We start from the raw sequence: 72,089 nt of genomic DNA on the forward strand, positions 1-72,089 counted from the left end.
CAGTCTCCTTTAGTCATATGTTGCCATGCACTTATTCTCAGCCTGTCTGATATTCTTTGAATCTAACTGGAGTCTTTCTTGATGTTTTATATATTGCTACATATGTAGATTTATATCTTCTTTTCTAGATGTCTAGCTTTTCTTGATTCTTGTTTTCTTTTGAGCCAATCATATTTTATTTATATAATTTTTAGTTGTGCTATTTATTCAAAACTTCTTATCTTTTCAAGTGTTGCCCCTGAAGCTCATCGTCATAAAGTGGCTTTATCTTACTACTTTTTCACTACCCAGATGCTGTGGGCTCTTTTGAGACTTCAAACAAAATCATTCGCCTACATGCCTAGGCTTCTGCTGACTTACATCTTAACTTCAGTAGGGACAAAGTAACAGTGTGCCTCTTTTACAGAATTTGTTGCATCCACACAGTGGTGTGTGCTCCCTTCCCCCTTTTCTTTTTGTGTATCTTGGTCTTTGTCTTCCTCTCTTTCCTGGCCTTATTCCTTCTCTGACTGCCATTAAATTCACTGTTCATTCTCCAAGTGCTACTTTATCATGAGGTTGGCACTCTTGGGAAGACCAGTAAAGGTAGACCAGAACAATAATACTTTAAAAGCGCAGATTTAAAAAGAAACCAATTATAAGGAAACAAGACAAACAACTTTAAAATGTAATTTATTGTAAGTGTGTGGTTTTCTTGAAACCTCCTAATGACAGTATTGTGGAAATGTTTGATTCACTATGGTTTACAGCTCCTGCTGGTTCTAGCTAGGGATTAACAACAACAACAACAAAAAGGTGGCTCTCCAAGTTTTTTCCAAAAGTTTAGATTCTCTAAGTGCTCAGATGGACTTTAAGACTGCCAGTTGACTTGTTTTTAATTTGAAGATTTCATACATTAGTACAAATACATTTGCATTATTTTCAACCTCTTCCTCATCCAGTTCTTGACTTCATGCTTCATGACCACTTCTTCCACACATATATAATTTATCCTCCTGAGTTCAGTTCATGACCTGTTATTTGCATTCATTTGGGGTTTATCACTGAAGAAAAAGAAGAACAAATAAGCCCAAATCCAGTAGATAGGATTAATGAAATAATAGATACAAAACAATATGAAGAATCAATGAATCTAGATCTGCTTTTTAAAACAATAACAACAACAGAAGGATTTACAGACCCTTAATTGGATTAACCAAAAGAGGAGACCCAAATGCATAAAATTAGATATGAATAGGGAAGCATAACAAGACATACTAAGAAATTCAGAAAAAAAAATCATAAGGAATCCTTTAAAACTATACTCAATTAAATTTAAAAAATCTAAAAGAAATAAACATTTCTAGACACATCCAAATCACCACAATTAAACCAAGAAGAGATCAATGACTTTAAGACTCATAACAAATACAAAAAAATCTCCTGACTAAAAAAAGCCCAGGTCCAGATGAATTCACAGCTAAATTCTATAAGACATTTAGAGAACCACAACCAATACTTCTCAAAATATCACCCCAAATTAGAACCATAAGGAACACCAAAACACACACTGAAAAGAAGCCAGCACATTCAACAAATGATGCTGAGAAAACTGGATGTCCATATGTAAAAAAAAGGAATTAGACCCCTATTTATCACCATGCAGAAAAGTCAGCTCTAAATGGATTAAAGGCCTCTGTGTGAAACATAAACTATGAAACTACTAAAAGAAAAGATAGAGAGTACCCTACAAAATATGGGGACAGGAAAGGTCTTTCTGAATAGAATTCCATTTGTGCAGGAATCAGTCCCCAAAACTGACTCATCCCCAGCCCTCAGATCTGCTCTTAGACATTCAGAGGCCCTCAAGTGACAACAAAACCCATGGTTTTCCATGGGAAATGGAATCAGTAGGAATATTTGAACAATGTTATGGGATTCTTCCTAATTGGTACTGTGATAGAAGTAACTGCAAGGTTACTCTCTGATCTGATGTGTTCTTGTCTCCATAAGTTGAGTTAGAAATATAGTAAGTAGACTATGAGCAGGTTGAAGTTCTGATTTGTTTTATTTTTTTCTTTTTCTTTTTTTTTTTTTTTTGGTTTTTTCGAGACAGGGTTTCTCTGCGTAGCTTTGCGCCTTTCCTGGAGCTCACTTGGTAGCCCAGGCTGGCCTCGAACTCACAGCGATCCGCCTGGCTCTGCCTCCCGAGTGCTGGGATTAAAGGCGTGCGCCACCACCGCCCGGCTTATTTTTTTCTTATAGAAACATTTAATTCAGAGACTATGGTTGGAAAAGAAGGGCTTTCACAGAACACCAGATACAGTCAGGGAAATCGTGGTTCTTTTGCTATGATTACTTAATCAGGGGCCACACATCTGTCCCATTTACTTCTTATTTACTCAGCGATGTGTTGAACTTCCACCATGTTCCAGGCACTATACCCCTCAAGCTCTTGCTCCTGAAGAAACATATTTTCAGCTCTCCAAGATCTTCAAACCCATGAGCTAGAGCAGTGGCCTCTGACATCTGTGCTTCAGGCATCCAGCTCTTCCACCAGCTCATGCCCCACTAGTACTCATCTGCCCAAAACCAACAGGCAACAATGCTGTGTTGTCCAATATTTCCAACATATTCAGTGATACAAAGATATGGAACTAAAATATGAACAATCATTAAGAGAAGAAATAGAGATCATAGAAAGCAAAGGTAGTGAAGAAAATAGTAACAGTGAAATATAATCATGGCATTAAATAAGCCAAGAAATATAGGAAAGAAAACCAAATTTGGGAAAATAGAAAATATATACTAACATTGCTGATTTAAGTACAGCTTGTCAGTTATTTTATTAAAATAGAATTGATACAAACAATGAAAAACAGTCATTGAGGATGGGAAAAAGCACAGCCAGCAGGTGTATACTATTTACAAAAAGCACACAGGCCTCAAGGCCAAGGTTGAAATGGAGGCTAGCAAGGTTGGAGTTTTAAGATGTACCTGAGAGAATCCTTATCTATCTGTCAGAATTAGGCAAAGTAAGCTTTCAAAGGAGAAGGCATCAAAGGGCTGCTTCATTAACAACAGCAGTGCTTTATCACAAATGTAGTTTGTGATATCAACACCTCATAATAACATTCAAAAACTTAGCTACATATCCTAAAAAAATTGTGTGCTAAAAAGAAAAACGTAATTTCAATATAAAAATTCTAATATCTTCTTAATATATTATCACTTGAAAATAAAGGAGATCACAGGCTTGAATCATGTCTTAAAATCAACCTGTCTACTACACTGTACCCACAAACTGGAGTGGTATTTTTATTCATTTGCACATTGAACATTTAAATACATACAGTACACTATGTAAGAAAGGCCAAAAATATCTTTCAAATGACTGTAATATGAGTTTGTTCTATGACTACAAAGGAACTAAGATCAAAATAAAATTTCAAATGTTAACTATTAAACTTCATGTATTTAGATATTAAAGATCAATTTCTAAATAACCCATGGACAATTGGACAATTACATCACAAATTAGTAGATGATTTGAACTCAATATGAACATCATAGCCTTCATATCAAAATTTACCAGTTATCATTAAGTCATGCCTTGAAGAAAATTTACAGTCTTCAAGTCCTAATTACAAAAAGAAAAGGCTAAAAAATTCATGAAGCAAACATCTGTCTCTGGCAGTTAGGAAAGGAAGAATAAATTAAGCCAATAACTAGATGAAAGGATGGAACAAAGAAGAGAACATAAATTAGTTAAATAGCAAATCAAACGTAGTAAGTGGATCAAAGGGAAAGCATACACCCTGTGGAGCATGCATAGCACATGTGAGAAAGGCAGAGGGCTCTCTCCCCCTTCCAGAAGTGGCAGACGTTAAACTAGAGGAAGGTGGTTAGTCACTAGGCATGTTCCTTGAGACTGAATCCCTCATAATCTCTTCTGGAGATTTTGCAAGTTACTTGTTATTTTCATCTATTTTTGAAATTTCATTTGTGTATGTATGTATGTATGTATGTATTATGTATGTGTGTGTATGTATGTATACACACACACAAGTGTTTATGTAGATATGTATATATGTGTGTGTGCATGCAGGTACAAGTGCATGTATGTGTAGAGGCCAGGTATCTTTCCCAATCATTCTCCACCTAATTTTTTTGAGAAAATAACCTGGGGACCCATGAGTTCCTATAGCCTGGCTACCCTGGGAGCACCAGGGATCCACCAGTCTCTGACGTGTGACTTGGATTTTTATGTGAGTGGTGGGATCTTCATCTTTCACAGCAGAAATTTACTAACTGGGTCATCTCTCTAGCCCCACAAACTACCTTTTAAGGAAAGTAAGACCCCTATTATCTGTGCTCTGAGTCTTGGTTAAAAGTGAAATGCATCTTTATTTTATTTTTTGTTCCTCTGGGCTTGAACTCATGACAAGTCTCCTGCTTCAGACTTCCATGCTGAGATTACTGGTGTGTATCACTACTTCTAGCAAAGTTTATCTGATTTTTAATGGTTATCTTTAGAACCATCTCCTGAGGCTGCTGTATCAGAGACAGAAATATGTTTTCTCACAATTCTGGGAAGCTGGAATCAGGACTGGATATCTACAAAGCACTCCCTCTGAAGTTGGATACATACACTGAGCTCCTGGACACTCCTACTATCTCAGGTGCCTTCTGGGATTCTGGGTACATTGTTCCACATTCCACTTTCATGGTTACATGATAGTCTTAGCTTAGTTATCACAGGGCTGTCTTTACATAAGGACACTAGGATGACCTCATCTTAATGAATTGTTCTTATATGTGATCTAGACAACACTCCTTGATTTTAGGGCTTATCAACAAGAATAATAATGCCTCCTCTGTGGGCTCATATATTAGAATACTCAATAATCAGGGAATGGCACTGTTTGAGAAGGATTAGGAGATACGGTCTTGTTGAAGACTGAGTGTGGGCCTGGAGGTTTCAAAAACTCTCACCTAGTTCTCTGTCTCTGTCTGTCTGTCTCTGTCTCTGTCTCTATCTCTGTCTCTCTCCGTTTCTCTCTTCCTCCACCCTCCTCTCTCTCTCTCTCTCTCTCTCTCTCTCTCTCTCTCTCTCTCTCTCTCTCTCTCTCTCTCTCTCTCACACACACACACACACACACACACACACACACACACACACTATGGATTAGGATGTAACACTCAGCTACTGCTCCAGCACCATAAGGACTCCATGTTCTTGTCATGATGATCATGGACTAAGCTTCTGAAACTGTAAACAACTCCCCAATTAGATGCTTTCTTTTATAAGAGTTGCCTTGGTCGTGGTGTCTCTTCACAGCAATAGAACAGTGGCTAACACAGGTTCTAGTCAAAATTAGGTATTGCTTAGTAGTTTCATTGTAAGCATGATTTTCTTTTGTCAGAAAAGGAAGGAGATGGTCTCTGGCAGTCTGAGATGGAAAAGTGGGCACTAGAACTTACTGGACCTGGGAACAGCTTTATCGATTAGAACAACAATAGCTTCAATTTTCCAAATCACTGGGATGGATTTTCCATTTCAGTGGTTACAATTTTCCAAATGGCTGAATTTACTCAAAACTGACAATTTTAAGGCCTCTTGATAACTGCTGATTCCTAGTTTGAAAATGTATTTTATTTTGAAAGTATTATTAAGTGATGATTTAGTTTCTTTTATTTAATCAACTGATAGAGTTCAAATCCTGTGTTCATCTAACTATCATTTCAAAGATTGGCATTCAGATGAAACAGGCTTCTGTTGTCTTTGCTTGCAGGGGTGGAATCAATGCTCTTTCCACGACCTAGAACTAATTCAGTGTGTGTGTGTGTGTGTGTGTGTGTGTGTGTGTGTGTGTGTGTGTGTGTGTAAAAGTTAAAGATCAACACTGAGTATCTTCTTTATCTTACCCTTTGAGATAGGATCTCTCATTGAACCTAGAGATCACTGACATTGCAGTCCAACAGCAAGGGAGGTCAAGAAAGGAGCTCAAGTCAAGAATCTAGAGTCAGGGACTGAAGCAGAGACCATGAAGGAATCCTTCTAGCTGGCTTGCTCCCATGACTTGCTCAGCTTGCTTTCTTATACAATCCAGGGCCACCTGCTCAGGAATGGTATGGTACACAGTGGGCTGAACCCTCCAACATTAGTCACTAATCAAGAAAATGTCCTCACAGACATGCTCATAGGTCAGTATGATACAGGCAATATCTCAACTGAAGTTGCCACTTCCCAGGTGACCCTGTTTCATGTCCTGCTGACAAACACTAACCCATAACAGTCTTAAGAACATAAACACAGGATGAGAGGTTGAGGGTTCCTTATCTGCTACTATTATCATCCATTTCCATTTAAAAGTCCTTCAGAAACCATCAGTCTTTCTTTTTCTACAGGCTTCCTGGAAACCAGTAGCTTGACCTATATTGGGAATATGGCCACCATGGAAGTGGCAATTGAGAGGACTAATCTCTTACCCTAGGTAGTGGAATGTGACCTTCACATAGTCTTATAAATCAAGTTTCTCTGTCCCACCCCATTCCCACAGCTGCTTCCAAATAATCACTCAGAGGCTTATATTGATTATAAATGCTTTGCCAATGGCTCAGGCTTATTACTAACTAGCTCTTATATTTAAATTAACTCATTTCTATTAATCTATGCATAACTCATCCTATTAATCTATGCATCACCATGTGGCCATGGCTTACCAGTCCTTTTGCATCTTGCTCCTTGGGTGGCTCTGGCTTGCATCTGCCTGACTCTGCCGTCTTCATCCCAGTTATTAGCTTGATTTTTCCACCTAACCTTATCTTGCCTGTCTTTTGGTCAAAACAGCTTTATTATCAACCAGTGAGAGCAACACACATTCACAGCATACACAAGGACCATCTCATGGTGTAATTTTGCATCCAAGATCGGAAGGACCAAGGTGTTGGACACACTACCAACAGCATCCCACAGTCCTTTTCTTCCAGGTCCCCTGGGTCTGTGCAGAGAACGGTTTTTGATCAGTGTGTTCACAGTTTACTGAGAACTGAGTCACAGTTCTTGTTTGTGCTGCGAATGTTCCTTATGTGCTGATTTCTTCTGTCTATTAAGCCTTCAACCCTTGCATACATCTTCATAGTTACATTAACTAGCATAGTATGGGCACATGAAAAAAATCCCCAGTATTTGTTAAATATGAACAGATAGACTTTCTTTCTCTCCCATATTTTGCTAAGACGGTTTCTTAAATACTATTAAATTAAAGAAAACAAACGTATTCAAATGTTTAGAAAAATCCAGAACTTAAATGATGTATTATTTTGTCACATATTTTTGAAGTGTCTTTGGTGTCTGGGAACTGTGAGACCAGATTCAAAGTTTTTTATGGGGTGATTTGATCATACCTGGCAGGGGTGAGACCTTCACCAGAGGGAGGAGCAGTACACTAGAGTGTGGAGGACCTGGGCCCTGTAGACCTTGCCTGGATTACCCTCCCAAGGATTTGAACACTCATATTTTTTCCAGAAAAATAGCCTGGAAAAGAAGCTGGGCTTTCATGTCCTTTGTAAGAAAGACAGGCCAAGACTGCTTGATACACTGCCCATCTTCTCATTGGGACAAAATCTGCAGTGGAAGATATATTCACTTCAACTCTCCTCACAAGTTGCTAGTGTCACTAAGGGTTCTGTACATCTTCACCACAAGGTGATTTTTCTACCTGTTCCATTTCAGCATTCATGGAATATGCTGGCTAAATTTTACCTGATCATACTGCTTTGGGCTGGAGTAGTTCTCCAGTATGTGAAACTCAGAGCCCAGCTTGCAGGGGCTTTGGGGAAGGGATCAGGTTAAATGAGGTCATGAGTCTGAAGACCTGATGATGATGCCCTGAGGAGAGAAGACCAGATAACCCATTCTCTCCACCATACAAGGACAGAACAGAGAGGCAGCTACCTACAGACCAAGAAGAGAGACCACTACCAGATTTTACCATCACACACCTTGTCTCAGGCTTCTAGATTGCAGACCTGGAAAAGGATAAACTTTACTGTTAAGCTGCCAGTCTGTGGTAATTTGATCTGAAACACAGCCTGGATCACTGATACAGCTACTTATCTTTGGGTAACACTTTAATTTGTTATACATACTATTGCAGGAGTATAATTGAATTCTTTATATCGCATTTGTCTTTATGTAAATATTGCTATTATTGATATAATAAATATATTCTCTATTTTCCCCTTTAGGAACCCAAGATATTTGAAGAAAAAATTGGAAATACAGATTTTTAAAAATCTATAGAAGGGCTAGGGAGATACTTCAGTTGCATGATGACCTGAATTTGATCCCCAGAACCACATAAAAATTCTGAGTATGATGGTGTGTACTTATAATCGGAATCCTAAGGAGGATCCCTTGGGAATTGCTGGACAACCAGTCTGGTCTAATTAATGAGATCTAGGCCAGCAAGAAGCACTATCTCAAAAGAGATGGAAAGTATTTTTGAGGATATCTCCAAATGCACATAAACATATGCATACTTGCACACACATGTTCACCTGCACACACAAACATAAGCATATATGTGTATAAACACTTGCATAGAAACTATAGAAAGGTTCCACAAGGTTTCATTGCATAGGTAACCTATTTGTGTTAAAAGTGCTCTCTTACTTTCTTCTTGTGTGTGAGTATGTTACCGGCATAGGCATAACACATATGTAACAGGAGTGGCAGAATACATTGTAATTGACTCTGCTATGTTTTCTCAGTATCAATACATTAAACATGTATCCATATAATTGTATGTTACATCACTTTAATTACTTTATAATGCTCTCTTTTGGGGTGTGGCATGAGATATTTAACTCTCTTTCTATCATTGGTACCGTAGTTGTCATCAACTTGGCTTAGCCTTTAGCTGCTAAGATATCTGGTCAAATGTTATCCCAGATGCATTAGTTACTTCTCTATTTCTATGATCAAACACCATGGCCAGGGCTACTTATATAAGACAGAGTTTCCTTGGGCTTATGGTTCAAGAGGGATAAGAGTACACCATGACAGGGAATTGTGGTGGCAGGTGGCAGGCAGTAGGCATGGTGGCATGAAAGCTGAAGGCTCCTATCTCAAACTGCAAGCAGAAACAGAGAAATCACATTGGGAATGATAAGAGTCTTCAAGCTCTCAAAGCCCATGCACTGCGAAATACTTCTCAAAAAGGCCATATTTCCTAAGCCTTCCAAATAGTGGCTCCTGCTATGGGATGATCTTTCTGTATGCTGTAAATGTGTGTTGCTCTCATTGGTTGATAATAAAGTTGTTTTGGCCAATAGCCAGGTAGGATAAGGTTAGGCAGAAAAAAATCAAGCTGAGGACTGGGATGAAGAGGCTTGGTGGAGTCAAGAAGGACTGGTGGAGTCAAGCAGACACAAGCAAACCACCCAAGAAGCAAGATGCTAAAGGAGCAGTAAGCCACAGGACATGTGGTAATGCATAGACTAATAGACATGGATTAATTTAAATGTAAGAGTTAGTTAGTAATAAGCCTGAGCCATCGGCCAAACATTTATAATTAATATAAGCTTCCAAGTGATTATTTGGAAGTGGCTGTGGGACTGGATGAGACAGAGAAAAGCCTCCATTTACAGCTCCAACTGGGGACCAAGTATTCAAATGCCTGAGACTATGGTATGTGTGTGTGGTGGGGGGATGCCATTCAAACCACCATACCAGGGGTTCTGGGAGGCTGGCTATGAGTGACATCAACCCTGGAATCTGTCACCCCACTATTATCCCCCCTAATGCTGATGACCTTATCCATTGGGTTCAAGGCCTTTACAGAAAGAAAAAACTGGCCCTTCCTACACAGGAGGGCATTCTGTTGCCTCAGACAAGCTGTAGCATCTACCTCCCAGGCTTTGGGCTAGCTTATCCCAAAAGTCTTGTGACTTGTCAAGTTGTCTTAGTGATACGAGCCAATATTTTAGAGTAAGTTTCCACAAATAGACACACACACATAATATTTATGTAATTCTCTCTCCAGTTACATATTTACAATACTTATATAAAATTTCTTTCTAAATATATAGACAGATACTAATCTCTTTCTATATAGATAGGTACAGATAGACATTCAATTCATCACCTCATTATTTCTGTTTATCTGTGATCTTTGACTAAAATATTAAAACATTTCCAGTCATTTTGAAATTTAAAAGGCACTGCAGAGAGAATCTCTCTTGCCTTGGGTGGGATTCCTAGCAGTGAGATTGATGGTTCATGCTGAGTATGTTTGGAGGTTGGAGACAGAAGGCCATACTCTGAGTAGAGATGACATCTACTTCTCCTCCAGCCCCTCTAGATCTCTGCTCCTCATGTTGCCGCTGGGTCTCTGGAGTGTTCTTACTATCTCAAACATGTAGAGAAACACTGAGTTTTATTTTCACTTTTTATTTGTCAGCCTTAAGTTGAGATGGAGATTGCTCTCATTTATTAATTGGTCATTGTTTCTATCTATGTTGGGTCATATCCTGTGCACAGCATTCATTTCCTGTGGGCATACTACTCATATGAGTCTTAGTTCAAGTATCTCAGTGGGAATGTTTTGCCACAATCCCAGTGTAGGTCACAAAAGCTCCCAGTGGAATCCCTCTTAGCATACTCTATCCATTTTTGTTCTGCCCTCTTTCAAATGGAACTTCTCTGATCTCTCCTTACCTCTTTGTGTCTATTTTAATAATTATTTATAAATATTAATCTCTATATTATGAAACCTGAAAGAAGAACCTTTTATTTTTCTTATCCATCACGCTAAATAAAGTGATCTGCATGGTAAGGGCTCAGACACACTTGTTGCAGGAATAAACAAAACCTGCTCTAAAACGCAAGAAGGAGACGTGTAGAACTAAAGATAAATAAGAAAGATACTTACTTTTGAAGAGATATCTATAGAGATAGGACTACTTTAAAATGGAGTTGTTATTTCACTTTGAATAAATTTATCCTTGACAGAATAACATCTTATTTGTTACCACATTTTAAATAACGTGTGAGCCAAAAATACAGCTCCCAGGAGGTTTGTCTGAAAAATATCAAAGGCAGACACAGGGTATGTTTCAATGTCTTTTCTGGTGTGACTTCTATACTGCTGGTGACAGCTAAAGCAGAGAAGTTTTGGTTCTATGGAAATATTTTGTGTAGCTAGAGTTTTCCTGCCTTGCCCACAGTCAGGATAAATCTTTGTCACCCGCCAGTCCCACAGCCGCTCAGACCCAACCAAGTAAACACACAGACTTATATTCCTTACAAACTGTATGGCAGTGGCAGGCTTCTCACTAACTGTTCTTATAGCTTAAATTAATCCATTTCCATAAATCTATACCTTGCCATGTGGCTCGTGGCTTACCGGCATCTTCACATTCTGCTTGTCCTGGCGGGGGCTGGCAGTGTCTCTTTCTGCCTTCCTGTTCTTTCTTTTCTCCTCTCTGTTAGTCCCGCCTATACTTCCTGCCTGGCCACTGGCCAATCAGTGTTTTATTTATTGACCAATCAGGGCAACACATTTGCCATACAGAACATCCCACAGCAATTTTGTTTATATTTGTTTCTTGCTATGTTTTCCTCCCATAGAACTCAGTGATGACGCATGAACATCTGCTGGCCAGCTGTGCAGGCTCTGTGCCTCTGTTTCCCCATTAGTGCCACCTCAGTTGTGACTTTCCTACTCTGAGATTGCCAACTGTCATATGGCCAGACAAATTGTCAGAATAACTAGTCTGGTATCCAGAATCATGGGAAATTCAGCAGAGTACCCAGTGTCAGTATCTTGGCTTACTTCAAGAGAAATTTATGAAAATTATTTTTTTCCATGAGACTCCACAGGCTCTGTAGCAAGATTCCCTAGGCACCAAGTCTCAGAGAAGACTTAATTAGTAAATTAATTTCTCTCTGTTTCTTATTTGTCTTCTTTTTTTTTTTTTTTTTTTTTTTTTTTTTTGGTTTTTCGAGACAGGGTTTCTCTGCGTAGCTTTGCGCCTTTCCTGGAGCTCACTTGGTAGCCCAGGCTGGCCTCGAACTCACAGAGATCCGCCTAGCTCTGCCTCCCGAGTGCTGGGATTAAAGGCGTGTGCCACCACCGCCCGGCTCTTATTTGTCTTCTTATTTTACTTTCCTTGAATCACCTCTAATTCTGATTTTGAGTATTTCTACCCTAGTCCAGCCTTTCTCAAAACAAAACAAAACAAAACAAAACAAAACAAAACAAAAACAAAAAAAAAACCCCTACTGTCCTTTGCTTTGTTTATGCCATTGATAAGTACATTTGAGTTTTGTTGCAAAAATAAAAGCCATGTAATAGTTACATGTTAATAAATCTTTAGTTATTGGAAACTGGAGCAAAGAAGAAGAAACTTTTTTTTTTTCAGGAAGGAGGCAAATGCTCTGCTACTGAGCTTTGGCCCTGAGCCTGAGAATATACGTCTTAATTAGCAAGGCCCCATGATGGGGTGCAAGTAGCAGATCATAAGTGAACTAAAATTCCAGGAGATGCCAATGTCTAAGATAAAGAGATATACCAAGTGATAAACGGCAGCACTGAGACTGAGCAGTCTCAGCTTGTCCCTGATTCCAGACTCTGTGGAAGCAGTACCGCAAACAGACTCAGGAGGAGCTTGCATTGGTCTCAATTGGACATCCCTTTGCTCTGCTGAGAAAGTATATAAAATCCCTCAGATCATTGTTTACAGTAGTAACTTAAGTAAGACACTTTACCCTTTGAAATGACCTAGAGAACATTAGCAAATATATTTCTAAGCAAAAGGCTCTTTTTAAAATTAGTTTAAAATTTAGAACTTAAAAAAAAAGGAAATAAATGCCTGAGTGTTTCAAGCAAAATCTGCATGGTTGATACAAAAACCACTGTCTGTTAGTTTTTAATATTTTCCAAACTTTCTAATAACTATGAATCCAGCATAGTCTGAGTAAGCCATTTTTATGCAACTGAGTGACTGTATCAAAGTCAATCACTGTGTTGTACAACGTGGTCAGAGAAGATTCCTTATAGAACAGGGAGGAAACTTCCTTCCTAGTTTGAGTTCTCTTCCACATATTTTGCACAGTGCCTAGCAGGTATAGCATCTAGATGTCCAGCTTTTAGTAGGTCCCTTTACCTACTGCTAAGAGGGAGTCCACTGGGAGCTTTTGCAACCTGCACTGTGACCCTGCCCTCTTCTCCCACATTCCAAATTCTTAAGCCCTCCTGGTGATATTACTTTGCATTTGAGCAGAGCTTGTACTTTTTAAATTTGAAGTTTTACTTCATTCACTCTTCATAATTCTTCCAAGTGGATGGCAGAACCATCTCATTTGCAGAGATGACAAAGCTAAGCGTTAGAGATCCCATGCAACTTGGTTCCAATAGCTTACCTCCTAATGCTTGGTCCTGGATATTAATATATGACAGCCATATGTCTAATCAATACTACCTCCATATCTTACCTGAGATGACAGATTATATCTGCTCTCTAGGGTTTTTCATTTCTGGGGATGATGTCCATCTTGAAGAAAGTAGACTTCACAATTCACATGCAAAGCATCAGATTCCACATCTTTAGTTTTCTATCCTTAGTCAAGATTTCTCACCAGTTGGACTCACTGAGCATCAGCTCCTATAGTTCTTAACATAGACTCAAATTAAAATATGCACCACAGTTCAGAGTTGAGTGGGTGGACGAGATGCCCATTGTTTCTGCATGGCATTAACGAGAACCAAGAAATCTTGAAAGAGGGTATTCAGGCAGATATGAGCTGTTGACCAGTTTAGATATCACTGTGAGCTCTGCAGCATTGCCCATGGAGTTCCTAGAAGAGTGATATGCAAGTTTGTTATCATGCAATGAAGCAGTATTTCAGCAGAGACTGTTGGAGCCCTGTCCTCAGAGCATGGTGGTCTTTTTGCTGAGTAAAATAAACAGAAAGTGAACAGTGGTGAAAAAATCACCACTTAACTATAGCTGGAATTGGTTGCATGGCCTCAGGCCATCCACACTTGGAAAATGTGACAGAGCTCATGGTTCAGGGTCTCAGTTGACCTGGTTCTCACTTTCCACTGATGGTCTGTAAGCCCAAATGACTATGAGCTACTTGAACTTCAAATTTTACTAACTCTCTGCTGTCTTCAAATAAAGGGATGAAATATAAAACAAATTCTTCTCCTTTTGTAAAGTTAAGCTCCTTAAATACTAAGTTCCCAAATCTTCTAACCTCTACTGTCTCCTCCTGGTGGGCCCACAGGCAGGACAGAGGACTATGTATTCAGGGCAAACTTTGCTTTCTTACAGGATTCCCACCATACCTAGAGGCTCCTATAAAGGCTTTTTGCAAAGAGAAGGACAGATGAACCATGTTCCACCTTGCTTTGTTGTCCTCACAGTGAAGGTTCTCATGGGGATTTGGGGGTCTCTGTGAATACACTTCTGTAATGTCCACTCTTACCAGACTGAGGTGAAAGGAGACATTGAGACATCACAATTGCAATATGATATGGTCAACAACTATGCCTTGGTGTTGGAGAAGCAGGAAGGTGTAGAGCTGCAGAATGGGTGTCTTCACCAGCTCAGGGGTACAAGACCTACTGAGAGACTCCCATGTAGAGTTCCTAAGGCCCTGCTAACATGCAACTTTTCGTGCTACAGTTTATGGTTTCTTGGTACTCATGAGCATCACCAAGGTGGAGAGAAGCACAGTTTAACTAAGGACTTTAAACTTTAATTTGTGCTCTTCTGTGCAGAGGCCAACAAGTCAGCCCAATAACGCTAGCTTTTGTGTCATCTGAACAGAAACATATGCAGGAAAGATCCCAGGATCCCTGGAAACAGAATCTATGATTCATACATGAAGGTCTGCGGGTGTTTCCAGGACCTATCTGTGCAAAGATTAGGATGGGAGAGGACATGGCAGCATTCGTTTTCAGCCCACAGGCCAGGCAAAGAACTACCCAACTGCCCTGCAGCTCTTCATTCAAGTGCCAGCTCCTTGCTTGAGGGCCTCCATTTCAACCGAGACAACATTGTTTTCATCAATCATCTGCACAAAACATTGATAAATCAGGTGGATGGAGAAAAGAGAAAAATATCAGATTTGGCCCTCCTAATAGGCAGCTAGTCTTTCTCAGGAGCTCAGAGTTCCTTCTGCTCCAATTTAAACTCATAAGTGAGATGTCAACTACAGTGCCAGGCTTCCAGTGAAGTTAGGAAAGACATACAGAGAGAATAGATTTTCTTGATGTCAAAGTCAGAAGCATCAAATACCTTGCCTTCTACAACTTTGCAAGCTGGCTTTGGTACATAAGGGGGAACCGGTATTCACCTCCCCTCTGATATCCCACCTTAGATCCATTCAGCTGGGAGGCAGCTCCTGTCTAGCTGGTCTGAATGCTGCCTGTACTTCCTGTTGATAGGAGGCGGGTTGATGTACACTTTTTTTTTTTTTTAGCAAGAAACACCCCAGAAACTCATGTAATGTATAATTTCCTGAGGTACAATCTCTTGCTAGTGTCCCAAGAAGCTACTGTAACCAGTTTGCACTCTGGTGTGGATTATAGCTCTCACTCATTTTCTGGTTGCATTTGGGCTTGCCAAGCCTGGTGGAACTTGAACTACATCACATGGTGGAAATATTCCTCCATGGCCATTGGTTGTAGCAGCAACACTTGCCTCTCATGGGCAGAACTTGATTCAGGGTTTAGGTCTGTCTTATCCTGCCAGTGCTAGAGCTTTGCGCTATTTTCTCTGTTCATGTAACTTGTTCCATTTTCTTTCTTGTGATATTCATGCCCAGCAATCTGTTTCTTAATGGATTCCAGAGATCTGCTTTCTAATGAAGTCCAGAAATTTGTTTCCTAGTGAATTCGTGTGAATCTTCTCTAACATAGTTGGATTTAGACTTAAGAATGTATTAGGGTCACCTGAAATCTTCTTTTGCTCAGGTCTCTTGTCTTACCTACCATGCTCTTATTTGGGAGGTATGGAAGGTTCAAAATCAGTTGATCAGAGAAGTTGAATTCTGTAACATCTGTTCTGTATGCCCAAGAGTGAAAGGATATCTGTGGGCATCCTCCATGAGTTCCAGGGGATCCATCCACAGCTCAGCAAGGTTTCTCCTGGGCTTCTCCATACACCACTGATGAACCTTATCCCCAAATAGTTCTTACCTCGGAACTCCTTTCCAGATGTTCATAATACATACTCTTACAAAATCTGACTTTTATGCAATTTCAATCCTTCTTGCTTTTGTTGGTCTGTAAGTAAATATTAGTGAAATCAGCTGTTAATTTAGCCACAAATCTTTTATAGAGTGACAGTCTATCTAGTTCAGGTAGATAGTACAAAATTAATCTCTATATTGAACAGAGCAGAAGCAGAATACTCTAAACATGTGTCAGAGGCTCTCAGAGTCAATGGTAAAGAAGTTACCTGCCTTCTGTCATTCCTCCCACATCCAATCTCTCTTGTCTATCTGTAGGACTACTTCTTGTCAGGCTGACTGGAAGCTTGCTCTGCTTTCAGGCTCTTATAGACTGGCCATCTCTAGGATGATGCATCTATCTTTAGCTGACCTTGGTTTTTGATGTTGGCATATGCTGAGTGTCTCTGGCAAGTTCTTTGCCTGCTGTGCTGCTGAGAAGACCAGACAGAGCAGGTACAGGAAGGCAGAGGTAATGTCTCCAGAGCAGTGGTGGGGAGACTTCGTATCACTGATCATTCATGGTTCTTCGTGAAGCCTGAGAAATAAGACCAGGGAGCCCTGACTGTGTTAGTGCTGTGATGAGCCCCACCAGGGCAGAGACACTTCTGATCCCAATGTTCATCAAGAGTTCTTCTGATCCCAATGTTCTGCTGTCTTCTGAGAGACTTAACACATTGTCATAGGCAGCTAACCCCAGAGGACATAATCATAGCATATTTCCAGTGGCCTTAGAGCCAAAGGCACAACCTGACAAAATTACCCGAGTCACACCTTACCCTGAGAAGATGGTCTCCTCTCATAAGCTGGCTATGTGTTAGCCTGTGTGTTTGCATATGTGTACAGATGTACATGCAGGATGAATGTTTATGTAAAACCTAAAGGTTCAGTGAACTTTTGGGAATTTTGGAGAGATAGCTTAACTCAGTGGACTAGAAGACAATGTCAACATGTTTAATACAAACATATGCCAATTAGATAACTCCATAAGCCAAAAAGTGTGATTCAAACACTAGAATGATAAATAATTCTACTTGTTGGTATCAGAGCTACCATAAAACAGCTCTATGGCAATGTTTCGAAGAGCAGAGATAAAGGATAAATAGAATTGTGATTGTTTCCTTCTAAAAAGCAGCATTGTTGGACTTCTTGGATAGGCATTAGCAACAGGAGCAGAAGAGGATTTTCAGACTGAAAGAGATGTCAGCATGGTTTGGCAGTGCCAAATCAACACCACTGGACTGATTACCTAAATGCTTACCCACCCATCCCACCAAAGCCTTTTCTGTGTCTCCCGGGTCCCTCAGTGGGAACTTTCTTATATTCAACAAGTCTATTCTGACCACTATTTCTGTGCTCACCTATGATGAGCTTTTTGCTTGTTGTCTTTCAGATACTAAATAAAGGTGTCACTGTATTTTCAGCAAGACCATTGCAGAAGCCAAAAACAAACAGCCTTGAAACTCTCTTTGAAATTCCAGAAGGTATCTTAGTTCAGTTACACCCTTAGGTACCTTGTCAAAACACATAAATTGACCAAATTGCTTCATCATGAGCTCAAGTGGAAAAAGTTCAGGTTTTGACAGTTGAGAGATACATTAAAAAATTAACCAATTCTTATAGTTCTTCGACATATAACACCTGGAAATGACAACTCTGTGATAAGTAAAATAGGAAGAGGACACAACACAAGTAAGCAGAGACTCTACCCCAGAGTGATGTGTGTCAGGCACTGACCTACTGTGTCCCATGCTAAACTGTCTCCAGCAACACTGCAATGCCTCACAGAAGGGCAGGATTAAGGTCATTGATGGTTCTGGAATATGATAGGAAAAGATTGGCTGCCAGCCAAGTATGAGAACTGGGACTTCCAACTGGGGAAATGTGTTCAAGGTGAGCAAAGACATACTACTGATAGATGTTGAGGCAATGACCCTTCCACACACAGATGGATTCTATTCTCAGAATTCATGCCGTTTCAAAAGAAGAAGCTGAATTATGAGGGTCAGTGTGCCTCTTTACTCTCCAGAGCCTCCAGGGTTAGAAGAATGGACCAGTGTCACAGAGTCCCACATCTTACCTGGGGTGTCCCTGCTGTGCAGCAGCAAAACTGGAAGCTAATGCTGCCTGATACTGCATATTATGGAGGTATGTTCTCTGGTTCCTGGGCTTCATATTGTGACCAAATAACCCACATGAAGCAACTGAAGGAAGAAAGGGTTTATTTTGACTTACAGTCAAGCAGATATATCCCATCATGGTGGGAAGGCATGTGGAAGGAGCTTCGAGGCCATGTTGTACCTACAGTGAGGAATCAGAGAAAAATAAATATTGGTTCTCTTTCTCCTTTTTATTCAGTTTGAAACCCTCAAACCATGAAGTAGTGCCACCCGCAGTTTGGGAAGGATCTTCGCACTTCAATTAACTAATCCAGACAATCTTTCACAGACATGCCTAGAGGCTTGTCTCGAGATCCTGTCGAACTGGCATTATTAACCATCTCAGAATATGACATATATAACATATCCAGAGTGAGGCAAGGGAAAGAAAATCACTTCTGATCCAGGAGTGGAGCTAGGGAGAGTGTGGGCTACATGTGGATGTGAGAAGAGCATTGCCAATAGAAGACCACTGCCAAGCTCCCAGGACAGACTCACCTATGACAGAGCACAAAGTAGAAAACCTCAGCTTCCTTCCTTTGACAGCTGAGAGGCATCATAATGCCCCAAACCTGGGCAATAAGCCCACATCAAGGACACTTAGCTTTGACCGTGATACAACCTTGAAGATTTTAAAGGCCAGTAGATACTCTGTGCTGTAACCTACATTATTTTCCAACTTTTGGAAGTCAAAGGTAACATCTGTTATCTGTGCTGTCCCCTGTGAGAGGTCACTAAGGCTCTTCTGTTCAAAGGACAATTATACTAATTTTCTAGATTTCCTAGGATGATGACCTAGGCTTTCAGGCTAGAGATCCCCTGGAATGTGTGTGCACAAGGGGCTGCATCTTTAAAAGGATCCAACATTAACCAAAAGTGCTGTCCAGGGATCCCTGAACATCCTCAATGTGAACAGTGGCTTTTAAAAGACGGGTGACTCACAACAGGCAAATGACGTGCAGCATATATTTGGTGTCTCTTTCTGTTGATTTAGGGTATTTTGTCTTTATCAGTGGATCTTCACTCTCCTTTGGCCCTTTGGGCACCTCCAGAATCTAGTTAGGGTCCAAGTACCTTTATGGTTCCCCATACCACACTTTTCATACAGACTTGGGGGATGGGCACATTCTATATGGTTGAGTACTATACTCCCTACCCCAAACCCCATTTTCTCTCAACTGATGACCATTATGAGCCAAACTGCCACCTGGTACCTTATGTTGGAATCTTTGATATAGTACCTCAGAATGTAATTAGACTGTAAACAGGATCTTTATCAATGTTAATAAGAGGGAGATAGCTTGGTCTCTATTCCAAACAACTTTTTGTCTTTATCCAAAGGGATGGGGCATGCTGGCAGGCTGACAGAAGAGGCACAGGAGAGTAGCACCCACAAACCTGACCTGAAGTAGATGCTTTCTTCTTGAACTCAAAGGGACCCAGCCCTGTTGACCCCTTGACTTCAAACTGAAATATTCCATTGACTCCTTGAGTGTTGCCTTTTATGATGTGAGTCAGCAAACTAAATTCCCCTCTGATGCAAGCTATCTTTCCTCAAATCCTAGCATTTGATCTGTTCTGTTTATTTGATACCTGGGAGTTGACCTTAGAATAAGAGCCTTTATTAGAGCTTTGGTGCAGAGTTGAATCTTAAAAAAACAAATTAGAGCCAACTTGGGATGTCCAGGCAGGGCTAGTGAATATCTGTCTATCTATCTATCTGTCTGTCTCTCTGTCTATCTGTCTATTGGCCTATCTATCATCTATCTGTCTGTCTATGTTTGTCTATCTGTCTTTCTGCCTATCTATCTATCATCTATTATCTCTCAATTATCTATCATCAATCTATCATATATCTATCTATCATCTGTCTATCTATCAATCATCTATCTATCTATCTATCTATCTACCATCATCATCATCATCATCATCATCTATCTATCTGTCATTTATCTATCATGGTTTATCTATACTGTCAATTCCATCTGGAATCAAAGTAAGACATGTGCCTCTTGAAAAGTCTATGGAGGAATTTACACATAAGATTAACTGATGGAGAAGACCTTCCCCCACAGTAGGAAACACTTTCTAGCAGTAGCCAAAACTTTTAAGGTCCAAGGGGAAAACAGTGCTGCTGTGCTTATCTGCCTGCTTTTACTTCTTTCTGATAAGTGCATCTATTCTGCTATTGCTACCACTTCTGTGTTTACTGACATTGGAACCAAGCTTCTCCCAATGTGAACTAAAACCAAACAGCTCTCTAGAAATTCATCAAGCCTACAGCACCAGATGAGAATTGCTGAAGTGTCTAGCTTCAAAGACTGAGCAGCTCTCAGGTTCTTGTCCTCTCTAGAGTTGAGGATCATTTTTGGACTAAACATTAGGTACATTTATCTAATAGGTTTCTTTTCATAATACATATTTATTCTATTGGTTTGGTTTTTCTAGAGAACCCAAATTATTTATTTATCAACTACCATCTATCTTCTATCTATCTATCATCTATCTATCTATCTATCTATCTATCTATCTATCTATCTATCTATCTATCTATCTACCTACCTATCTATCTATCTATTATCTATCTATCTATCTATCTATCACCTATCTATCTATCTATCTATCTATCTATCTATCTATCTATTATCTATATATCTATCTATTATCTATATATCTTCTATCTATCTATCATCCATCTATCTATATCTATCATCTTCCTACTTATCATCTACCTATCTGAAAATGTTTAGCATTGGCAAAGTGACTTTTATGCTCTGATCACACAGTCTTTAAGGGATGTGAGGACTGATTTGAAAGCTCTTCTTGTTTAGCAATATACCTGATTAACTTGGACAACTAGGATTGTATCTCTAAAGTGCTATGATGCATCCATTGATAGTGTAAGCACATGTAGCACACAGATGCTTCTAAGATATGGAGGTGAACAGGAATAGCTTCCTGTACTATATGGTACCCTGTAGTAACTGTAAATTGTTTGTTCTCCTGGAAGGACTGTGGGTCTTCAGAGCCTGGGTGAGCTTTGATCTTGACATTTCTTATTGGATCTGGTACCCCTGTACTCTTAGCATATTTTAGAGTTAGAGTCATTTAAAACATACCAAAATATACATTTTCAGGAAAAGTATCCATGCTAATCACAAAGTCCTCTGTAAACATTACATTCCTACTATTATTTTTTTTTCAAAAAAACCCGTTTGTTATTAAAAAAATAGTAAGTAAATCCCTGTATCTGAGGCCGGGCGGTGGTGGCGCACGCCTTTAATCCCAGCACTCGGGAGGCAGAGCCAGGCGGATCTCCGTGAGTTCGAGGCCAGCCTGGGCTACCAAGTGAGCTCCAGGAAAGGCGCAAAGCTACGCAGAGAAACCCTGTCTCGAAAAAACCAAAAAAAAAAAAAAAAAAAAAAAAAAAAAAAAAAAAAAAAAAAATCCCTGTATCTGTGGATCTTGCTCAGCCTTGATGCAGGGGAGAGGGGCTTGGTCCTGCCTCAACTGACTGTACCAGGCTTTGCTGACTCCCCATGGGAGGCCTTACACTTTTGGAGGAGGGGATAGAGTGTGGAAAGGTAAGGGTGAGTGGAGGGAGCTGGGTGGGAGCAGGATGAGGGATGGGAGGGGATCTGTGGTTGATATGAAGAATGAGTGGGAAAATGTCTTTAAAAAAACAAAAAATAACAAGTAAAGAACAATGCCCATTTTCCATACTCCCAATGCTAACTGTTGATAGACAAGCCACCAAATGGTTGGTTGACATAGTGTGGATACCACCATTTTAACTGAGGTGCTTCACTTCCCTCACTGACAATTTAAACCCTGCCTGCCCATAAGCAGTGTGGGAGGCCAACAAGATTCTAAGATAACCATCTGTCTGGTCCATTGGAAGAATCTTGATGGCAATCAGGGAGCCATTTACCCTATCATTTCCACTGTACCTAGGAACCTGTGGGGCAGAGATATTTTGGAGGATATGGATATTGTCCTAACTACAGATGACGGCCTTTTTTGATGGCATTGAGGTCCATGAAAAAGTGAGTGACCCTGTACAAGATCCACACCCCTGATTCTAAGGGCCACTGTCTCCATAAGATTCACTGAAATTGAGCTCCCTGACCCCATTTCATTGATGTGGCTCTCAGATTAAGATGTATGGGTGGAACAATAGCCTATAATTGAGCCCAAGCTGTCAATCCTAAAGGAATTAGTTGCAGAACAGCTAAAGATGGGACACATAGAACCATCCACAGTAAACATGACACCCCCATATTTATTATCCCTAAGAAATCAGGACACTACCACCTCCTGCAGGATCTTCATGTAGTTAATAAACTAATGGAAAAAATGGGGTCTATACAGCCAGGCCTCCCCCACCCCAGCACTATTCCTCCGTCTTATTATATTTTAGTTTTAGATATTAAAGATTGTTTTTTTTTTTTCAAATTCTTCTGATGCCACAGGATTGAGATCATTTTGCCTTTACTATGTGCGAACCTATTATGTGTAAACCAGCTAAGAGGTATCAGTGGGCTGTTTTGCTCCAAGGAATAAAGAATAGCCCCGTATTGTGTGCCAGATGTTGCTGGATCCTAACAGCTCCTTCAGGGGAGAAGGTGAGAAGGTGTGGCGTCAATGACACAGACATAAGGAGTCTGCTCTTTGCCTTTCACTGTGTCATTGATGCTGCACCTTCTCACCCCTCCCCTGTGGGAGCCATTAGAATCCAGCAACAGAAAATCACATACCAAAGTTAACCAGATCCATAGACTATATAGCTCAATGAATTTCTACACAACTGGAGTAGCCATTCAGAAAAGACACTGTGGAACTTCACATTGGATTTTATATTTTCACTATTGAACATATTTTTATTCACTTGCTCACCACAAAAAAAAAATGGCAGAGTTAGAACTAGAAAAACATTTACTTTATGTCCTCTTTTGTAACTCGTATTCTTTGTCTGCATTTTGTCCTTCCACTAATACTTAGCATTTCTTATTCTTTTTCTACATATGCTGAAAATACATGTATATTTATTAAAAAATATATATATACACACACACATATATGTATATATATACATATATATATATATATATGCTACTGAATAGATAAGAGAGAAAACATTTGTTTTTCTTTCTGAGATTCTGTGACTTTGTTTAATGTTTTTTATTGGCAGTTTTATTTTTTGGCAATTCTGGATATCAGCCCATTATCTGAAGCAAATATGGTAAAGATTTATCTCATCTGTAGTGTATCCATTTGCCCTGCTGGTGGTTTCATGCAATCCCAACTGTTTATATGTGGGGCTAGGTTCTCTGCTATTGGTGCTCTGTTCAGAAAATTCTTTCCTACCCTAATACCTAGAAGAGTATCACCTCTTTCTCCTTCTAGAAATTACAATGTTTCCATTTTTAAATTAAGGTCTCTTACTTTTGTATAAGGTGAAGGATAAGAATCCAATTCCATTCTTCTGCAGGGAGAAATACAGTTTTGTCAGAATCATTGTTGAACAGGCCTTTTATTCAACATATATTTTTCCTCTTTTGTCATTAAGTGGGCATAGTTTTGTCACTTTATTTCAGGGTCCTCTATTCCATTTTATTGGACTTCTTGTCTATTTTTAGATGAGTGCCAGGCTGTCTTTATTACTACAGTTCTATAGTAGAATTTGGTCAGGCATTGTAACACCTCTGGTTGTTTTCTTACTCCTTAGGATTGCATTGACTGTTTGTGTTCTTTTGTGGTTTCATGTGAATTGGTGCATTGTTTTTGTAAATAAAAAACCCTGTAAAATATGTTATCAAAATTTTGATAGTTTAGTCATTTTCCACAACATTAATTTTTGCCAGTCCAGGAGAACAGAATGTCTAGAATCTTCTGTGATTTTCTTTTTCAGTTTTGAAGTTTTCATTGTAGAGGTTTTTCACTCTTTACTTAGATATATAACCCTGAGTTATTTGATTGGAATATTTTTTCTATTTTCTTTCTCTGAGAGTACATTGTTGGGATAAATTAAGGCTACTCTTTTTTGTATCTTGAAACTTTATTGTGTTTGTTGAGAACAAGAGTTTTCTAGTAGTGTCCAATAGAGTCTTTTAAGTAATGAATCATGTCATCTACAAATAGGGATAGTTTGACTTCTTCCTTTACTATTTTTATCCCTTTTATGTCTTTCTTTTGTCTAATTATTATAGCTAAGACTTCAAGTATTACATCAAATAAGACAACAGAGAATGGACATCTTGTTTCATTCCTGATTTTGGATAAAATTCTCTCAGTTTCTCTCCATTTAATATAATGTTGGCTGTAAGTTTGTTGTATATAGTCATTATTTTGAGACATATTACATTTATTACAAAAGGCTCCAGAACTTTCATCATGGAGGCATGTTGGATGTTTTCAAATGCCTTTTCAGCATCAAATGAAATTAATATATGACTTCTCCTTAAGTTTATTTATGTGGTCATAATGTATAATCATAAGGTGTTCCTGAATTCAGTATGAACATATTTCATGAAGAGGTTTTGTATCCATATTCACCAAAGAAATTCATCTGTAGCATTCTTTTTCTTTTCTTTTCATTGTTTTGTAGTTTCTTTATCTGGTTTTGATATTAGGATAATACTCAGGTACTAGATTCTTAAAATTAATTTGTTAGTATTCCATCACTTTCTATTTTGTGGAACAAATTATGAAGAACTCATATGAGATGTTCCTTAAATGTTTGGTAAAATTCAGCAGCGAATCCATTTGGTCCTGGGCTTTTCTTTGTGGGGAGGCATTTAATAACAGTTACAATCTCATTGATTGTTATAGGTCTGTTTAATACACACATACACACACACACACACAGTTGTTGTTATTACATGTATATATGCACATATATTCCTAAATATAACCTGCTCCGTCTGTGTAATGTTACTTTTATGTATTTTTTCAGGGCTGACCATTTGGTATTGGACAACAAATTAGTGTGCTCTTTCCTAGGGAAGACAATTTCTCCTGCTCCCAGCATTCCTTCTTTGCCTATAGTTCTTCCTGGTGCTTTGCCCTGAGAGAAGAATGAAGTTTAGTCTCCTCTTATTGACTGTGCTGATTCAGTTACTATTGCTGAAGTCCTGGCTAATGACATTTTCCCAGGATGTGGCTGCAATCCTTCCTGGGGGATATGTTGCCAGCTGATTCACTTTCTTAATATATAAAGATAAATGTCATGCCTCTCTAATGGAGGAGATCATTCATATTTATGAATTTCTTTCCAGAGAGGAAGAACCTTTAAAAATCTTTCAAGAACTACACTGAACTCACAATATTTTACTAAGGGTATATTCATGACCAAAAATAGACAATCAAAAGATTGCCTTAGATATTTTTCATGAACTACTGTGGGCTTTGTATGACACAAATCCAAGGGCCTGTTTACAAACATGCATCTTTCACAGTCAAATTATACCAAGTTAATCATATTTTTAATGAATAATTGATAGAATAAAGTAATCTCTTGGAAAATTCCAGGGGAAATTAATTCCACAGTTGTTGAAATCTGTATGTTTCAGCACTAAATGAGTAATGTTTAAAATAATGTAGCATAAACTTTGAGTTGGAATGGCATAAGGCTAAGAAATTCAGTCTTAAACTCCTAGAATCCTGCTCACATTTTACAAGCAGATCTCATTCAAAATTATATAACCTTTTGTGAAGACACTAATAGAAAAGCCATTAGAGATAGTCACTTACAATTCCATTATCAAATGGCAAAAGAGATTTATACTAAATCATATTTCTTCCAACATTAATCTCATTACAATTTGGTCTTGGAGATAAAGCCACTTAGCTGTGCCCCCAAATGAGCTGGGACCTTTGACCATCTTTCCTTGTGTGAATCTACTGTAGAATGTTCAGTAATATCATGATTGATGTCTTAAAATGACAGAAATATTTAGTGATTTTCTTGAAAGCAGAGCAATATTAATCAAGCAACTCCTTAGAAATGCATACAATCCCCCTGTTAGGATTTCCAGGTGCGTAAAATACAATGTGGATAAAGTGTGAAAGGATTCATAGAAAAAGCCTAAAAATATGAAAAATTGTGAGTTTGCTCTATGCTAGACAGTATTCATGTATCACCCAACATCTGTTACTTTATTAACAGTCCTTCATGTCACTGTTAGCTTGTACTCATTGTAAGAGAAGAAGGAAATGATAATGAATGGCTAAAAAGCTTAAAGCTAACTGTGTAGTTATTGCAAACAACTATTATATATCATCATATAGCTGATCACCCAAACTATTGTAGTTGGGTGATCAGCTATATGATGGACAACCCATGAATTCTAGGGGAAGGGCAAGATTATAGAGGTTCATTTCTCTTTGTGGATGTATGCATCTGCTCTGGGATGGTTGGCATATCAAATGCTAGATCCAGTAGACATGAATTCTGCTGCTCATAAAGCATAGGGAGGCTAAAAGCCCAACCTATAGTCTTACAACCCCTCCTCATTTAGAATACAAGGCTTATGAACAAGAATTCCTGGAAAGAAGTTGTGTCTGCAAAGACTGATTGATTAGGACTGTAGCAATCTAAAGAGTTGGAATGTTACAGATCTAGAGTCAGTTTTAGCCCCTTGAATACTCATTCATTGCCTGCCTCTGTGTTGGAACTACTGTCCTGTGACTAATGGATAAAACGGTTTGGAATCTGTTCATTTAGCACATCACTAGCTCCCACCAATCCAAAAGCTCAGAATGTCTTTAGATAGTATCTGAGTCCTAGAGAAAAACTTTCTCCATCTCACTGTGCCTTCCACTATGATGTACCCAACCATGTATTTTAAACTTGCCTTAATTTATGGCTTTTTTCATTCTGTAAAACTAAAAACTTCATGAAACTGCTTCCACATTAGAACATGGAATCTGTTTAACCTAAAGCTGTGTTCCTAGGCCACCATCACTCAAACTGGCTCAAGAGTAAAATATCTCTTATTTCCCTTTTGAAATGAGAGCTCTGTTTTTATTGTCTGTTTGTTTGTTTTGTGATGACAGGCTCCACTCAAAGGCTCCTTGAGTTTTCCAAATCTACAAGATGTTCACTGGTTGGTACACTTTCTTGAGTGTTGGAAAGCTTGAACAAAATAACAAGTGGGTATGGGTCAGTGAATTCCCACCAATTCAGCACCAATGACAAACGAGGACACAACTCAAGGAGACACGCTTTCTTCACTCTCAGGTCTACTGCATGTTGATAAGGGCTCTGAATCACTGCCAACCTGATTTAAAAATCAGGTGAATTACTGCCAGAATAGAATCACATAATTCTGTCCCTGAAGGAAAGAAATGTTTGTTCACAGTTCCATTTATTTATTAGCCACTAAATCTATTATGCAAATGAAATTGTGAAAAAAAAAACTGTGTTTATCCTTGTGGGTGAAATGCTTATGGAAGAGAAGCCATTGAATATTAAAATACTTGTCACTTTGTAAACTTACATTATAACGATTAAAAAATAAGTAAATCTATTCATTGAAAGTGTGCTAATGGGGGGCTGGAGAGATGGCTCAGAGGTTAAGAGCACCCACTGCTCTTCCAGAGGTCCTGAGTTCAATTCCCAGCACCCACATGGTGGCTCACAACCTTCTGTAATGAGATCTGGTGCCCTCTTCTGTATACATAATAAATAAATAAATAAATCTTAAAAAAAAAAAAAAAAAAAAAAAAAAAAAAAAAAAAAAAAGAAAGTGTGCTAATGGATGGTTAACCAGTTAAAATAGGTAAATATTTACATTTTACCAACTACAGGCAGTTCTTTGGTCTAAGGTTCTGAAAAACATGTGGCATTGACATGACCCAGACTTTGTTCTGAAGGGAGCGGCCTTAAAAATAGTGGAGAAAACCTTTGAGAAGCTTATGAGAATGTGCACAAAATTATCACAGGGTTTTAGTGAAATGGAAAAAAATGTTTTAAGGGAAAAATTGGATCTGACTCAGGTAAAAAAAAAATCACAGGAAGAGTCTGTCACTTCACCTACAAAGTAGAAACATGATAAGCTTCTGCAGGTGGGAATACCTGGTGTGTCTATGTGAGGAGACTACAGGGGATATGTCAAGAGCAGGCTGGGCATGACAGGATGTCAGTAGTCTATTCTAGGCTTAGAAACTGTGATTCCAGTGGCTTTCTCCTCTTTTCCTTCTTGTTCTTTTCACACATCAATTGCTCTTATGTGTCAGCTCCCTCCAGACATGAGCCTGTACTGGAAGACAAAGAAAGGAGAATGTGTATAAGAAGAGGACACAGCTTCAGGAGTCAGGGAGTAGGGTTCTCATCACACAGGTAAGTGGCAGAGGATAGATTCTGCTGTCCAAATGCTTGAAAAACAACATAGGAATGGAGGTTTAAAAGACATTCAAGGTGAATTGAGCAGTAGCTGGTGAGCTGTGACCATACTTTGGCCCTATGAGACCTTGCTTCCTTGCCTGGATCTGTACTGGTGGTGAGTCTACAAGAACCTCTGGCACAGAAATCAGTTATGGGCTTGTGGTGGTCAGCAGGAGCCTCGTGCCTAGGAGAAAATGCTGCCCCTGTGACAGACTAAAGGGTTTGTTCTACCTTGGTAGCTGTACTTCTTGGCTATTCCTATTACTCACAGGTGACCAGGCCATGAACATGGGACTCCTCAGATGACACTGATGAGAGCCAGCTCTGCTCCTCTGTCCAGAAGTGGAGTACTGCATGAGGTACAGCATTGCAGGTCCCATCCTGTAAGTCTGTGGTATTCTTCCTCTTCATGAGATGTCCACATATCATGTGCTGCAACCTCCATGTACTAGGTTCCTGGGGGAGAAGATGTGGTCCAGAAGGTGAGATGCCCTTTGTGGGTGGATAAAATAATGATGAAACCAAAGGCAGGAAATGTAGGTCATAAGAGGCAAAAAACAACAACACCCACATGTCCCAAAGAATAGTGGGAAATGGCACTTTTCTGCAGACAGGAGAGAGCTTGGTCCAATGATCTTACCTACAACCATGAGCTGCCATTTGTGTGGAAGACACAAGTATACCAAGCACCTTAAAGTTATAAAAATACAAAGGCAAATTAGAACCCCAGAGAAGCTAGGTAAAAAGTATAACGCTAAGAGGGACACACATGGTGGGCCCCAGGAAGGGAAAATAGTTAAGATCTCCTGGGTAAACTGGGAGGGGGGCAGAAGAAAAGGGATGGGGGATGGGAACAGGAAGAATTGAGATGGCCAAGTGGAGGGAGGGACAGAGAGGGAGAGCAATGAAAGAGCTATCTTTATAGAGGGAATCATTAGGAGGTTAGGGAGAAACCCGATGCTAGGGAAATACCAGGAATCCACAAGGATGACCCCAACTAAGATTCCTAACAAGATGGAGAAGGTGCCTGAACTTACCTTGTCCTATAATCAGATTACTGACTACCCTAATTCTCATCACAGAACCTACATCCAGTAACTGATAGGAAGCAGATGAACATGAACACTGGGCTGAGCCCCTAAACTTCAGTTGAAGAGAGGTAGGAGAGATCACAGGAGCAAGTGAGGCCAAGATCATGATGGGGAAAACCACAGTGACAAGCCGGTAGGAGCTCATGGACTCTGGACTGACAGCTGGGGAACCTACATGGGACTGAACTAGGCCCTTTGAATTTGGGTGACAGTTATGTGGCTATATCTATTTGGGAAGCCCCTAGCAGTGGGACCAGGACTTATCCCAGGTACATGAAATGGCTTTTTGGAACACATTCCCTATGCAGAGATACCTTGCTCAGCCTTGACATGGGGTAGGGGATTGGTTCTGCCTCAATTTAGTATGCCAGACTTTGTTGACTCCCCAAGGGAGGCCTTACCCTCTCTGAGGAGTGGATGGGGAGTGGGATTGGGAGAGATTAAAGGGTTGGAGAAAGTGAGAGAGAGGGAACTGGGATTGGTAGTAAAATGAAAAAAAAACTTTAAAAAATAAATTTTAAAAATAGCAAGTTAGAATCAAAACATCTCATCTGTGTAAGTTGTACTTCCAGTAAGTAGAAGATGGTAGCTGAGTACAACCCCACAAGGCCAGGGAATGCTTCCTACAGGGCACTGTAGAGAAAATCGACTTCAATAAAAACTACAAAGGCAATCAAGAGGGAGAATGACCAAATTAAATGAAACAGTAGCCACTGGCAAAAGATAAGACAACCACCCAAAATTAAAGTTAGTGATAGCATAGTAAAGGGTCTCTTGAGTCATGGATATCACCTTAGTTCCTGGAAAGTTCCAGGCCTGTGGGTGACTGAGAGTGGAACAATACAAACAACACCCAGTTGGCACTGAAGGTCCCAAAGTTTCTCATCCACCTTTGAATCCTTTCCTCTCAGGCCAGTCTCTGCTCCATCCAGACCTTCAGCTGAGAACAACCCACTTAACCCTAAACCTAACAATACAAATGTTATTAAATAAAACATCTGACCAAGAATCTGGGCACTTTGTAGCTAAGCCACGCTGTTAAGTGAAATTAACCATCAAATTAGTAAAAGAAAAAGAAGAATCCACAAAATTATGAAATGCTGCTATATACATTACTAGAACTTCAAAAATCCCAGAGGCAAGGTCTAATGAGCTATAATTACATCTTTTCCATGAGCAAAGATGAATTGGGCTATATATTAGAAGGGCCTACTTCCACCTGTGGAAATTGGCCTGCAATGTTTACACTGAAAAGCAACTCAAAACAAATAATAGAATTTAGAGAAAAGAAAATGAATCCTAAGGACCAAGGGTGAAATGTCACATGCCTTACCTGATCAGAGAAGGAAACTAACCCCATTATTTTATGAGCATCCCTGGAGCCTGGACACATTGGAGCAGTTGTACAAAAGCCAGAAGGTTCCTGGCCATCAGCAACTCTAGATCAAGAGTCACTGTTCTGCTGTAGGGTGGTCTGCATGTCAAATTGCTCTGATTGGTCAATAAATAAAACACTGATTGGCCAGTGGCCAGGCAGGAAGTATAGGCGGGACTAACGGAGAGGAGAATTGAGAGAACAGGAAGGCGGGGAAGACACTGACAGCCGATGCCATGACAAGCAGCATGTGAAGATGCTGGTAAGCCACAAGCTACGTGGCAAGGTACAGATTTATAGAAATGGATTAATTTAAGATATAAGAACAGTTTAGCAAGAAGCTTGCCATGGCCATACAGTTTGTAAATAATATAAGCGTCTGTGTGTTTATTTTATAAGTGGGCTGTTAGACTGCTGGGGCTTGGTGGGACCTGGAGAGAAAAACTCTAGCTACAACTGTTCTTTGGGCATCAGGATCATAGACAAAATCATGGGCATGTAGGCAACTAAGGGGTGTGCCTCTGAGCTCCCCAAGGAGCTGACTCTTACAGAAGCATTCTAGAGCCACTTCAGTTATTATGGAGCTTGCTCCTATCTTCAACAGGGACCTGGTCCTTGGGAACAGGTATTTCCAGTGCCTGAAGATGTGATTTACACTTCACCTGGTTTTTCAGCCATTGATTTCAGAAGGTCAAGATTGTCAAGTTACCACATGGCTGGTGAAATAAGTCACCATTTATTACTTTGCTAAATTGGAAAAGACAAATTTCAATTTCTTCTTGTAGACTTTTTAAAACTGCTTTTGCTATTTATCTCTCTACACATTCAAATGCTTAGAGATGAAGTCCACACAAGGCCTGGAGTTGATGTTGTGCATTCTTTGGGAATTAAAGGTAGTGGATTTTACATCTTTGTTATTGAGAGGGATGATGCAGGCAATTCTTTACTAAATTTCAAGCAAACTAACAGTACAGCCATTCTCCATGTACATGCAGTTCTATGGCTTTTCTACAGTTTATTTTGCCTTTTCCCTCACTATATTGTTAACGGATATCATTGAAACATGTTATTTGATTCCAGCATTATGTTTTTTATCTAGGTGTCTTAATACAAATGGTATTTCTTAAAATGGCTCATGTAATAAGTATTCTTGGTTGTCGTGCCTGGGAAGAGGGAACCTTAAATGAGGAATTGCCTCCATCAGATTGGCTCATGGGAATGATTGACAGTCGTTTTCTTGATTGCTAAATGATGGAGGAGGGCCTCGCCCACTGGTGCCATCCCTAGACAGGCAGTCCTGGGTTATATATGGCAGCAAACTGAGCAAAAGTCGGGGGGGGGGCAAGTAGTAAGCAGCATTTCTCCAGCGCCTCTCTTCTTTTTCTGCCACCAGGCTCCTGTCATGGGTCCGTGCCTTGGTTTTCCTTCATGATGAACTGCAATGTGTCAGCCAACTGAACACTTTCCTCCACAAGTTATTTTTAGTCAGTGTTTTATCACCTAAATGGCAAGCAAACCAAGACTGCTGTGTTGGTTTAAATAGGTATGAGAGTGGCACTATTAGGAGGTGTGGCCTTGTTGGTGTAGGTGTGGTTTTGTTGGAGGAAGTATGCCACTCTAGAGGTGGGTTTTGAGGTTTTATGTGCTCAAGCTATGCTCAGTGTGGGTCAGTTGCTTCTGCTGTCTGTGGATCAAAATGTAGAACTCTTAGCTCCTTCTCCAGAACCATTTCTGCCTACATGCTGCCATGCTTCTCACCATGATGATAATGGACTAAATCTCTGAAATTGTAAGCCAGCCTCAATGAAATGTTTTCCTTTATAAGAGCTGCTTTGGTCATGGCGTCTCTTCACAGCATAGAAACCCTAACTAAAACAACAGTTTAGAATTTGTCACAGTAGAGACTCCAAAAGTGATAGGCTCTGTAATTTTTTATCCTCCTCAAACATTAGATCCTCTGAAGCCTATAGAGTTCCCTGCAACCAGAGGGTTAAATAGAGTCATTGAAAATCTGAGCAATAAGGTCGTGGGAATTGCCTCATGGAGTCAGAGTTGCAGAGGTGTTACTGAGATGTGCATATCCTCTATGGGAAGCCAGACTAGCTGAGATATATAGGGATCAGAGTAACAAGAGGTATGCGAGTCCTCCAAGTTCTTTCGTGGGATTTTCATCAAGTCTCAGCATAACATTAGAAATCAAACAGGGTTCTGCACTCCTCATTGGGTGTCTCCTATCATTTCACAAGACTTCATATACTATGCATACTTAAATATCAAGAAGCAATAACATCATGATGATTAGCCATCATATAACGTGTATTTTAGATTCTAAATGAAGTAACTTCATTATGTGTAAGAATGCTTTATAAAGATACATATTCTTCCATTTAGGTTCCATATTTCCCAAAAATTATGAATTGCAAAAGAATTTTTACTGTGACTCAGATAAACAATTATTGCATTATAAATGATAGATATGTCTCTAAATATAGGTCCTTTGGGGAAGCAAATATAACAATAACCCAGACATCAATTTTCATTTTAGATTTGAATAAGAAGCATTCAGCATGATTCTTTTAAATTTTTATCTGAAGATGCTAATAGTGACAGCTTTCACAGGAAGGTATTTTTAGACAAATGTACACAGTACAAATTAAAAATTAATATAAAAACAATTATAGCTATTATGTTCATTTAAATGCCTTTCAAAAACATTTTTGTATCAAAGAATTTAAAGTACACTTTTGGAATTCACTAGAAAATTTATTTCAAATCCTCAGAATCTTTTGAATGATCCCTTTTTAGCACTGAAATTATTTCCACTGTCTTTTGTGGTGCTCTACTACCAGATCATCTCCATTAAGAAATAGACCTTTGCTCTTGTGGTGTCCCACTGAAATCCATGGGTCATCACAGCTTGTAGCTCTGGTTCCGACAATGAGCAGCCCCTTCTCCCTTCACTCTAGTCAGCACTTAGAATGCCAGGAGTAGCTGGCATGGCTCCAGTTCTAGTAACCATCTCTTGACTAACCCTGGACTGATTAATACACTGCTCTGTGTCAAAGAACTCAACTCAGTGCAAAGTAGAGCATGAGAAATGTGTGGCTATTGAGCTTGGTGGCTGACCTCCTCTCTGCTGAGTATGACAAGGCTACCCCTCTCTCCTCAGCAACCAGGAGCGGTGCACTTACTTTCTGAATTATTATCTCTACTAAAGGGTGAGGGAGTTGGTTATCATTGACTGCTGTACCCAGGCACAACAACAGAGGACAGCTGCACAAGTGCCTGGCAAAAGACTCTGTAAGATTTGTTCACCTTTTTTTCTATTGGTGGTGTTTGTGTAAAGTCTACTCTTTATCCGATACAAACAGCAATACAGTGAGCAGTTGCCTCTGGGGCTCACAGATTCCGTGCCTAATCATACCATCTTCCCACGTGGGTCACAGGTGCATCGATGTCCATTAGGCTGTTTTGCAAAGAACGGCTTGACCTGTAGCTGAGTACAAGTAGCACTATGTCTTTTCAGAATATTAGCTTTCCATTTCCAGGTCATAAACTAACTTGTTCCCATGAACTGCCCGTGTGTGGTTGACTGTACCTTACTGCTCTCAGATCTGTTAATGCTCTCTATCATCTTACTGCATTCCTCCATGCTGATGTGACCCCTTTTCAGTGGAAGGAATCCTTCTGGCTGAGGGACATGACTCTATAACATGCGGCTGGCCTCTTCTGGTGTTCAGTTAACATCTCCACAACAATATCTACAGCTGACAAAGGCTTGTGCCTTTTTTTTGGTGAAATATACACATTTAAATACAAATTTATGCTGGTTTAATTATAAGAATTTGGAGTGTTTCTTTCATGTGATTCTAAACAATTTCTATAATATTAGGAACATTAGGAATCCTATGAATTCTCCTGAGAAGTTATATTTTTGGTGAATTAGTCATTTATCTCTTTTCCAGCCAGTTTACATTTTCTGTTAAATTGGGAGTTTACTTTGTGTAAGCTGTATTTTCATTATTTCACCCAGAGTTCAAATATATTTGCATCAGGATTGAAAAAGAACAGCATCATATGGCTTTAACATCTTTAACAATGTACCCTCTTCTAATTTCCATATATGTTTAACATGTACAGCACATCTTAATACATGTGTGTGCTATCTTTCAGGCTGGTGTGTCCTCCAGGGACTCTTGTATTTGGAAACTTGGTCCCTAGATGGTGGCTGTCTTTGGGAGTTGTGTTACCTTTAGGACCTTAGGCATGGCTGGCAAAGGAAGGTCACAGGAGGCTGGACTTTGAAGGTAATACTGGTTACTGTCTCTCTATGTCTTGATAAACTACAATGTAAGCAGCTACAACAGGCTCTTGCCACCATGGACTAAGACACTCCGTATGCCTTCTCCATGAAACATTGTAAATCTTGAGTTAAAATAACCCTCCCTTTTAAGTGCTTTGTATTAGGCATTTTGTCACCATATAAGGTAATCAATAAAGTTCACACACAGTGCATTGCTTACTCAAGTCTCATCTCCTCCTACCTAGTTAAGGTTCCTTTTCTTTGAGGTAAGAGCTGTACTCTTCTCTTGGAAATGCCCTGTGTTCAGCACAGCAGGGCGACATGTGTGTTTACTGTGTAGCACATCACCAACCTCATTCTACCTACAAAACTCAGCTTCATACTTGAGAACCCACCTCCAATCCCTCTCCCCAATCCTCTCATAGAAACATTTATGTCTTCACCATTTAAAAATATGTCACATGTAAGAAAGGATTTATTTTTTAACCTGTAATATTCATTGTTTTTCTTGGCTAGTTTCACTTTTCCTTTATCTATTTTGGTATTTCAAAGAACCAAGATTTAGCTTTTTGATGGCACACACTGTTTTTAATCAGTTATTAACTAAAATGTATTTTTCTTCTGTTTCTTTTTTTCCACTTTATTGATCTTTTTATAACCTCTGACTGGACCTTTAACTGGAAATAAACATTCATGTTTTTACTTTTACTGATGTGAGTGCTTAAAATTGCTATACCACAGAGCTTAAATGCCTAATATTAATTTGCTTCTTACCTTTTGTTTTGAAATACTTACCAACAGCACAGAAAAGTTTTGACACTGCCTCAGAACTGACATTATGACCTTCATCCTACTTCTCCATCATATTAGCTTCCTATATGAGCATGGGCACTTGTCCAAGCCCCAGACACCCAGATTGGAACAGCTATGCTAACCAGGAGCCAACCGCTATGGGTTTCCAGGTCTCTTCACACAGTGTTGCTCCAAGGCCTCATCCTATGTTTGCCATCTACATTCCCCCTGAGTTGTAAATCTTTGTCTATTCTTACCTTTCACATGTTCGATACTACAGTAAAGGCTGTTTTGTTGTTGTTGTTGTTGTTGTTGTTGTTTTGTTTGTGTGCTTGATTTTTCTTGACATTTACTCATAATGGGTTGAAGCCATGGTTATTATTCAAAGAGTATTATAGGAAGGATGTTCCTTTTCCAACATGTCCTGTCAGGGGTAGGTGCTGAAATCTCTTCTTTCTGGTACCCAATGGTCCTTGTTTTACTATGTCTTATGGCAGCCAGGCCCAGTGGTTTCCTCTTTAAAATTGTTTACATGCAGCCAAATTCATTTCTGTGGTTTAGATTCATAGGCAGATAATGCATCAAGGGTGACACATCACAGTCAAGGTTCAATGGTCCCAACTAGCTCCCAGTCTCTCCAAGAGCCTCTCTGTGGCAAAAGTCTCCCAACATCCATTTTCACTTATTATTTTTCTGTCCTTTAACTTGGTTTATTACAGACTGCCACATGATCAGAAACTTGGGGCCTTGGTCCCCAGCATGGTTCCATTGGAAGACAGAGAAGCCTTTAAGAGGTGGAGCCTAGTAGGAGCCATTAAGTCACTGGGAATGTGCCCTCAAAGAGAATCACGGGACTCCTCTTTCTCTCTGCCCTGTACTTGTCACAAGGAGACCAATTTTGTTTCATGATTCAATGTCACTATTATATGACCTTCAGCCCAAAACTTACTTTGTCTGTGTTTGTTTTTTCATCAAACACCTTGAGTGATAAAATGATAAGGACAGTGTCTGTCTCATAGAATTGACACCAGGATTAAATTAGCCTACTTATAAAATATTTGAGATTCTATTGGGCATGAAGTAGAATTACTTAGGAGACAGCCCTCTACATACATCTGTGAGGGATTATCTTGACTTTATATTAATTGATTTTGGAAGATCCATCCTAATTTTGGGTGGGACCATTTCCTGAGCTTGGAATCTTAGACTAAATAAAATGAGGAAGGTCACTGAGCAATATGCATTCATCCATAGATCACTACTTCTTGACTGTGGATGTAATGTGACCAAGTACTGAAGATTCCAAAAGTGGTGGTTTCAGGGCTGTTTCCATTGTGGACAATGAACATTGATTCTCACACACCAGTCTTTAGGATATGCATAATGGAAGGGATTGGAGAGTGCTCCTTTGCCTCCTACTGACTGCTTTTCTCACTAGCAGGACCAGGTCAGTCTTGAGACCCAAGATTCTGAGTTTATAGCAGGTTCTTGCTTGTTTCAAGCCATAAAGTTTCTGCATACAAATCTTCTAAAATATTCTTCCCCTTTAAACAGCTGAGTTATTCTTTGAACAGCCTAATTAGCATATAAAGGGTGAGTTTTCCATCTAAAGGCACCTGAGGCATTTCAGATTCAAGTCTCTGGAAATGACCTTGCTTTTAAGGTGTCTTCAAATCAAGACTCTCTCACTCTTCCCATGAGCGCTTTGCTCTGGAGATGAAGGGGAGGCATTGTTTCAAGCACAAAGGGGCCCTCACACCAGCCAGACCTGAAAGACTCAGGAGTGCTTTTATAAAATCCCATCACAAAGCAGAGGTGTTGGAAGTGCAGGATGCTGGGACTCAGCTCATCACTGTTTACTATGCTGTCTGCCCCTCCAAACTAGTACCTGAAAATAACTGTGTGAAACTGCTATTCTTGTCACTTACAGTTTAATTTTCATATTGCAAACATGCACTTTGACCTTTCATTACATGAAAAGCACCACAAGACTCACAGAGCTGAGAAGATTTATGCAGGCCCATATCTTGACTGGCTCTTGCCTGGAGTACTGGCTGTATCTTCAGGAGGTAGACATTAAAATCCCTCAACTCTGGATTGTTTAGGTGCATGCAGTGACTAGATTGTGGCTACAAGCCCTGAGTGCTGTTGCTTTGGGTAGCAAAATGGTTAGGAAGCCCTCTTCTGTCTATGGAGGCACCTAAGCCTTGAGATTTCTCATTACAAAATATTAAAATCATGAACTCTATGCTTACCCTGAGTCTGTGATTTATTTTCTTCTTTGCTTTCCCAATTCAGGAGATTTCCTAGTTGTTCTGAGTGAACACAACCACCTTTAATCTCTTGTGGTCCTTCATGATCAGTAGACAATAGGCTGGTGAGGTTTTAAAATCTGGCAGGAATGACCAAGATTTGGACTAACACTTTTTCTGTTTGCTGTGCCTTGTGAGCCAATGAGGTTAACATGGTGGGGACAGGGGGCATGGTGATACCCAGGTGGCTTCTAGATTACAAGTTCTTCATAGGATATGCCTAGGTTCTCATTTCTTTGGGCCCTGTCAGCTCTGCTTGATGGAAGAACACCAAGTTATAGCAGGAAGCAGCAGTTAAGGGCTTGGTGGTTGTGGTGGTGCGGTATCTACACATATCAGGTCTGTTATTGCCAAGAAGTCACTCTGCTGGCTAAATAGCATGCACTCCACTGTGGGTTTACTCAAGATTCAGATACTGGCTTGGCCAAGGCACAGTGAGGATCAACAGTTTAAGAGAAGAGCTTGTTCCAGATGCCAGGCACAATGCAATACCTTTGTGATGGATGGAAAAGAGTAGGAATATTGAGAGCAGTCTACGGCCTATTCTAAGTTACTCTGTATTATATAAAATGATGGTTTTCAGGATCTACCTTACACTGGAAGATTCCATTTTACAAGCAGCTTTTTATTTCATTTTGGGGGAGATAGTAACTGAAGGCCCTGGGTACACCCAGAAACATCTATAAGGCACAAACCATTGAGTACAGACTAAATAACTTATTCCTGTGAATAGAAGAGGGCTACCCTATAAGTTTATTGGGGTGAATTGAAACTATCAGAACACATGGTATATTAAAATAATATCAGTGAAAAAAGGTCCAAGAACTTAATGGATTCACTAACCAAGGAAAGGGTGTAACTTTCCCATCTGGACTCCATAAAGTGATGAACATCTAACAGTGTGATGGTCCCACACCAATCTATCATCTAATACCTAGTGTGTGCTTCAAGGACTGATAAACAGAAGACTCCCCAATTGTCCCTGGAGCTTTGGTCACCCACTGTTGACAAAGCCCACTGTAGTACAAATTTCTAATAGGAATTTTAATAAAAATCATGGAGCCAGAATATTGGGATAAATGCTGAAAGATCAGAGAGACAAAGGAATAAGCCACAGCCAACATCTCTTACCTCACCAACTCCTCAGCCTGAAAAACTCAAGGGGATTTCAGTCAGAGGATTCATGGAGCTGGTGAAGTGAGATGTGGCAGTGGCTTGTTCCTTTGTCTCTCTGATCTTTCAGCATTTACCCCAATATCTGGCTTTGGGGTTTTTATTAAGACCATTTAGGAATTCGTGTTACATTTGGCATTCAACTTGTGAGGCAGGAATTCATGAAAAAGCCACAGGCTCAGGCCAGAGCTACATGTGGCTGGAATCTCTACTCTGCCTGGGCCAGGAGTCCCTACTCTGCTGGCTAAGTTTCTGTTGAAGCCTCTCTGCAGCAAACTCCCCATGCCCAGAATTAGCTGTTTTTGCATGTTTCCCCATACAAACAGCTGGCTCTCTAGTTTCTCCCCTTTGGCTTTCTCTAGACCCCATCCTCGGGCTGCTGCCACACTGTCATCTGAATCGTCATTGTCAGCAGATTTGGTGAGTCAATTAAGATTTCTTAAAGGGGAATTTAGTTAAAAGAAAGTTTTTTCCCAAATTAAAAAAATGGGAAACATTTTTACAATGGAAGGCACTTGGTCACTGTTGACTATACATTAAATGGTTTGAAAATGGAACAATTAAATGAGAGAATAATTAATGTTGATGGCATAGATGTAATGTCAATTATAAATATTATTTGTTTGATCACTTTTGTTTTATCATTAAAAAAGTTGGTTAATATGAGTGCCATGATAAAAGTTTTAGAAAAACTTGTTAAAACATATCTTAGAGATATTCAGACCCAGACAGAAGAATTTAAAGGAGAACCAATCTCAACATTGCATTATAAGGTTACAGAGAAACAGCCTAAGACTTTTAAACAGCCAACCTTAATCTTTCCAGTAACCTTATAGGAACTGTCCAGTGATAGATATCCTCAAGACTGTGTAAGAGCTGACTGGACTCCTGTGCAAATGTTAGATCTGAGGAGATTCAAAGAAACAATAGTCTGTATGGCATCCACTCATCTTTCATGAAGCAACTGTTAAACTCCTTGTAGTTGTAACAAGTTGTAACAGGTCAACTTGTAGCAGAATTATCCCTCAGGACTGGAGAGATTTGGTTACAGATGTCTTAGATGCTGGTCCCAAATTACAGTGGAGGACCTGGTGGAAGGATGAGGCTAAGACCATTGAACAACAAGGTAGAGTTAGAGGTATGGAAATTTCCCGAGATCAACTTCTTGGAGAAGGTGATTATGCTGATATACAAAGACAATCTTTATATGATGACCATATCCTAGCTTTATGCCAAAGGGCAGCCTTGAATTCTTGGGACAAAATTGAAGAAATAACAAAGTAAATTGAGTCATTTACTGCAGTTATACAGTGCCCAAAAGAAATCTTCACTTATTTCTTACATAGAATGAATTCAGCAGTAAATAGAATGATACCAAGTTCAGAAGCTAGACAAATATTTATTGAATCTATGGCTTTTGAAAATGCTAAAACACAATGCAAAAGGTTAATAAGGCTGTTAAAGGCAAGATCAGCACCCTTGGATGAATGGATCTGAGATACAATTAATATTGAATCTCATAATCATGATGATGCTTAGATAGGAGAGGTGATTTCCAGAGGTTTGAAGAAAAATCAAAAAGTCAAATGTTTTAATTGCAGTAAACAAGGTCACCTAAAAAGGTACTGTAAACAAGGCATTCCTAGAAACAATATTTTTGCTAGGAGTAATCCCAATAGAGTGTCCCTCCCTTCTGGATTACACAGAAGATATGGTAAAGGCAGATATTGGACTAACAAATATAGACCAACAAAGAAGAGTCAAGGTAACCCTTTGCCATTGGGAATCTCCCTGAGGGACCTGTTGCAGCCCCCTATGTCAAATTCAGTTCAGTCCTTTCCTATCATCATGAAAGAAACTCTTTGGCAAAGCAATTAAAGTATGTAAGAAAACATACTGCTCTAGATGATAGAACAACTTTAGAAAATAAAACAAAAATTTAAGACGAAATTATAAATCAAAATTGATAAAAACTGGATTTGGAAACTCCCCAAAGTTAGGGTTGGGAAAGGGTTTTGTTTTTGTCTTTCAGGAGAATGAAGGCTGAGAAATCTGAAGAATACTAGACAAATGAGACATCTGAAAAAAAAGGACAAATCATCTAGAAAATATGTCCCACAAAAAAGATTTTCTGCAGTGAACCATGGCCATGCCTAACAGTAACTTTTAAGTCTCCAAAATGATGATGGGACCCCACAATGATGATTCCATTAGGGCACCAATAATGCCTTTAAGTTGACAAATACCACCCCAAGATTGGCTTCAGACTACAAACTTCTCAGGACAGTATCGAGATGACCAGCTAAGATGATACAGCCTCAAAGACTACTCCAGTCAGGATTTGACCATAATCTTAAATTTTATTTGTGTCCCCATAAGATTACCAGCACCCCCAATCAGCAGGAAGTAGCCTACAAGGCTACACCCACATTCCCAAAAAATGGATTACAGATATTTGCCTTTGTTTAGTGGTTGGTTAAAAATTGTTATTGGTCATAGTCAATTTCTTTCTAAAAGAACAAAAAAAGAGGGTATAGGTAGGAGGTAGATTATTGAATTTACTCTGAAAAAGAAGATCTAGAAATGATAGGATAAAAGGTAGATTATTGAATCTACTCTCAAAAGAAAAAAGGTAGAATGTAGATATGAAATAATAAAAAGGTAGATTATTGAATCTATTTTTAAAAAGCAACTACTAGTTTTAAATATTTTACATTAGATTGGATTTTTGTATATTGTATACAAATTTTGTATATTGATACAAAGTTTAGATTAATTTTGTTATAACATTCTGTACATATATTTCTAATCTTGTTCAAGGCATTGTACCTATACAGTTTATTTAACAATGTAATGCAAATTGCTAGTCCTTGAAAGTTATTATTAGCAACTAATTAGGATATAAAGAAATGAAAGTTAGTAGTTAGTTATTACAATCAACTTGTGGTCATATTAGGTATGTTTTCAAGGTCAAACAGATATATTTTAGATAAATGGGTCATCTTCAAACACTTCAGAAATCTACAGAATATGAAATTTAGGATGTTTTAATAACTTAGATTATTTTTTATGACAATGAGACATGTCTGCTCCTGGCAGCAGCAATCTGCTTCAGAGAAGATGATGGTCATTGAAGAAAACTCCATATGGAGTTTACTTTCTCTGTGGCAAAAGTTAGCCATTGGGCAGGAAAGTGCCCTTGCCTCAACTGTTGACAGTATGCTGTCCAAATGGACAAGCAGGACATGCACACACACACACACACACACAAAAGGACTGCTGAACCTTGCCAAGACAAAGTAGGACAGGAAAACCTGCTTCACTGAAAAGTCTGTTATATATGCTAAGCCTATAGGCCAAAGATGGATGCCCCAATGTTGCAGAGGAACCTTAGGTGACTGTCCAGGCAGCCAGCTGTTTCTGTCATTTCTCACATTTCTTTGGAAGTCGCTTGCTTGTACTTCCTGCTTACTTAGGTAATATTATTTCCTTCTTAGGTCTCTAAGAGAATTGAAGACTAGATAGTTATAGTTTTCCTTGTTAACAAATTCAGAAAAGAAACTTACTTTACTTGCATGAAGATCAGAGAACAGAACAGGCCACTAGATTAAACATAGAGGCCAGGCAGTGGTGGAAGATGCCTTTAATCCTAGCACTCGGGAAGCAGAGACCTGTCTGAATCTCTGTGAGTTCAAAGCCACCCTGGACTACATGAGACTGACTCAGTCTAGGAGAGAAACAGAGCCAGGAAGTGGTGGTACATACCTTTAACCTCAGTACTGGGAAGCACACAGGCCTTTAATCCCAGAAAGTGATGGCTGGGTGGAGAAAGCTATATAAGGTGTGAGGAGATAGGAACTAAAGGCTTTTTGGCAGAAGCATTTCTTTCAGCTAGAGGCTTTTTCAGCTGGAGGCTTTCAGGTGAGGACTCAGAGGATTTCAGTCAGAGGATTCGTGGAGTTGGTGAGGTGAGACGTGGCAGTGGCTTGTTCCTTTGTCTCTCTGATCTTTTGGCATTTATCCCAACATCTGGTACAGGGTTTTTTTGTTTTGTTTTGTTTTTACTAAAAGACAGTTTAGCAATTCATGTTACAAACTAACTTGACTACCTGTCTGTCCACCTGTCTCCCATCAAGACCTGGATGGAAACCCCTCTAGTTCCTGCTCTCAGACCTAAGTTTCATCTTACAGCTGTAACATCTTTGATCTCAAAACCTGATTCCCAACAGCTCCTTCCTAGCATTAGTTTGGTTCATTATCTTACCTATTCAGACTTCCTCAACACACTTCTGAAAATTCTTGAGCTTTACTGTATTCTTTTTAACTTGTATTCATTCTGTAACCCATATATATGTGCATAGAGATACATAAATTTACTGACTCTGTGGTGTGTGATATGTGATGAGAGTTAATATTAGCAATTACAATAGAAATAAAAACCATACATTTGCTTTGGCCAGGTTAGCAAGGTATGAGGGATCATATGACAAATTGCTGATACTGAAATAACCAAGCTTTGTGAATGTATTGTTATTAATACATTCTGACTTTGTGGAAAGACATAAACATGTTCATATATGTTTCAAGTGTAGTTCCAAGCAGAACAGAAATAGAAACACAATAGAAATGATATCCTGACTGAAGAACTTCATAGAATTATTCTGGAAATGTTTTTGATGTAGCTTGAGTGGTGGTGTGGCTGCTGAGTTAGCCTCACAGGATACCTACATATTGGGATACAGATACTTCTACAGAGCTTACTACAGTATTGTGGAGTTAGCTTTAAGATACTGTATGACCTATAATCCTAATGTATAGAATACTTAAGGAATAGTTAGCAATCTATGAAGGTAACAATCAATGCTTATGAGTGAGTGGAAGGCAGGACCATAAGCTCCTTGGCCACATCCTCAAGTCCAGCAGTCTCTGAGTACATAATTTGAGCATATGGTTATTTACTCTGACAGTTGACAAACTTTGGGCCCTTCCTCTTAATTTGGGCCCTTGATCCATGATAAAGCTGCTGTTCTGGAAGCCACCTGCCAAGCAGGTGACATGTTGGGTTTCTCTGAGTGCTGTTAGATTTTTTTCCTCAGTATTTGGTTTCAAAAATGATGATCATGATGTATCACAATGAATTTCTTGTGTTTTATGCTGACTGGAGCTTGCTCATCTCCTTGAATTTATAAGTTTTTGTCTTCTACAAAATTTGAAGGTTTCAGATACAGTTTCTTCAGGGTCCTCAGCATGAGTCTCTCCTGAAATGATAGTTGTGTGACATTTGGAACTCCAATTCCATGGGACTTGAGGAGAGTTCTTTGTCTCCCAGTCTACCTTCTCCTTGTTCATTTTATATTGAATATATTTTATATTATATAGATATATTCCAGAGCTCATCAGTGTATTCTCTTTGACCAAGGGTGTCTTCCTTCTGCTTTTGAGTTTACACACTCCAAGGTTGTTGTGTCTGCAGCTATAACTATTTTTCCAAGATCTTTTCTTTTCTTATTTGCTTTCCAATGTTCGTAGTGGCTAGTAAGAGTTCTAAGACCATTACTGTTTGATTGTTGTCTTGTTCCTACTTAAATCCTCTATTGGAGACTCAGCACACAGTCAGCATGCTCAAGTTCAAAGCTAGCAAGTGAGTCACTGGCTCATTCCCATTATGATGGTGCAGAGGTACTAGATGTATATGTGAACTCTTGACTCTGCTCTTTCTTCTGCCCATCATGCTCCAGCTCATTTAAGATGCCCTACCCTAGTTGAAGAGGACAGGGGTGTGCCTGTTCCTGCCCAGGGAGCCAGAAAGCAGATCAACCCTGGAACTGCCTCCTCTCGACCCTATTATGGAGACAAGAGATAGACAGACCCTCTCTGCTTGGGTCCTTGACCTATCCCAGCCTATAAGTATGATTCTGGTATATTCTGATACAGATACTGATTCTCTTCTGATCTTAATAAAAAAAAATGATATGCCCAGCATGAGTGAAAATGTGGAAACATCTTGGTTGGTGAAATATTCTTCCTGCAAGCAAGTGGACCTGAGTTCAATCTCAGAAACCCAGTGGGGAAAAGAAAGATGAATATAGTGGTACATCCCTTAACAGCACTGAAGAGGCAGATATAGCTGGGATCAGTGGGAATCTCTGGTCAGCCAGGCTTGCTTACTTGGTGAATTACAGGTCAGTGAGAGACCCTGTCTCAAAACCAAAGTTGAGAGACATCTGAGGAACAACACCTAAGGTTGTCCTCTGGATGCTACACACATGAACCTGCATACACAAGTTCCCATACAAACACACACACACACACACACACACACACACACACACACACACACACACACACAGGTTGAATTGTTTGTTTATTTGTGTTTGTTTTAGCTTTTAACCTAGATATACATTTTTCAAGATTTATTTTTTGTAATGTGTCTGCGTTTGTGTGAATGAATATCATATGTGTGAAGGTGTTCATAGAGGCTGAAGAGGGTGTTGGATCCCTGGAGCTAGAGTCACAGGCAGTTGTGAGCTACCCAATGTGGGTTAAGGAAAGTGAAATCAGGTCCTCTGAAAAAGCAGAAAGAACTTTTAATCACCAAAAGATCTCTTTAATTTCAACAACAAAAAAGGTGTTCTTTCTTTTGCTTGCTTGTTTGCTTGTTTTTTTTCTTTGTGTGTTTGTACATGTGTATGGACAAGTGGAATTGTGGTTATGGACATCTGTAGGGACAATTGGCTCAATACATGGGTACTTGGATCTGAAATCTGGTTCTCATGATTGAAGATCAGGAAACTCTTTTAACCACTGAACCATCTCTCCAGCCCTAGATAAACACAATTTGATGCACAGATTATTATAAAAAAAATTGTCATGTCTTACCTTCTTTGGGAGGAAGCTGAGCCTAAGGAAGAGAGAAAGACACCCAAGTCAAAGGCCAAGTGAAACATCCTAGCCTGAGCTTTTGTCTCCATCCACCAGAGCACAAGTCTTAAACATTAGTGGTGAGCTTGAAGTTATCCAAAAGCAGTATCCTGGGGTGTGGAAATTCTGTTCATAGCAACACATCCTCTAGCCTGTGACCAGCATGGGCTTCCAGGGTCCTGTGAGGACAGTTTAGAACCCGAAAGATGGCCTAGAGAAAGAATCTATGAGGGAAACCAGCTCTGCAAGTCAATTCCAGTGTGGAGCAGGAGCCCAAAACAAACAGAGAAGCGGGGAGGGAGAGAGGGAGGAGAAAGAACTTATTCCGAGGTGTGGCTTGTGTAAAATCCACATTCCTGAGTACTTCCTTGGGCCTAGCTGGCAGGTAATATTTTATTGCCTCAGAGGATGGACACCCACTTGAGATTTTGGTGGGTCAGAGGGAGGATTCTGGGGTTAAATTTGCCTGAACAATGAGACTTGTGTCATGTGGGGTTCCAGGGCTCTCTTCAACATGCACAAAGAAGCAGGTTTTCAGCTAAAGATAAACAGACCCTCCCTGTGGGTTTAGTAAGCTGTATTATCTGCCTGATGAAAATGGAAACATTAGCATCCTCTTACAAAGCAGCCGAACGTCACCCTATTGTTCTCAGATTCTCCCATGGTAGAAGTAGAATTGTTAAATTTTCTAAGTCCTTATTTATTTATTTTTTATTGCCTTTCTCCTGCACATAAAAAGGTTTCTAAATTCCTTGGGGTTCCTTTGAGAGAATGTAAATGTATTTCATCACTCAAACAAAATGAAACCAATAAAGAAGCAACTACAGGGAAGTGAAAGAATTGTGGCTGCTTATACTCAGAAAGGTTGATGCAAAACACTTTTCATGTCTGATGAATCCCTGGTGCTGGGAAGGAGCTGCAGTATCAGTCAGATTGTGGCTGAGGTGTTGCTGTTACCCTCCATTCAAGGGGATGCTAAGAAAGACCTTTCCCTTGGCTTCTTGCTAAAGATGTCTTCCCTGGAAGATCTGTGCTGGTTTTAGAATAAGACATCACATTGTAACTACTTACCAATAAAATCTAGAGTGATCTGAAAGTAATAAACTTTATTGAGCATAAGAAGGATCAGGGACTTTAGGCCCATTACCTAAACAACTTGCCCAGTTTTCTTCAGAAAGGTGTGAGGATATATGTGTTGAGTTACAGTTTGACTCTATAGTTGGGCTTGGAATCCAGAAAGAGATAATCTGGTGCACATGTCATTTGTGAAGTTCAATGGCATAAAGTGTGTAGAGCCCTTGGATTATGGTGACTACTGCAGGACCCATAATTATGATCTGTGAGCAGGAAGTCTAGTGGCTGGTGATGTGGGGATACTTCGCTGGGTAGGACAAAGGGCAGTCAGACATTATATGCCACTGAGCACCCTCTGAGACAATGAAACTGTCACAAGACCACTCTCACTTGGTCTTCATTTTAGTTATCTCCTGCCAATGTGGGAATTGTCTCACCTTAGCCTAGTGACATCCACCCAAGGGAGTGAGGTTTAGGCTAGGCTAGGGTGCAGACAGCAATTGGTCTGAATACTGAGTTACTTGGCTTGGGTTACATGTTTAGTGGATTTCAGGTCCTACTGTATACATTGTGTATATAGTAATCAACAGCATAGACACTTGCTTGGCATAATTAGAGTGGTTAATCCTGCTATTTCACTCCCGGGAATATGCGCAGATAATTCATACCCTATCATAGAAATATTTCCACTCCCAATGTTTATTGCTACTTTATTCACTATAGGAAAGCATTGGAATCAACCTAGTTGTCTGTCAACAGATCAGATGAATGAATAAAGAAAATGTGTGTGTGTGTGTGTGTGTGTGTGTGTGTGTGTGTGTGTGTGTGTGTGTGTGTACTATTCAACTCTGAAGGAAAATTAGATGACAAAATTTGCTGGAAAATACATGAACTTTGAATATATAATAATAAGCAAGGTCACATAATCACAAATAGAAAAAAAAATACATGTGTCTGGGTTCCTCATATGTGAAACCTAGACAAATTTTTTGTGTGTATGTGTATGTGTTTGTGTATGTAAGTAAACAAAAGTACATATGGATTCAGTGTAATGTGAAAAACAGAACAGGAAAGAATAAATACTAAGGGATGACGGAGGACTGAATACAGCTAACGAACACAGACACAAAGATACTGCTTTTCTAGTTCTAATAGTGTGTCTTGGTTAGATTTTCTGTTGCCACTGACCAAAAGCAACTTAGGGAGAAAAGAGTTCATGGAAGTTTATAGCTTATAACCCACCATCCAGGGAAGTCAGGTCAGGAACTCAAAGCAGGAACTGATGCAGATGCCATGGAGGAGTGATTATTACTGACTTGCTTTTCCTGGCTTGCTCAGCCTGCATTTTTATTTTATTCTTTATTTGTTTATTTATTTATTTATTTTTGGTTTTTTGAGACAGGGTTTCTCTGTGTAGCTTTGTGCCTTTCTTGGATCTCACTCTGTAGACCAGGCTGGCCTCGAACTCACAAAGATCTGCTTGGCTCTGCCTCCTGAGTGCTGGGATTAAACGTGTGTGCCACCACCGCCTGGCTCAGCCTGCATTTTTAAAACTACAACTCAGGACCAATCACCTTCCCAGAAGTGGCATTTCTCCCAGTGGACTAGGCCCCCAAAACAACTAAGATAAACAGTAGTTTAGCCTCAGGTAACTTGTACCAAGCCTCTTTGCTGACACAGGCCTCTTTGCTGACACAGGCTAAGGACAGTCCTCAGAGACCTCAGGGTTGCTTGGAAAACACAGGGAAGCTGTGGTCCAAATAACCCAAGGCACCTTTCTCAGGCAGATGGACCATCTGGAGTTCTAAGCAACATCACTTATTTTAGATATTTGCCAGACCTCTCGGGCTTTGGACTTGTTACTCTGACAGAATTGTCATTGAAATGGATCATATGTAGCTAAGCTCCTTGGATTACTGGGGAAATTATCAGGATGCTAAATTGAAGCAAAGTAAAAAGTAAAAAGTCATTAAGACTAAAGTCTTTTGGGTTCCAGAGCACAGTGGTGTCAGGACACACTGAAGACTGGTTTTTAAATACTCCTAAAGCTCTAGAATACCAACTTTACAAGAAAAGAGATCTTATCTAAGTAATTCTTAGACATTTAAACTGTTTGAATATTTGCATAAATAATTACTTTCAGTAACTCCCAGTGGTAGTACTTTCAGTAATATGTTCACATTATTTTCCAGCAGTTGTTGCTAATGAAAGTGAACTGCATTTATGAATATAAATTATTAAGATTAGCCAACTGATACATGGCAGCTAATTTTCAAGATACTCTCTGTAAACACATAAACTTGTATTAAATATTCATATAATCATTGTGATAATTAATCCATAAAGCAATTATAGCTGAAATTAAATTGTCTTATAAATAACCAAATAAAGTAGGACTTTAAAAGCCAGGAAGGTAACACATCAACTTTTACAACTTAGCATAGCATCATTTTAACTCTGCTAATCCCAGCTGCACACAGTAAAGCAAAGTCCCCACCTTATTCATAGGTGTATAGCTAAGTCATGAGACTGGGAGGGGATCATGGGCCTCTGTAAGAGGATTTCAGAAGAAAGCAAATGATGCCTCCTGGCCAGATGTTACCTGGTATTTAGTCTGAAGGCTTTGCCTTTCATCCCTGTCTTGGACCAGGTGAGATCAATAGTCCCCTGAATGTCCACTGAGGACACAGCTACAATGTCACAAGGAAAGGATGGGCAGGAGGATCATCAAGATCCAGTTGTCTCTCTCCAGCCAAGATCCCCTGTGCTGGGTCAGATGGCTTAATGTTCCTGGAGGCACTAGGCGGTGCCAGGTTTGATGAGAGTGTCTCAGCATCCTGACTCTCCCATGTAGGGAGACTCTAAATAGAAGGGTGGAGAGTATCATGAAATGCTTACCCGTGTTGTGCAGCTCATGACCAGTTTTGGGCATGTTCCCACTCTCTCCATCTGATGTTCTGCTTGTGGGCCAATCTCTCTGCGTGGACTTCTGGCCTCACCCTTCTCTACCCCCTGAAGCTCATATTTTCTTCCTTGTTGCTGGCAAAGAAGCATTTTTATGTTTCTGGATCCTCTGTCCAGAAGCATTTCTGTCTTTCCATAAGTCCTGGTGAGCTTTCTCCAATGAGACTTCTCTAGGCAAACAGTTGATATTTATGGTACCTTATAAAATTTGACAATACATTACTATATCAATGTGGTGATGAAGATACTATTTTTGTAGTAGAGGATAGGGGATTTAAAAAGATTATTAAAAAAGATTATTGTAGCATATATTAGAGATAATTTGGTAGAACAATGAGTTAAATTCAATTCTAATCTGTAAATTAAACTCCAAGCTTGGGTCCTTTTCTTTTCCTCCCCCCACCCCCTACTGCAACCTCCTTCTCCCAGTCCCTGTCTCTGGCTTGTCTCCATATCTTTCTGTCTGTGTTTCTCTTTCATCTCTTTCTGTCTTTCATTTTGTCAGATGTATTTAAGACTTTGATTCATACATACATGGCATTCACATATCCATATATATGTGGGTGTATGTGTGTGTTTGTGTGTGTGTGTGTGTGTGTGTGTGTGTGTGTGTATAGTGAGATGTCTACAGATAAGCAAGTTAGTATAGCCTTCTGATGTAGGTAAGAACAGCCAAAATCTACTCTCTTAGCATATTTTCAGTACAATATACAGTGTTACTAATTCTACACATTAAATTTCTAGACTTACCCACCCTGAGAAAGCTCACACCCCTTGTCTCACTCCCTATAATCTAGGTCTAGAGCATGTGACATTTTCTACCCTTCCCCGAGTCCCCTGGTTAAGGTCACTTTTTATCAAGCACCACTTCCTCAGTAATGCTAAAGATTTTTAACTTACTCCTCTTCACTAAATAATATTTGACCAAGTAGAATTTAAGAGAAACAAACAAACAAACAAACAAACAAACAAACCACTATAAACAGCAGAGAAGTGCCATCTATTAACCATATGATGTCTGGAAGTGGGATCAACACTATCAAGCTGAGCTTTGCCTTGAAAGAAAAAAACAGCTTCATCTGTAAAGAAAAATAAAATCATGATATTTTTAAGAACATAGATGCATGGATGAACCTGGAAAAAAATGTTAAGCTATAAGCCAGACATCTTTGCAAATGTCATAATGAAATCTATTACTTGGTACGCTGGCTAAAAATTAAGAATAAAACACCCCAGCCAACTGTGTATATTATATTGTGCCTGATCTTTAGCTTGCATCCTGTCTTGACAAAGAAATTACATATTACTTGTTAACTACTCCTAGTCAAAATTCACATGTGTAACCTTGTACCATGCTCCCAATTTTGTATAAAGTTTCCCAGAGAAGCTGCTAAATTATAGTGCTCATGAGATCCCATACTCCCTCTCTTGAGCTTGCCTTTTCAGGCTGTAACACAGTTTTTCCCAATGCTGTACTGTGTTTCCTCTCTGAGCTTTTTCTATAATGGTAACAGGAACCTACAAACACTGGATGAAGGTCTCTTTCTGTTCTTTTCGTCCCCAGCCTTCACCATGGGCAACAGGCTCAGAAGACAAGCACTGTGGGAATGGAGACCCATGCACCTCAATTAGGACTGCAATCTAACCATGCTACTGAAGAGCTCTGAAGGCTCGCAGGCTCTCACTAAGATTACATCCAACCTCACTTGGTGTTCTCACAGGGGCATCTTTGGTGAAGAGAGTGGGCCTCAGAGCTGGCCAGAGGTTCACTTCATGCCTAGCTTCTTGAGTTCAGAAGAAGGCACAGGTATCATGGTTATACCCAGACATTACAGCATCAGAGTATGTGAATTGCAGTTTTGCAGTGTGCTAAAGCTTGTGGTGACCTCACCCAAATGATCTCTTCTCTCAAATACCTCTTCCATCAATTTTGGGGTGTGAATCATGCTGGGAGCTTAATGTCTAGATGTTTGTGGTTAATTAATAGGTTACTTATGTAAAAACTACTATCATTGGTCATTGAGAGTGCTAGCCCATCTTGACATATACAGGTCCCTTTTGGTCCACTCTGACGTGTAGTTCTGTGAGAATGCAGGGCTGTCCCTTGGAGAGTACTGAACCTGAAGTGTGACGTGCTATCCCTATGAAGGATGAAAAGAGCTATGAGACTATGGGAACAGTGCTCAGGTGCAGGGTGGAATTCTGATCTCCAGTACATGCCGGACTCAGCTGAGATGCAGAGCTGAGGTAGTGCATGTGCACCAGCAAGGGTTCCCTGGGTGACACTACACCGCTTTGCTAACAGACAATCCTGCCTTTGTGGTGTGCTCTCTAAACCACCTCTGGTCTTTAGAAAGGTCCTACAGCATGGGTAACCCAAATCAGCATCTTGTCATGGTACTGATTAACCACTACAGATTCAGAACCTTGCCATATAGCCAACAGACACATCTGGCTGGTTCTGACAGCTCATTCTGGACTTCTGAACTAGCTATTTTCTTGAACCGCAGCTATAGAAGTGAATATAAATCTGCATTTTATTTCCCAGATAATGTGCTTTCATGAAGACACTCAGTTCTGTTTGGCTATCTTCGCTGCTGTGGTTTTCTGAGAAGCCATGAGTGAAGCCTGGAGCTCCACATACCCCAGTATCAACTATTTGTGTGCAGGGTACTAAGGAGAGAGACCCAGCAGAAGAACTCCAAGGTTTCTGATAGTTAGTCCATAGTCTTCATGCTGATCTGTGCTACTTACTTACAGAAGTCTCTCTACAACTATAGCTAAAAATGGCGACTGTTAAAGCAATAATAATTTTGTCTTCTTTGACACGTTCCTGTATATATGCTCAAACTAAACTACAATGCACTTTTCAGTTTTAAAGCTGCACAATGCCCATTATGTGTACTAGCAGCCTGAACCACTTCACACACAAATACCCAATGCTTTAAAAATGCCAGTTTTAGAATGCAATTGGAAAAAATTGCCATTGTTCATTTATGAAGAAGTAAGTCAGTAAGCCATTTAACTGGTTATGAAGTAGTAGCCTTAAAAGCTGATTGGAGCCTTGCTTACAATCATTTTCTCTTTGAGAAAACATTTTTGCTTAGTGTCTTCTGAGAACGCCAGTGAACAGCTGGTCATATTTCTGAGCAGGAGATGAAAAGATTCACCATATTACAAAGAAAATAGATTTGTGTCTCTCTGTGTGGTTGTAACATGGGCATAATAGAGTGGTCTTTCTTACTTTATTTTCTAAAACAGAATTCTAGCCTGGATCACAAATTATTTAATGAGACACCTCAAAATGTGACATATTTCATTGGTGGATGGCTTGTATTCAAGTCTTTCTAAGGTTAAGTTTGCACATTTCACATTAGCATTAAATGCAATCCTTCGAAGTAGAATAGATTCCAAATTTCAGATGGCAGTGTTTCAAGACCATGATCAGCATCAGGGGGAGCTACATCATGTCACACACTGAACATGGCCTCTGACCAATCCTGTGCAGAAATCTGAATTTGGACACACAAATGACTCACATGCATCTCTGCTTGGAGCTGATTGGAGAGAAAAAGCTAAAGAGAACACTAAAAGAGTACCTATCTTTGTGTTCTTGCTATCAGTATCCTTCAGTGGCTGCGAACTTTAAAGTAAAGCTTGCCAGCTGAGGGCCAATGACACTTTGCTTTTTTGAATTTGCATGCTGCCTTACATTTTGATAGGCCACTTGTTTTTTTAAAAAAAAAAAGATGAAAATGTCGCATAAAAGCGGTGGTGAGTTTTGTTTGTTTTTGTTTTGTTTTGTTTTTTTGTAAGTTCTCCCAAAAAATGAGAAAATCTGGTCTTCATGAGGCCTCTGAATACAGAATAGGGGCCTTAAGTTGAGTGGTCATCACCTTGCCCACAAGAGAAAGCGTGACTTCCTTACCTTACCCCAACACAAAGAGGGTTTAGTATGCTGGTTAGTTTTATGTCAACTTGATACAAACTAGAATGATTGGAAAGAAAGGTGCCTCAATTGAGAAAATGCCTCTATAATATCCAGCTATGGTCAAGCCTATAGGGTATTTTCTTAATTAGTGAATGATGTAGGAAGGCCCAGTCCATTGTAGTTGTGGCCACTCCTGGATTGGTGGTCCTAGGTTCTATAAGAAAGCAGACTGTAGCCGGGCAGTGGTGGTGCACACCTTTAATCCCAGCACTTGGGAGGCCGAGCCAGGTAGATCATTGTGAGTTCGAGGCCAGCCTGGGCTACCAAGTGAATTCCAGGAAAGGCACAAAGCTACACAGAGAAACCCTGTCTCGAAAAAACAAAACAAAACAACAACAAAAAAAAAGAAAGAAAGAAAAAAGAAAGCAGACTGAGCAAGTCAAAGGGTACAAGCTAGTAAGCAGCATTCTTCCATGTATCTACTTCCTGACTCCAGGTTCCTGAACTGTTTTAGCTCCTTTCCTGACTTCCTTCAATGATGAACAATGATGTGTTAGTGTAAACTACAGAAACCTTTTCCTCTCCAAGTTGCTTTGGTCATGGTATTTCATCACAGCAATGATAACCCTAACTAAGACATATGGCTTCCTCTTTTTCCACCCACAGGAAAGGCATGACTTCTCAACTTTTTCCTTCCATGGTGAGGATATGACTTTCCAGCTGGTTTTCTTCTAAAGGGGCCTAGTTATTAGTCAGATATCCTGTTAACATCATCTGCCTTCCACAGGTAGGTTTGAATTTATTATTTCTGATTCATGGGTGGCTTATTATAATTTACAGAGACAGACTTCATATTGGCTTATAAGTTGCCAAGCACCCATCTGTCTGTGTGGGAATAGGAGAGTATGTAATTATACATGGAGTGAAAAGAAAAGAGAGACAGAGGCAGACAGAGAGAGAGAGAGAGAGAGAGAGAGAGAGAGAGAGAGAGAGAGAGAGAGCGCACAAAGCAGAGAGGGAGAGGAGATTGTGAACCGACTGGCCCAGTCTATCACTGTTCTAGGGTACCTGATCTGGTCAATACTATTCTCATAACACTGTCTGAACCTCTCAACGAGTAGATCACACATGTTACCATCTCAATTTCTTCACAAGGAAGCTAGAGTGGAGGGATGGTCTAGTTTATTCTTGCTTGGGGATAACATGGCAGGATGATGGCTTTGACTTCAAATCCACAGTGGTAACCCTGTGGTTTGTCCATGGTCACACAGGCTCTTCAAGTTCTTTTCAGATTGACAGAGTACAGTTTGTCTACCCCTAACCTAAGAATACAAGGTGCAAAAAAAGCCACATGTAAATTTTCTTCATCTTCACTTAAGAATAGAATTGAACTTGTCACTATTTGATTCAGAGTAGCTGTTTAGGGGTCATTGTTTGTAGCTGTTGATGTTGACAGTTTAACTGATATCAACATTTTTCTGTCAAGAAAATGAAGTAAGGTGGACTCTTTTTCTTTTTTCAAATTGCACCAGCATCTGAGGAAATTGGTTTTATGTAATTGCAAATTGTAGACACTGCATGTTATGTTGGAAGTTTAATGAAAAACCTCAGGAAAGATGCATTTGACCTTCATTTTAACCGTAACTACTCTCCTGCTCATTGAAATAGGAAAATGTCTTGGAGAATCCAGTTCCAGTGAAGTAAACAGATCTCAACATGATTTTCATGGGTACCTTCCCAGTCCTCAGGCTGGCTCAGGACCCCTTGAGCCACCAGTCCTGGGTATTGTGGCAGGATGGGAAGCCCCACCCTACTGGGCCCCCAGCATTCACTTGCTACCCCAACTCCAGAACATCCTCTTTCCTAAACCCTTGGGTCATTCACTGGAAAATAAAACAGAAAGCCATTTCAAAAGTCAACCAGCACACTGAACAGTTAAAATTCAACATGTGCCTGAGTAGAAAAGCAAATAAGGATAAGCTAAGGTTACACTCAGGGTGAGGGTCAGCCTAGAGGTTGTTGGGGCAAGACTGCCTAAAAAGAGATGTTATCCTGAGGATGTGACTTTGCCAGCATCTGCTGAGGTGTCAGCACAAGTGATGGAGAAGGGCATAGAGCATGCAGATGTGACAAGACCAAAAGGAACGGAAGAGCCAGAATAGGGAGGGTGCACCAGAAAAGGACCATGGCTGTTCAACACACAAAGGCATTGTGTCATCTTTCTTCCTTCTAGAACATTCCAATAAAAGAAATTTTATATAGCCATCTAAAAATGTGCTAGTATTCAGAAGAAACACCTTTGTCAGGCCTTGTTTATAGGCATGGTGGCAACGCATCTTCAGATTATTTACAGGGATGAGTGGTTATTTGATTATCTTTCCTAGGGTGAGCTAAAGAAATGTCTCATCACCCCAGACAGAGAGTGAATAGAGAGACCAGAGTAAGATTTCTATCCAAGTCAGCTTGTTGAGCCAGTGAGTTCTTTTGTTGTTACTTATAGGAGTGTGGATATTTCTCAGGTATCTGCAGCACATGGAAGTACTACCAAGCAACTGATTGCTTCTCACAACTCACAAAAGGAATGGGGACTGTTGAGGATCTCACAAGTATCTCCTGAGACACATGAGCCTCCCTTCCAGGAGGGAATGTTGGCTCCTATAGGTCCTCACAGGAGAACATTCAAGATGGAGATGATTGTGCCTGACCCCAGGAAACAGCTAAACTACAATGGTCTAATTAAAGAGATGCCTGTTTATTCATCTCATTCATGGTTATTCACCTCATGTCACAGTGACAAGGTTTTGCTTGACTGACCTCCTGTGAGTCTTCTGGAACAGCTAGTCACATTAGCATGGATCCTAAAAGGCCTACATGGGAAGAGCCCTCACCTTTTTGTGGACCACCTTCCTCTGAGTAAACACCCCACACCCCTCATCCATCCCAGAGTTGAGTGTTCCCTCACTGACTGATTGCCCCTCAGTTCTTCCCCAAACTCTGGGAGGACGAAGATCACATTGTCATGGCTGATGAAGAGGATGTTTATACAGAGGTCAAATTAGAGTAAGCTTGTACTCTGAACCCCAAAGCAGCCTGCAGGAAGAGTGCTACTTCTAAAGTGAGGATGTAGGGAACTGAAGTCTTCCACTGTACCTGTGGGCCCGGGCCCTGCAGTGCCACAGTAGACTCCAGTTCCCTTCTAGAGACTTGTTTCTGGAGGGAGGGGTGGAAGGGTTAACAAAACTTGAGACATTGGGCTCATGCTCTGGGCAAATCAGACCATTGCATTTGAATTTGTGCACCTTGTTCTTGATAGTCTCTCATGCTAGACAAGCATTTGACTCATTGTCCATAGGGAGAAGGGATTATGAACACACATGAAGGAAGAAGAGATATGGAAGAAGGAAGGGGGAACTCTGGGAGTATGCTATGCTGTAGTTTACCAGGGACAGGCATTCTATACCTCTGAGTTCTGCATAGTTCACCAATTGTTTATAGAAACCTCAGGATGCCAACATTTGTCACCATTTCCAGACAAGGCACCCACCCTCCTTAGAACGTCATCCTTAGTGTTGTGAAACCCCTTTCTACTGAAAGCCTGGACAGAAGGAGAGGGAGGCTTTTGGGGAATGCTTTCATTTCCTGAAGACTTTGTAAGTAAATGGGATATGGGCAGCAGAGTCTTACTATTCTGGGATACTGATTTTGCAGCAAACCCTTTGGTGCGGGAAACATTTGCTATACACAAGGAGAACTGAGTAGTTAGTTGTTACATTTTTTTTTCCACAGTGAAGCACTGAGCCCAAGTTCTCCTGCTCAGGGATGGTTTGGCAGCCTTTAAAATGCTACCCGATTCTGACTCAGACATTCCCTTTCATAGTACTCTTATTCACTGTATTACCAGGAAAACATCTGCACTGCCTGGGCGGGGAGCTGGGTTGAAATTACATTCTAGAAGAAAGGACATGATATACTCTCTGTAGGAAGTGTCACGAAAGAACTGGGGGATAGTGGTGATAGGAACAAGTGAAAGTTTGTGATTGTCCTCATCTGCTTATCTGTGTATCAAGAGCTAGCAGCCTCAGAGCACAGCAGAGGTTTCTCTCTGATAGAACTTGCTGAGCTTCTGCATCTGCATCCTGCTTGCTGCTATCTCTGCTGACTTCCTCTGCTGGCTGCTCAGGCTGCATGCAGGTGAGACAGACTGCTGCCAGCATTAGTCCGTGAAAAACATCTACATATTTCAGTCTACATATTTCAATGTCTCTGGGACATTGAAAATTACAGGGATCCAGGGAAAAGAGCACCATAGGCAGAGATGAGAGCCAGGAGAGACAAGGGAGGTCTCAATGAAGGCAGGGCACTATGGGCACACCAGAGGGTCGATGCCAGACTGCCATGGCCTTAGAACCATAGAAATGTCTCCAGAATTCAAGTAGCATAAGTATAATTACATTTTCACATCTGTTCTTGTTAGTTTCAGAAAAGGGAAGAGGTTCCCCCTTCAAAGTGTTCTGTAATCAATCTCTCTCCATTTCTGAGGATGGAGCACGCATGACTCAATCATTTCCCATAGTTTCCACTTCCTCACTCTAGCCCACTGAACATTAGAACCCAACATCTGAGTTGTAGGAAAATACAGAAGAGAAATCCATAGAAGCCTACCAGAAGAGCCAGCTCCCATGAAAAGGCAGAGTAAGGAAATCCCCTTGCATTGCCCCATATAAGAAAAAGGCTGGGAAAGAATCTGTTATTACTGATTAGAATCTGAATATGCCCCCCAAACTTATACATTAGTCCTTAAATCATAATGCAATTATGTCATTATGTCTGGATTGGGGCAACCACAAAAGCTCATGTGTTTAAGGCCTGGTATGTAGTGGGTAGAAAAAAAAAAAAAACTTTAGAAAAGTAGGACCTAGTTGGAGGAAGCAGGTCACTGGGGGAGGCTTGGAAGATAATATTTGTTACTGGTCCCTCCCTCTTTGCATTTCTGCTTCCTGGTCACCATGATGTGAGCCCACATGGTCTGTGGTATGCTACCCACCCTTACTCTGCAGCTGTAATCTATGAGACAATTCTTCTCTCTTGATTTTCTCAAGTACTTTGTCATAGCAACAAAAGTATGACTAATAGAAGGTAAGGCCTCATTAGACCACAATGGCAGAGCCTCTTACAGAAGAGGTGGAGGCTAGCCCTTAGCACCTTTATGCCTTTTAGTCATGTGAGGGCAAAGCACCTAGGCACCATCTTGGAAGCAGAGAGCAGTCCTGTGGTGATATTTTATTTGTGCTGAATTGTGTTATTTTATTTGTATCTTAGTAAATAAAGTTTGCCCGGAGATCAGAGTTCATAGTCAGCCATAAACAGAAGTCAAGTGGTGGTAGCACACACCCTCAATCTGATCACATGGAAGAGTCTCTGTGTGTTTAAGGACACAGCCAAGTGTGGTAGCACACACCTTTAATCCCAGTACCAACCATAGAGACCTGGAGGTCTGTATGGACAGGCAGTGATGAGGAAGTGATGTGACTGGACTTACAGCCAATGAGAAGGCAGAACAGGAAGGCAATAAAGATGCAGGTTAGACAGGAAGAGGCTCTCTTGGGAAGCTATGGTGACATGGTGAGCTAAGGTTAGTTGGTGGCTATTGCTCTGATCTCTATGGCTTGCACCCCTGTATTTGGCTCTGTGTTTCTTGTTTAATAAGACTGTTTAGAAATTCATCTACACAGTCCTTACCTGACATCATACCGCTGCCACCTTGACCTTGGTGTTTCCAGCCTCTGAGAAATGTATTTCTGTTCTTTGTAAAGCAACCTGTCTATGGTGTTTAATATAGCAGCATAAGGCATTGCCCATTCCACCTGCACACTATGCTCCATTAGTTGTCTCGTTTCCTTCCAGAAATGTCCTGATGCATAGATGCTCCAATGCCTGAGTTATAGGCAAAAGCCAATGGCACCATTGAAACTATCTCCGGCAAGACTATCTATAGTGATATATTGTATACCCAAGAAAATTGCACGAGGATCAGAGGACAGAGCCAGCCACTAGATTAGACATAAAAGCCAGATAGTGGTGGCACACACCCTTAATCCTATCACTCAGGAGGCAGAGATCTGTCTGGATCTCTGTGACTTCAAGGCCACACTGGGAACAGAGCCAGGCAGTGGTGGCACACACCTTTAATCCCAGCACTTGAGATCTCATGCCTTTGCTTGGGAAGCATACTTACTCACCTTTAATCCCAGGAAGTGATGCCTGGGCAGAGAAAGGTATGTAAGGCATGAGAAAACAGGAACTCACCCTCCTTAGACTGAGGATTTCGTAGAGGTAATAACCTGTGGCTGGCTTGCTCTGCTTCTCTGATCTTTCAGATTTCACCCCAATACCTGGCTCTGGATTTTTTGTTATAAGACCTTTTAAGATTTGTGTTACAACTATCCTCTTCAGGAGTCCTCTGCTGACCTTGCACTGGTGGGGTTTGAGGCTGGATTCATGGGGTGATGACTGAAGGGTGTGCTAAAGGGGAAAGTATGTGAGCATATGTAGAAGGATACAGGCACATGCATATCTACTCAATGTAAAATTTCTGGAAAAAGACTTTTCTTTTTTGACATGTACACCAGAAAGGAAATGTATTTTATATGAGAAAAATCTATGACATTTCAACCCAAGGATAAAGTGTAAGAGTAAAATTTCGTTAAATCCCATAGCCAGAGGAAGCTCTGAGTCTAATGAAGAGAGAACCCTAGGCCACAGGATGAGTTCATTGGCTTAGCAAAGATGTAGCCAGTCTATCTGTAGTTCCATGGAGATTAAAAAAAAAAACCCATAGTTCCATTATAGCATGAACATTTGACTTAGAAAAAAGCAACAGCTTCATCGCTGTACCATGTGTGCTATTAATTTAAATTGCTTAAATGCATTTCTCATGCATTAGTAATAAAGCTAGACTAAATTACAATCCTTAATTTTTTGCTGATGTTTTTATTGCACTATGATATATGGAAATTTGCAGATCACTGAGAGTTTTAATTCATCTCTTTCCCCTGTCAGCCTCCTGGGACAGGAAAAAATAACAGTAAAATCAAATTCTCCTGGCATGTTAGAATGACAAGCCTTAGGAAGGCAACTACCTAGTTTATAACCTTACAGCAAAACAAACAAGGGAGATTTATAATTTCCAGTGGGCTCTACAGCAATTTATATCTGTAAACTCTTTCATGTCATGAAACATCTTTAAGAATAAACATTTTCTAATGTTTAAAGTAGATTTGGATTTGTAAAAAAGCTACAGAGAAAGAGTGGAGAATTCACACAGACCTCACACCCAGTTTCTAACGTTACTGATAGCATTAATATAGGACACGCAACACCCCATTAGTGAGTTAGCTTTGAGATCACTGTGAACTGAAGAACAGACCATTTCAGATTCCTTTAGCTCTGTCTAGTGTGCCGTTGTCCCAACACCCCACACAGAGCATCAGAGGACAGGAGTTCCACTCTCCTCTCAGGTTCCTCCTGTTTCCAGTCAGCACTGCTGTGGTTTGGATACAAGTGTGCTCATTCCCCATGGTTTATGGGCTGAAATTTAATCCCTGGTTTGAGGTATGAAAAGGTTTGTAACTTAACCTGACTCTGGAGTTTAGAGGTGGCATCATTGGGGTGATCAGGATTGTGTGGGGTCATGAAGGAAACTCCATGATTGCATCTTTATGAAGATGGAGACCACATATGCATGCTCATGCTTCCTGTCCCTCATCAGGTAGTGTCCTCACTTTCTCAATGACTCTTCCAGCAAAAAGTCATCACCAGGCTCTGCCTTTGACCTTAGACCTTTGGAAACTCGAACACAAATAAACTTTTCATTATAATTTATTTGACTATGGTGTTATGTGGCAATGGAAAGCAGATAAATATAGTTCTTTAGGTTTGGAAATGCTGGTGATTTTGTATTATGTCTCTAAATTAGATTTTTCTGATTTTTTTCATGCCTTGTGAGTGGGATCATGAACTTCGGGGGGAAGATGGAGGAGATAATATCCTATTGAGAACAGTGCTTCTAGTGAGTTTCAATGAGACACTGACCATGCCCTTCCCAGAGCCACGCTTGTAGGTGAAGTCATGCCTCAGCCCACCCTTCCATATTGTCATGCAGAGGAAGTCTGAATGTACAGTCAAGAGCTGAGGTTACCTGTGTGCAGTGCCACCTGTGGGGAGAGCAGCCACACTCATTATACAGAATCCTTCAGTAATGCTCTATTTTACATTGACTTACATGGTATGGTATAGACGCATTTCACACACACACACACACACACACACACACACAAAAACACACACACACACACACTGCCCCCATAACACCCCAAATACTTCTCCATACAATAATTCCAGTTACAAAATAAAACTGCTCAAGGTTGGGAATGGGCTGAGCACATGCTCATTCAACATTCACTTGTTACAGCTTTTAATACACAAGAATTCAAGCATAATTGCAATTCACATTTAAGCTTTCACTTCAAAACAAAATTTGAATGCTTATGAAGAATGAGGAGGCCCATACTGGATGAGGTGGCAGGGCTGGGCAATGAGGCTGAAAAATACACTGGCCCTGGATTTGTTGGCATTTGGGGGTCCCTGGGGTTCTGAGCATGAAGAGGCCAGTGAGGGAGGAGGTGATTCTTCTGAGGGACACTAATACAAGCTTCTCAGGAGCCTACTGGGCATGGCAGAAGGAATGAGTGAGAGAAAAAGGGAAAGGGGAAGCAGAAATAACTAGAAATCTTTTTGGGAAATGAAATATGCTCTGCATGAACACAGACAGCCATGGCAGTTAACTGTTCACTTTCCCTGAGCATGCCTTGCTGCAGCTCCCAAGAGCTCCTTCCCAAAGGAGGGATCTGTGATCAATAACTGTCTAAGTCCTTCTGGGACAGGTGTGTAGGGTTTTTAAGGAACCTACACACTCTGAGTTTAACAAGCAAACAGCCATATTAAAACAATGCCTCCTCAGGAATTTCCCAATCCATCTAGCTGTGAGCCTGTAACGCTTGTTGATGCTCACAGTCTGTGCTGTGTGGTGCCCCTGGGAGACACATCCAGTATGGCACAGGATATGACCAACATGCTGTGAAGCATCTGACAGAAGATGTGTGACCAGAAAGTAAAACATGAGGAGCTGGCAAGACCCATTCAAAGAGTGGAAATTGAGAACGAGCCACGGTAAATTTTCACATCAGGAGAGAAAATACAGGTTTTGGAACCCTGAGTAGGGGAGATAGACCTGCCGGGAACCTTGGCAGGCTAGATACAACTGAACTTCCTGCATCCCGTCGGTTTCACGAGGGGCCTCTTACCTCCTCACAGAGCCTTTACTTGTTCATGAGAATCCATCTGTGGGTGGTTCCAACACAGCAAAGACTCATTAAATGCTGACTGTTTTTGTTACTGCTTTCTTAGACTTGCTTAGAACTAAAACGCAATTCAATACAGAATATTCTAGAAAACCCCAAAAAAGGTAAGATTTATTTCTCATTGAAATTTGTACTTGAGAATTCAAACAAAAACTATCTCTGACTTCTGGCTTTATCAGAAGTGTGGAGCCAACACCAGGGCACTGAGCAGCTAGGTTTGTGGCAAGGTTTCAGGACCTGATTCCTAATTTGGTTTTTTGTTTGTTTGTTTTTGTTTTTGTTTGTTTGTTTGTTTTTTGGCTTTTTGAGACAGGGGTTTTTTTTTTTCATGTTGTTTTGGTGCCTGTCCTGGGTCTCACTCTGTAGACCAGGCTGGCCTTGAACTCACAGAGATCCACCTGGCTCTGCCTCCTGAGTGCTGGGATTAAAGGTGTGCGCCACTGCCCCCTGGCCCTAATTTATTAATGACAGTAATTTCTGCCTTTATGCAATTTTTCTCTAATCTCATTTAATGAGAAACAAAATCAGGTAAACTAATTACCAAATGGAGATATGAAATAGAAACAACAAATTTGTATAAAAAGTAATACTTTAACATAACTTCAAGTAAAATAAGAATTTTTGTAAACAATAATACTTTTGGATGCAATTAAGTAAAACATGGCATGAAATAAATTAATGTAAAATCATCAAATTTAATTTACTTTTTCCATTAAAAATATTTCAGTTATTTCCCAATTAGATGTTTTTTTCTGAAAACATGTAACATCAAAGAGGTGGTTTAAAACTTTTCCTTTGTAAGTGTTCTTTCTTTTCTTCTCCTTCTCCTTCTCCTTCTTCTTCTTCTTCTTCTTCTTCTTCTTCTTCTTCTTCTCCTCCTCCTCCTCCTCCTCCTCCTCCTCCTCCTCCTCCTCCTTCTTCTTCCTCTTCTTCTTCTTCTTTGGTGGTGGGGGGTGTGCAAGGCCATGGCACACATGTGGGTATCAGAGGGCAACTGTGGGATTCGGTTCTTTCCTTCTACCATGTGGGTTCCAGAACCTTCCCTGCTTTAGAAAATGCTATCAGCACTCATTGTTCCCATATTGCAGAAGAATCCTCTGTTGAACAAATAAATCCTCTGATATCTCCCAATTTCTTGGCCAAGAGTGTTTTCATTGATCACAACCTAGGAAGCAAGGAAGAGTAATGCCTGATGTATGGAAAACAAAGAGTGTACACCTGACAGAGGCATCCTGTGTAGCAAACCAAAACACAGGATAGACATGTAAATTAAAACGAGTTTTAAATTTGTGTTCATGAGATCACAGGAAACACTCTAATTCACTTTAAACAGTAAATGTATAGATTTAATGCCTTTCTTTAGTATTTCCAGGATAGTTCAGATTTCTTCAGCAGTTTCCTGTTCTGAAAATTTTTTCTCACAGGACTTCTTGTAGTTTAATCTTTCTCAGAACATACTGGCTACCGTGTCTGCATGAGGTATTTTGCTTTCTGCTCAGTGAACATTTGTTGTTGACTGACTATGATCTGCCTTAGCACCATGAGCCAGAATGGGAATGGGAATTTTGTGAAGCCAAGGTCTCTGGGAATTCTCTTCCTCTGCTATGCTAAGCATAGGACATGAGCTCCCATGGTGAGATTTATAGTGTAATCTAAAGCAAGAGAAAAGTTCTGTGACAATGTCTAAGATCCAATGTGTTACTTATCTCATCTGTGTGACCAAATAATAGACAAAGAGTAATTTCATTGAGGAAAGTTTCTTTGGGTTCATGATCCAGGGTTTAGGGTCCATCCACACTGGTGGGGGAAGCATGGTCCAGAAGCAGCTCACAGCTGAGGGGGCAGGAACTTGCTTACATCTGGATGGTTTGGAAACAAGAATAGGGAATAATGGTGCTCAGCTTTCCTTCTCCTTTTTCCATTTTTATTCAGTCTGAAGATCACTTGTGTGCAGGGTCAGTTTTCCCTCCTCAGTTAGACCTTTCTGAGGCTGGAAGCAACCTCACCGAAACACTTAGAAAAGTAACTCCCAGGTGATGTCTAAATCTAGTGAAGCTGACAGTGACCATCAATTGAGTGAGCATCAGTTGTAACGTGAAATATGTGAGCGTCACTGGTGGGATGCTCTGATAGCATCACATGAGGTTCTCCTTAGCTTTGACTAAGCATCGTTTCCACCCTGACACAAGCCAGCTGTTATATCTGTACTGTTTCTGTCAAAATCAATGTGACTTCCCTCATTGCCCCATAAATTATCAACAGATCTTGGAAATTTGCTGTGGTGTGTGATGGAGATTTTATTCTTGAGCATTTCTCAATAACACACACACACAAGATCTGGGAAGATATTGTGCATGGTGGTGTTAACGTCAGAATGCACTTCTTGAAGGAAGCAATGTGCTCTTTTGTTAGCGCTAAAGAATTAATATATCTTCCCAGTGAGAAATCACTCTGCCAATTTAGAAATTAATAAAGAGAAAAAAACATCTTCAATAATAGCGTGTTACTGGTTCTGGCTAATGCACAAAAAGGAACCAGCCTCAAATAGAAAATTTTTACCAGGTTATATGGGCCTTAAGCTTATACACTTCACATGTGCTGTCATCCGTAAATCTCCTTCATGTCCTGGCCTCAGGTTACACTTTGAACAATTTAAGCAGAGACGGGAGACTGCAAGTCTGGACACTTGGGCAGATGGGAGATTTATAGAGAAAAGATTTAGCAAGAATTATTTTTTAAGCACACCAGTGGTTTTTTTTGTCTTGTTTTTTTGTTTTGTTTTGTTTTGTTTCTGTTTTTTTTTTTTTTTTTTGTTTCTTTTGAATAGTTGTTACCTAGGGTCATCTTTTCCACCTGGCAGAATCATGCTTTTCCTGGTAAGAGCACAGGGGACTTAGTAGCAGATCATAACTTAAGTCTGTGACCCTGTGCTGCCCATGTTCTTTCATATGAGGATGAGCCTAATGGCTTGCCTCCCTTTGTTATGGGAATGGAGCCTAAGCAGAAGTCAATCTTGGTGAACAAACATGATAACACAAATGATTTCTCAGCAACCCTAAACTTCAATTATGGTACAATTTTTTTCCTACAGTTTCTAACAAGCCTGATTATTATACTACTTATCTTTCTGTCACATGGGAGGCAGTGCTCCTTTAGCTAGATTCTACTTTGTATAACAATATTTCCTAAGCAAGTTTATTAAATCCTTTATAGCATCAATTTTACTACTTAAAGTTTCTCCTGCATCAATAGGACATAAATTGTGGAAACCGCAATTTCTATGGGATTATTCTACCTTCTTCTCTGCCAGAATCTCAATAGTTAAAATCAGGAACAGTGTTATAGTTGAGAGTTTACTTCTCTAATGCTTAGCTGCTAGTACAAGCTAGATTTGTGTGGCTTCCTTCATTTTTGTCATTGAATAATGACAAATATATACTGTTCAAAGAACAAAGACAGTACAATATTGATGGATGAAGTATGGAATTTCAAAGGTCTAGTGACTGTAAAGCAGTATGAAGTGGAAGTGGGAAAGATAGTGATGAGCTTTGTAGGTGGACTGAGTGACCAGAGGACACAAATCAAGGCAGTAGCCATGTGATGTAAGACAGATTAATAGACACTATTCCAACTGAAGCATACATAGGTAATTTGAATGATGTATAAATCTATGAAAAGCACAAATTGCCAAAACAGATGGGAAAAACACAAAATAAAGTCAAAAGATCTTGAAATGACAATCCATAAAGGATCAAATGGGGAAATGCAGATCAGTCATAGTTGCGAACATAGTTAAGGATCTCTTAATGAGTCAAATCTCCCAGGAGAATTAATGCATCAGAATGACTGTTTCTTCAGGTTACAAAATTCTCAGACTATGTGGTCTTTTTAGCCTTTGAAAAGTCACTTGGGATAGATCGCCATTGTAACAGGTTCTGTCTACCTCAGGAGATTAAAAAACCCTATATCATTCACGATGTGAACTTACACAACCCAGGAACAGTGCACATCTTTCTTGGCTCCCTAACACCCCTCTGTAAGCTCCCCTGCTTTGAAGACTCACATGATCTCAGGCTCCCTGTTGCATTGCTTCCCTGGGCATTGCATACACAGAAATTCTGCCCTATTCCTAGCCCTGAGGTGCTCCATACAAATGGTTGAATTAACAAACAGAAGGATTGAAGACAAACATTAAAAACTATAAAACAAAACTTACAATTGAGAGTGCTTTAAAATCAAATATATAAATGTAGTAAAATATTCTGCATATGTGTATTATATATTCTTGGTATAGATACATTTAGACAATTAAAAAAGAAATATAATCATATTTCAAGAGTCTTTAAAATATTTACACCTTCAAATCTAATACTTCTACCAAGCATTACTATAAACTTGAGAAAAATAAAAATACTAATGTGTAAAGATCTTCAAACTGCATTATAATTTAAATGTTAAGAGGTTAGAAAATACACACATTGGGTACAAATCAGAGCTTAGAGGACTCCAACACTGTGGCTAGCCAAGAATCAAATTCCACTTGAGGGGACAGCTTCCCTCAAAGATTGCTTTGGAATGAAAGCCCCTGCATGTGTATCGAGCTGCCACCAGGGGTCTGCACGGCTTAGAGGTTAGCTGGGAATGCAGGATCAGGCAAGGCTTTGGATGGGGCAAAATGAAGGAAGCAAGGCTTAGTAGGCTGGTTCTGCAATGTTTTTCTGTCTTCTCACCAGGTGCCTACGGGGTCCTCTCGCACCCTTCCCTCTCTTTCATTGTTGCTATGCATGTGGGGCTGGCCCCTTGTCATAACATTTAGAATTACAGCAGAGCTCATGTGGAGCTGAAGTCAGGGGACTTCCACAAACCAGCTTGTCCAGAAACCAGCCAGGACAGGTCCAGAGATGAGCCAGACTCCACTGTACTGGGTCCCTGCCTCCCAGCACAGCTTCATCCCATGTCCTGCACCAGCCCTTCTCCAGGACTCTATTCTTTGCCAGTGACACCACTAAGAGGTGGCCCTGGCTCTCAGGAGACTGCAGACCAGGCTACTTCGGTCAAATCTCTGCACTTCCTCCCAACGGCAGTGAATGGTTTCAAGAGCACACTGTAGTTTACTGATGCAGATGGCCTGTCTTGTGATGATGGGAACTATGGTGGACACTGAACTTCATCTAGTGCATTTAGTTCTTAAAGGTAGTTTATTTTAAATGATTTTTTCTGTACTCTTAATGAAAATAAAAAGCAGTAGGTTGCCTGAATCATTTTTTATAAATTACAAACAAGAATGACAATTTTAACTTAGAAATATCACTTAGACTTGAAATACATTTTAAAATTAAAACTATGGCATCCATTGACCTCTCTTTTTATACAACTATCACTTTCAACTTAGGAACAGTCAAGCCAAATTTAGTTTCTAAGAACTAATGAAGTTGCAATAGATATGAATCTCTCTGTTTTTTATATTAAGAGCTCATAAAATTGCTAATGTTATATTTAGTGCAGCTAGGCATATTTAATATTTTTGTCTAAAATAAAAATTATTTACACACAGTTTACCAAAGGTGTTTAGCATTTAATTATAGGGAGTCTAGCATTGAGAAATATGACTTTAAATTACCTCTATGTTGTCATGCTTCTGCATAAACATATATAAATTTCCTTGTAAATTAGTTTTTAATGATTTATTTTAAGTATGAAATTAAAATTTTGATGCAGCTTCATAAGCAATGAGATTGCATGCAAATCCCTACATTACAAATGTAATTGCTGAAATTGCTTTACCAGTAGGGTAGTAAGGGATGTTGGTGTGAGGCAGATTCCCATGTTTTTTGATATAGAATAGAAGAAATTACCATGACACACTGGCAAAATTATACTAGTTAAAATTATTGATATTGGTTCAGATGATTCATAAAACATGCCAAGCATGGTGGTACAGGCTTGTGTTCCCAGCACTCGAGAGGCAGAGGATCAGGTGGCTTTCTCTAAGTTCAAGGCCAACTCAGTCTAGGCAAGAGGTTCTAAGCCAGCCAGGATTATATAATGTTTTCTCAAGAAATATAATAAAATAAAAATATGTAAAACAATACAGGAAGGGCGGGGTCATGGTTTTGTTCATCATCTTTGTCAATAGCTCCTGTTGGATGGGTTGACCTGCAGTGGGGGTAGGGATTTTATAGGTGAACAGAGGGGAGAACAGTGGTGTGTGTATCCCAGTCTCATGTTACCACATTGAACATACCCATGGCTGGCTCCACTCACTCATTATGCTTTTGTCTTTATGGAAACTCCTGGCTTTGGGACTGACCCACTGCATTCCTCATATATTCTCTGGAATCTCATTCATTCTCCCTTCTTCCTGCAGGCCAAGGCGAACAAAGCAGAGCTTCTCTTTGGGAATAGCACAATCTACCTGAATGGTGTATTTTTGTCTGTGGTCTCCCAGTCACTCTCCAACTGCTGTTTACGATAAACAACAAAAGGAAACAAGAACTGGAAGTTAAGCAGACATTGGTGGATAGGAATGGGTATCTTAAGAAGATAATTGTGATGTTCAAGCCACACAGCAAGAAAGATGATCTTTGGGATGTTTCATGGGTGGATTTTTCTCATACATTTCTTCAGTTTATTAAGTAGGAAGTGAATGGTGGTTTAGCTGCATTTGGTAAACATGGTTATAGACTGTTTTCACTGAATCTGGGACGGGAAAAGGTAACTGAGGTATTCTCAGCAGCAACTAGCTTCTTCAGCAGAGATGAAGATGTGTGGGAAAAGCACAACCACCACCAGATGCATGGGCCATTCTGACAAGACCTATATATCCCCCACAGAGACATTTGAGCTACCATTATTTCAGAGGCAATACATTGCAGCAGCAAAGAGAAATGAATGTCAAAAGTAAATATTTTAAAAGATTTTTACTTTTAAGTATGTGCATTTGTGTGCCTGTGTCTATGTAGGGACATGTATAAATGAACACAGTTGCCCATAGAGGTCAGAGTTTTTATATTCCCTGGAACTAGAGTTACAAGTTAATGTGAACTACCAACATGGGTGTTGAGAATTGAACTCAGATCTTCTGAAAAAGCAGTACATGCTCTTAACCACTGAGACATCTCTCCAGCCCCAAAAAGTCACTTAACTTTATGAAAGGTAAAATCATTATACTGGTTTGTTAAGATTAGAATGGGCTCTGCCTTAAGTAATTACATATTGTGCAAAGCAGTGGCTTTTCAAGAATTTGAGAGTCTTCATTTTGCAAGCAGTTTTTAATTTCATTTTGAAAATAGAGGCTGCCTGACTGAACATATGAATGCTACCATCTATCTGGTACCATCCATGCTGCACAGGCTGAAAAGTGACTTAATGCTGGGAGTAGAAAGGTATCACTTATAAATTTATCAGGATGTTAAGATTGTGGGGACACATGAATTTATTAAAATCATATCAGAGGAAAACAGGCCTAAGAATTTCTCAGACATGCAAGACCACCAGAGTCAGGAAAGGATGAAACTCCCTCACATAGACCCCATAAAGAAAGAGACACCTAACACTGCTGTGACAACAGTCCCACCAGTCATCTGACCACTCACAGCAGTCATAAATGGGAGGTGTTCATCCCCACACTGTCCCCTCCCAAGTTCAGGCAGAAAGGCACCTGCACCTGAGGGAAGATTTATGGACATGGTGTTCACAGAACTCACAGGACATTAGAAATACCTGAACAAAGCTTATCTCCTAATTCACTTCAGTGGATTTCATAATATGTTTTTTCTAGGCAGAGATAAAGCAGCCTGGAAATGCTCAGCTGAGCCCAGAATGCTTCATCCCTGAAATGATACAGCCTCACATCTATTCAGCCATGACAAGTTTTGACTCTGGAGTTTCATTCTTCCTTCAAGAATTAATCCATGGGAGCTGAGATGGATGGTCGTAAACTTCTGCACGCATCTCTTCG

Source organism: Peromyscus maniculatus, chromosome 22 (genome assembly GCF_049852395.1).
Source record: "Peromyscus maniculatus bairdii isolate BWxNUB_F1_BW_parent chromosome 22, HU_Pman_BW_mat_3.1, whole genome shotgun sequence".
Taxonomy (NCBI): Eukaryota; Metazoa; Chordata; class Mammalia; order Rodentia; family Cricetidae; genus Peromyscus; species Peromyscus maniculatus.